This window comes from Tupaia chinensis, unplaced genomic scaffold (assembly GCF_000334495.1).
Source record: "Tupaia chinensis unplaced genomic scaffold, TupChi_1.0 Scaffold000448_1, whole genome shotgun sequence".
In the NCBI taxonomy this organism is placed as follows: domain Eukaryota; kingdom Metazoa; phylum Chordata; class Mammalia; order Scandentia; family Tupaiidae; genus Tupaia; species Tupaia belangeri.
The window spans coordinates 1,624,917-1,697,005 of record NW_006159953.1 but is presented as its reverse complement, the minus strand read 5'-3'; the positions used below and the strand labels follow the sequence as shown (position 1 = coordinate 1,697,005).

The 72,089-nt window shown below is 36.1% G+C and overlaps 2 pseudogenes; both read left to right on the top strand.

Moving 5' to 3' along the window:
• The first annotated feature begins 18,687 nt into the window (after nt 1–18,687).
• Nucleotides 18,688–33,462, top strand: LOC102484209 (nuclease-sensitive element-binding protein 1 pseudogene; annotated as a pseudogene).
• Nucleotides 33,463–58,714: 25,252 nt separating this feature from the next.
• On the top strand, nt 58,715–65,420 carry LOC102483811 (ubiquitin-conjugating enzyme E2 E3 pseudogene; annotated as a pseudogene).
• Nucleotides 65,421–72,089: the final 6,669 nt, after the last annotated feature.

Genomic DNA, 72,089 nt, shown 5'->3' with positions numbered 1-72,089 from the left:
AAGACTAAAAAGAGGCATGAAAATTATTTAAAGTATATACATTTTAAAATATGTATATATTGCTTAACAAATTGACTTTATTAAATGGAATGAACTATAAAATAACTATGAAAAACAATTTTTAAAATATTTTAATTGAATTTTTAGTCCTCTCTGCCTCTAGTACCTTTTTTCTGTTATCTCTTTTTTAAAAAGTTTGTTTTTATCCATGAGAGAAACCATGTGCATGTGTGAGAGAGAAGCAGACAGATTTATGCCTTCAACAAGGCTCTATCACATTGTTATCTCCTTCACCAGCCCTCAGGGTTATCAGGATGTCGGGATTGTGCAGATCTGAGATGCTTTCAACTGGGGGTCTGATCCCATGGTCGGCCATGTGGCTTTCAGTGCATTACTAGTTTTGTCACTGAGATCGAGCCAATTTACTGTTACATTTGGTAGAAAAAGATGCTTATGGGGCTGTTAGGTGGCATAGTTGTTTAGACCCTTGACTCCCACATGGCCAACCACACAGTTCAAGTTCTGGACTTGGTGGCTTGCTTTCTCGTTTTCCCTCTATCTCTCTCTCTCTGTCTCTCTATCTCTGATAAGCATGCATGCCTTGTACAAAATTAAAAAATAATAACAATAAATAAATAAAATTAAATAAATCTTTTTTATAAGAAAAAGATGCTTAAGGGGACCAGCAGGTGGCATGGTGGTTAAGGCTCTGGACATTCCCACATGGCTGACTGTGGTTCAAGTCCTGGACCTGCTAGCTTGCTTTCTTACTTTATCTCTCTCTCTCTCTGTTCAAAATAAAATAAATAAATGAATAAATAAAATTTAAAATTCTTTATAAAAAAAGAAAATGATGCTTAAAAGCAGTTTTATTAATACATAGTTTAGACAGAAAAATCTATCCATTTTCATTATAAAGTTCAATGAATTTTTTTTTTTGGGGGAGAGGTTTTCGCTATAGGGCGTGTGCTCCCTGGAGACAGACAGAGAGAGACATAGAGACAGAAAGCGAGAAATCACCCTCCAGGGGGGATGGTCACGCTGCAATCCCTTCTCCTCCATTCTCCTCTCGGGATCTTGGGCACACATGCACATGCGCCCGGCGTGAGTTTTAAGCCACCGGGTCTTGGACACGAACCGCGGTCGACTACGTGGGAGTTCAGCAATATAGCCATTACCCTAACTGCTGGTTCCCGTAAGTTCAATGAGTTTTAATGTATTTATGGAGTTGTACAACCATCACTGTCACATAATTTTGGAACATTTCCATAAACTTGGGCTCTGGCTAGTTTATTTTTATTATTGTACAGTATTTCTTTGTATAAATGGATCACACTTTATGTATAATTCTGCTGTTCATGGCCATGTAGATTATTTCCAAATTGGCTTCCATGCATATTGCTGCTATGAACATTCTTACACGTATCTTCTGACACACCTGGGGACACATTTATGTTGCATATATCCATAGGAGTGGAATTCCTAGGTAACAGACAAGCACATATTTACCTTAAGTAGATTATTATAAATTGCTTAGCAAAGTGGCAGGGTTTTTTTCCCATTTTTTTGTACAGGTTTTTTCTATAGGGCACATGCACTCGCCAGAAAGACAGAGAGAGATAGAGAAACAGAAAGTAAGAAATCACCCCTCAGGGAGAATGGCCACGCTGCAATCCTTTCTCCTCCATTCTCCTCTTGGGATCTTGGACACACATGCACACGCGCCCAGTGAGAGTTTAAGACATCAGGTCTGGGGCTCAAACCGTGATTTACTATATGGGAGTCCAGCAACATAGCCATTACGTTAACTGCTGGTCCCAGCAAAGTAGCTGTTTTAATTTACATTTCTACTTACAGTATATGAGAACCCTCATGTACTATATAATTACCAAAAAACGGTATAGACAAATTTTTAACTTTTAGATATCTTGATATATGTGTAGAGATATCTCATCAAGGGTTCAAATCACATTTTCCTGAAAACTGATAGTGCTAAGCAAATTGTAATATGTATATTTGTCCTTTGAATATGTTCTTTGTTAGGGTTTACTCCTCATTTAACTATAAGATTGTGTTTTTTTTTCTGATATGTTGAAATTTTTATGTATCTGAATAGAAAATATTTGTTGGTTGTATATACTGCTAGATCTTCTACTCTAATAAATTTTTTTGTATCTGAGTAGAATATCTTTGTTGGTTATATATATTGCTAGATCTTCTACCCTAATAAATATTAATTATGTCCTTAAGAAACAAGTGTCCACCACTATAATGGAGTCTAATTTAGTCTTTCATTTACAATTTAAACTCTTTGTATTCTTTTTTAAGAAGTATTTTTCAGCTTAAGATTAGTGAGATATTAATAAATAGTAAATATTATAAATTTAAACATCATTTTAACCTTCATATTTAGATTTATGGCCTGCCAGTAATATATTCATGTATATTTGTGTGTTATAGGCTAGTTTTATTTCTTTTTTCACAATTTAGAATAGATAGTTGATCTGATTGTGTTCATAATTGAAAAGGCTATCTTTTCCCTACTACCCTACAGCAACACCTTTGTAATAATTAGACTGTATTATTTATACAAATTAGCTTGTTTTCATCTTTTTTATTCTGTTCCAACAATCTGTTTTACTAAGAGCCAATACTTTATTAATTACTGTGCCTTATAGTAAGTCCTGTTAATTGGTAGAGAAAATCCTCATATCTTGTTGTTAAAGATTTCCTTTCGTGCTTTAATGTATTTTTTTTGTCCATGTATATTTTTAAATACATTTCTCAATTTAAAAAAAGTTGGGATTAAATTGAATAAATATCTTCCTTGCATTTTCTCTTGTAGTGCATGAGCATGCCATTTTACTCTATTTATTTTAACTTCTATAAACACACTTTTTTTTTTTTTTTGGAGAGATTTTCACTGTAGGGCGCGTGCGCTCGCCAGACAGAGAGAGACATAGAGACAGAAAACGAGAAATCACCCCCCTAGGGGGGATGGTCATGCCGCAATCCCTTCTCCTCCATTCTCCTCTCGGGATCTTGGGCACGCACGCACATGCGCCCGGCGTGAGTTTTAAGCCACCGGGTCCGGGACGAGAACCGCGGTCAATTACGTGGGAGTCCAGCGACATAGCCATTACGCTAACTGCTGGTTCCCAACACACATATTTTTTAAGAGATATTTTTGCTATAGGGTATGTGTGCTCATGGAGAAAGAGAAAGAGACAGAAAACAAGAAATCATCCCCAAGTATGAATGACCATGCTACAATCCCTTCTTCTCTATTGTCTTTTCTGGATTTTGTATGCACATGTGCCTTGTGTGAGTTTCAAGCTACTTGAGTCTGGAACTCAGTCTGTGGTTGGCAATGTGGGAGTTCAGCAATGCAAACATTAAGTCATCTGCTGGTCCCACATCTATAAATGCTGCTTTAAAATGTTTGTGTAGAGGTCTCATACATCTTTTGCTAGACTTACATATTTTTTTCTTGCTAATATAAATGCTACATTTTATAAAATCATGTTTTACAAGCATTTGTTGCTGGTATGTATTAACACAATTGCTTTTATATTCAGAATCCTTGCTGAAGACAATATTCAATATTTTTTATTTTTTAAAAAAATATGTTTGTAATAAAGTTCTTCACGTAACATAAGTTTTACTTTTCAATATTGTGACATTTTCTTTTTTTTATGTATCTGATTTACTCTCAAGAACAGCCTTTCAGTGCAGAATAGAAGATGTGATAATGGATATACTTACCTTATCAGATCACAAAAAGAAATCTTTCAAAATGTCTGTTTTGATTTTTTTTTCTTTTTTAAAATGATTAAGAAATTTGTCTCTGGGTTCACCTGGTAGCATAATTGTTAAGTATTGTGCATAGAAAGCCAGATTCCACATGGCCAACCACAGTTCAAATCTCTGCCCCAGTGGCTTAGAAAACATGCCAGGCACATTTGAATGCAGTCCTCGAATTTTTATGGGATAAAGACACGAAGGAAAAAGGATCACATTGTGTCCATGTCCCACTAGGGGTGGGGTGTTTTCTCTCTTTCTCTTTTTTTCTTGTTCACGCTCTCTCTGGCAAGTGCCCTCTGGCAATCAAAGAAAAAGAAGAAATTCCCCTTCTTACTGTGATAAGAGGATTGACAATAAATGGATGTTGAAATTTTTGAGAAATAATTTTCAAACATTAAAAATGAGTGCACTTCTGATGTATTAACTTTGAATGCACTTGTAACATTTACTGATTATATTTATTCATTTATATTCATGAGTGAATCTGACTTACAATTTTAGCTTCTTGAAATATCCTTCTCAGGTTTCAGTGTAAAGAAAATTCTGCTTTAATAAAGTGATCCAGAAATTGGTTTTATCATAAAGTTATTGTGAATCTGGCATCCTTTTTCTTCATTTAAAATGAAGAAAAATCAGTAAGGCTGTTCAGGAGTGGCCTCTAATTTTATTATGATCTCAGTCATATGTGTGTCAAAAGTTCTGTTCAGTTCTTTGTTCTTAGAAGCCTCTATTGTAATTGTCAGAGAACTACTTTTCAGTGTTTCTAGGGCAGTATTTCTCCAAGACCGTTTCTCAGACTAGTAACAGCAGCATCACCTAAGAATTTGCCAGAAATTCATATTCTCAAGACCCACTTAAGGTTTACTTAATTATAATATCTGGGTTTGAACCAGCAATAACTGTTATAACAAACCCCTATTTTAATTCTGCTATGTGCCAAAATTTGAGAACTACCTTAAGGGAAAGCAACTCAAAAATCAGTCTCCCTTATCTTTTTCACCTTCTTCTTTCAGATATTATCAAAAAGTATTCACTACTTTTCTAGCTCTACAGTGGTATAAAAATATATAATGACAATATAGCAGTATATAGAAAAATTATTCAAAATTTACAGACTAATTCTGACCCCACAAGTTCTCCTATAGAACCTATTTTTAAAGAAGGAATATAAAATTCTTCAGTGTTGTAATAGAATAATATTAATAAGGGCATAAATTTGTACATAGAATGATGTTCATTCTAGTATTATTTAGGTAATAAAATGCAGCAAATTATGTCTAAGTTCAGTAATAAATTATGATTAATTATATCTTTCAATGATACAATATTATATATCGACAAAACTTGTAAAGTTTTTAAAAGTTTATTAGCTTATCTCTTTAATACAGAGAGTGAGTGAAGGAAAAGGAGAAAAACAAGGAGACAGACAGCTATTTCTATCTCCAACTTTCCAGTTCATCAGGATTTTGGACACATGTGTGTGTTTGGGGTATACCCAGGATCTGAACCACAGTTGGATGCATGACTTCCTTAATTTCTGCACTATTGCCAAAACTTTGACTATAGGTATATGATCTTTGTCTAACTAAACAAAACAGGTATAAAATACATAAACTAGAAACAATTTTATTTTTCTTAAGATGTGAATATAGGGGTAGCCCATTATCCTGTTGTTAAGTGCTGTGCAGGAAAAACCAGATCTCACACAACTGGACAGAGTTCAAATCCTAAAACCTGCAGCAACACACAGTGGACGCATATGAGCCTGGGATCTTTACAGGATGGAAAATTGGAAGAAAAAGAATTAGGCACAACCAAGCCCCATTTGATGGTCCTTTCTTCCTTTCTTTCTCCTTCTTTCTTGTGCATATGCCCTCTGGCATAAGAAAAATAAAATTTGGATATGTGTATATGCATTAAAATGCTGATATACAAGAGATATATAAAATGCTGAGATCCCTCCTTCCCCTGGAATAGTAAGATTATGAATGATCATTTCTTTATTGTATTTACTATAGTTATACCATAATTTATGTCATTTATGCATTATTATCTTATTTGAAAATAAGTAAAGCTTGTCGGATTTTTGGTAGTATTGCTTAAAAATGTATTATATTGAAGACAAGTTATTCTTTTTAAACATAGTATTGGAAGTGTAATTGATATTACCATATGGAAATTACAACAGAAGAAAGTTTGACTCAATATATGAAATTATACTATAATAATTATAATCTATTTTAAAAAATGGAGTGGCCTGCCTTATGATATTCTGTGTTTCCTAGTCTTTGAAATATTTAGAGCTTTTATGAATTTTACTCAGGGTTTTTACAGAATATAGAAAGAATCTTATTTTTTATTCAGTAGAAGTTCTAAATGCATGGATTTTCTATATCAAAAGTGGTTTCAACTCCTCGGTATTCTATTTAATATATGAAATATTACATGTATATAGTGACATACAATAATGTATATATACTCATATTATATATATGCATAGTGGATTATATGCATTTATATATGTATAGTCACACATTATTCTATGTCATAAGTAGATTTTGATAAAATGTGCACAAATGATATAACAATACATTTGGAAGGGCCAGCAGATGGCATACTGGTTAAGACACTGGACTCTGATGTGGCTGACTACAATTCAAATACTGTATCTGCAACTTGAAACTCATGCCAAGTGTATGCATGAGTGTTCAAACTCCTGAGAGGCGAATGGAGGAGAAAGGATTGTGGTATATCCATCCCCCCAGGGGATGATTCCTTGCTTTCTGTCTCTCTGTCTCTCTGAAGAGTGCATGCACCTTATAGCAAAAATCTAAATAATAATAATAATAATAATAATAATTTGGTAAAATATAGTAAATACTTAATCAAATATCATTATTTCTTTATTTTTGTCCCCCTAAAGAAGAACTTTCTAATAAACCATCACACTTAGTGAACAAATCAAGCATAAACTTTTTGTATTTGTCCCATCACATGAAATAAAAAAAAAAACAATAAAGTGCTTTATTTTCTAAAGCATAAAGAGGATAAATTTTATAGACAGCAATATGATGCCAACTTCACAGTGTATATACTAATGTTGGAAACAAGGAGAAAATTAGTAAATTTTAATTGGGGAAAAAGTACAATAAATACTTTAATCACAGAAAAAGTATGACAAATATTTTTAAAAACTATACTATATTTATGAAGAAAATGAATGGAGGTTAATGGAGGATGAGTCAATCGATTTTCATCTTTATTTGTCCAATAAAAATATCCCTACACTAAATACAAATTTGCTAGTCTTCTCTAAAATCAAATACCATAAAATAAATTTATAAAAATATTACAGTAACTTTAAAATCAGGAAGCAAGATCAAGCAATACATTTATAGTACAATTCAAGATAAATGTTTAGAAAAATAGATAATTTTCCAATAAAGCTGAGAAGATAAATAAACAATGAGATAGTGTTTTGATAACCTAAGAAACAATTTGGAGAACAAAATGAGAGATTCTTCAACATAAATTTTGGAAAATATGGCACAGGATTCCATATGATCAACTGTGTAGTTCGAGTCCTGAAGCTGGTGGTATGAAAAATAGGCTGGACACGTATGCATGCATGCCCAAGATCCCTAGAGAAAAACAAAGGAGAAGGGATTGTGATGTAGTCATCTCTCCTGGAAGAGTGATTTTTCACTTTCCCCCTTTGTCTCTCTGAGTCTTTCCCCAGTGAGTAAATGCACCCTATTGCAAACAAACAAGAGAACATATTGTAAAATTTGCTTTGACTTTAATTTCCCCTTTAGATTACATTGATTAGATTCTATAACCATCTTGATATTAAGCCTAATTTAAATGTACTAAATAAATGTTTAAAAATCAACACTTGGGAGGGCAGCAGGTAGCATGGAGGTTGGGGTACTGGACTCCCACATGGCCTACTGCTGTTTGAGTCTTGGACCCAGTAACATGCTTTCTCACTCTCTCTCTCTCTCTCTCTCTCTCTTTGTCTCTCTCTGGTTAATGTGCCTGCCCTGTAGCAAACTGAAAAATAATAATGATAAATAAAATTAAGTAACTCTTTAAAAAATCAACACTTGGACCCAAAAGTAAAATTAGAAAATTGTTTCAATAAAATATCACATATCTTTGGTCCATATATAAATTAAGACAAATTATTATAATATAACAGTGCTATTAAAAACTATAGGGACCAGCAGGTGGCATGGTGGTTTGAGATGATGAACTCCTACATGATTGACTCTTATTTGAGTCTGGGACCCAGTAGCTTGAAAATCACTCCAGGTGCCTGTGTGTGTATGCCCAAAATCCCAAGAGAAGAATGGAGGAGAAGGTATTGCGATGTGTCTGTTCTGCCTGGGTAGTGATTGCTCACTTCCCCGTCTGTCTCTCCAGTGAGCGATGTGCCCCTCTGGTAAAACCTAAACAACAACAACAAAAAAGTCTAAATCTGAGCCCTGAGCTTGAAAGGAAAGGTTTACAGCCTTCACTCAGATTGTCCAGTAAGACAGACTGACATGTGCTACTTGTAAAGACTGATATATTCTGTTTTAGAATTAACTTTAATTAGCAGAATTCATCAATAGATATTAGATTTGTCTTATGCGAACAGTGACAGAGTTTTTACATTCCCCTTTGCTATTCTGAGGACCAGATTATTGGGTCACAGAAGGGTGTGGGTATGTATGTGCACATGAGTGTGCTCTGAGCTATGGAGGAGCCTCTTCTGTAACACAGAGTAGAAAAGACTGACTGCCCTGCCTCAGCTTCCTCCTAGCTTTCTTTCTAGTTTGGATCCTGCTTGATGCCTTCCTACTGGGATCCTTTGCGCCTCTTTCCAGATGCAAGTATGCCTGAACACACTTCTGATATTTCTGGCCTATAAAAGGGAAGTTTCACCTTTCACTCCCACCCTCTTGTGTTATCCAACATAACGAAGACCCTCTTTAAGCACGAACATCAGCTCTCACTGAAAATAGAAAATAAACCTATCACTGAGGTTGTGTCTTCTTTTCAGACTCCATGTCCTCTTTTTTTTTTTTTTTTCCTTTCAGCCACATTTAAGGAGGCACAAGGAATAAAATGTTCAATGAACTTGTGTCTGTACTTGGAAGCAGCATTTTTAAACAAGAGAGTAGAAGAATGTCTTCGCAGTGCCTATCCTTTTCTGCAGTTTGCTGAACAGCAGATCTCAAACTATTAATGTGCAAAAGAATCCATCTGGGGAGTCGAAGTTTTCACTAAACAATAGAATTGAAAAGCCAGTATCAGCGTGACTATTTGTCATGAAGTATTATGTTGTAAAATAATATTATTTTGGTTATGTACACATAGAAACATTCACATATACAACCACAGTACATTATGATGTATATTTGCATTTAATCAGTCTTTAGTCAGATTGAAAGCCATGGCAGATGGGCATTCTCTAGTGCTGGCTTGTCTACTATGGTAGCTCCTAGTCATATGAAGCTATTTTATTTCACCATGAGGTAATTAAAATTGAGTGAGTTTTAAAAGTAAATTCCTTAGTCATACTAGCTACATTTTGAATGTTAATAATAATAGGTACTATTCTTATGTACTACTCATGTTGAATAGTAGATTTTGTTTTGTTTTATTTGCTATAAGGCACATGCACTCAGCAGAGATAGAGAGAGAGAAAGTGAAAAAGCACTCTTCACAGAAGATAGCCATGCCACACTCTTATTTTCCATTCTCCTCTCAGGATTTTGGGCAGACACACACCTGGTGTGTTTTCCAAGCTGCAGAGCCTGGAACTCCAACTACATAGCTGACCATATGACCACCATGCCACCAGCTGACCCGAGAGATACTTTATACTCCCAAAAGTTCCGTTGACAATGCTGATGCAGGGACAACTTAATGCTATATTTTTAACATTTTGTCTATTTGCATTCTGTACGTAATAATTAATATCCAACAGCAAGTGCAGTTTATGATGAGTTTGTCTTACACTACTACGAAGTTTTAAAAAATAATATACAGCTAGTTCTATTAAGTGGTCTTGATGTATTCCAAAAATTTCATTGTTTTATTTAAGTATTATTAAGACCTAAAACCATGAGGGAGTAAAGAATAATGGTTAGTAACATGGACTATGAAATCTAGCTGCTTAGATTCAAATCTGTTTTCTACCTATATGAACCTTGACAACTTTCTAATATTTATTTGCCTTGACTTTCTATCTTTAAAAATGGAGATAGTGTAAACAATATTATGCATTTCTTATTGCTTAAGCTAATAAACTTTGCATCACAAATTCATATTTATAAAATATTTAGAATATCAAAAACTACTTTAAGTGGTAGTTTAAAAGATAATTTTAGGTAATTTTGTTTACATTACATATAAATACATGTATACTATTTGCAAAACCATAAAATACACATTATATTTGTCAAGTATTTTGCGAGAATGCTCAGGCGGCATTATCTAATGTGTCATTAAAACTTTAGTCTGTTAATTGACATTAAGTAATTCTATGTGTGAGTGGCCACATATTTTTATGTTGCAAGCAAAAAATTACTATTGGTTATCTGTTTTAAACATTGTTTATCTTTAGTTTTTTGTTGTATAATTAAAAAGAACTTTTTCTGATCACAAGGTTAAGTCAAAATGGAGAAGTTGGAAATGTTAAATATAAATATAGATCTAAAATGAAAATTAATAACAACTTACTTTTTTTGGGGGGGGAGAGATTTTCGCTATAGGGCGCGTGCGCTCGCCAGACAGACAGAGAGAGACATAGAGACAGAAAGCGAGAAATCACCCCCCAGGGGGGATGGTCACGTCGCAATCCCTTCTCCCCATTCTCCTCTGGGGATCTTGGGCACGCACGCACATGCGCCCAACGTGAGTTTTAAGCCACCAGGTCTGGGACGCAAACCGCGGTCGACTAGGTGGGAGTCCAGCGACATAGCCATTGTGCTAACTGCTGGTTCCCAACAACTTACATTTTAAGAGACAACAGCTTCACAGTATAAGGTTTACATTAATAAGGCCTGGTTTGAAACACAATCTGTCCCCTTTACCCAGTGAGAACAAGTCACTTAAACTTTTAAGATTCACTCTCACTACCTAGGAAATGTATTTAATAATATGTACACCTTAGAGTTTTTTTATTTGAAACTATAGTATATTTTAAAAATTAAGAACATTGTTTATCACACAGTCAACAAATGTAAGACTTGTATTATATTATTGAGTAATAGAACAGTACTTCTCTGTAGAAGGAGTTAAGCTTCTGAACAGTTAGACTTTCTTCTCAGAATTACAGTTCTTTCTCTGCCTCTGTCTGGTAACTATGTGATCTTGAAATGAATCAATGTCTCTAGTCCTTGGTTTCTACTGGAAAATAAAACAAGTGGTCAGGGTGCTATCTCAATATTGCAGATCCTATGGTTTAGGATTAAGTCAAAGCCATCAAACGAAATGATGCGGTGTGATTGTCATAAGAGAAACTAAATATACTTAAGCATAGTTGATATGTGAAATACAAGAAAACATAAGGTATCAATCAGTCAATGCATGCCTTGTAAAGAATTTGTATGGCTTGATGAAGCATACTAGATTTTAGCATTTTTCAAGGATTTTTTTTTTTGAAGTAGGTCTATCTGCTAATTGCTCTTACAATTACATCATATATGACTCTTGTACAGATTGGTTTGACATTATTTATGTCTTAAATTAGAGGGAGCAGTCAGGCACTTAGATTAGAAATGAAAGTATATGGAGAAAAGTTTACATGTATTTTGTTAGTGTTTCGGTGGTGGTGTCCTATACTTAGAATTATTCTAAGAATCTTAGGAAATAAAACCAAAAGTTAAATATGGAAACCTAAACATGTTATTCATTTTTGATAAAGGTTACATGAGAAAACAACTTTGTCTAGGAAACAGTTTGACAATTTATAAATCCTAGAGTGTAGACTATGACGTTACGAGTACATAACAAGTAAGATTTAAGTAAGGAACCACTAGAGCAGAACTTCAAGCTCAAGTGTTTGATATCTAGATACATCCCTATGAAGAGAAAAAGTTACCCATGTTATTTTTACTTAGGTTACTCTTTGTAAACTCATAGATAGAGCCCTTTAACAGTTACATCCAGGGACAAAAACTATTTTTTTTCCTTAAGACAAACAGTTCCAACAACAGTTTTGCAAATGTTGCATCATTTAACAAAATGAAGTAGATAATTTAGTCTTCCTTATTACATTGTTAAATTGAATAGAGAGGCTTAGCAAAATATATAAAGATACATGCTTTGTATGATACCATTAGTTTCAGGAAGGAATGAAGAGTGGGAAGTAATAATTGTTTTTTAATGTAAGGGCATGTGCTTGCATGAGAAAGAAAAAGAGGATTATCCTTAACAAGGTTTCGTCACTCTGATTCCCCTGTCCTTCTTTCATAGCCTTCCAGATCCTCAGGATCCTGGGTGCCTGTGTATGACCCAGGGAAGCAAACCTACAGTTGTCATATGGCTTCCAGCCCCTGCCTAGCAATTGCATTACTGCTGTACCTTAGTGGCAAGGCCAAAACATTTTTTCATAGTTTTGTTCCCCAATAGGTCCAGTATTCTCTGCAGAGAACTATTTTTGTTTTGTGGATTAAACTTGATAAATGCTGTTGAAATGTGTGCATATATCTCATATTTCTAAAACTGATATTTTCCTCACTAACAAGTTGATAAAATTATATCTAAACAAATATATATATATATATATATACACACACACACACACACACACACACACACACACACATATATATACACTAATAGTAATATATATTAAATAGGGAAAAAACAGGGATTCTTCTGTTCAAGTAAAAAGCAATGATAATGCACAATGAGTCAATTCCAGCCTTGAACTTTAAAAACTTTCCTTAATAATAATGAAAGTAACAGAATGAATGGAAAGAAACTGTACTCAACAGGAAGATTTTATAACTGTCTGAAGCCAAGACTAATTTCAGAGAAATAGAAATTCCAGATTTATTTGTAATTTGAATCCATATCTACAATAAACGTGAGTTCTATAATTATTCTGTGGATTACAATTATTCACATGAAATCTTTCAGATTTAAAATCAGTAGAATGTGATCAGTAGTAGGCAGTGCCCAGAGATAATGCAATGGGACCCACACACAGAAGGTCCTGGGTTTGTGTTTCCAGACCTCCCTGAGTATCCTGGGTGTGCACACCTGTGTCCGCGATCCAGGCTGGCTGTGACTGGGATGGATCACAGCAGTAAGATCCTGTTGGGGATGTCTGTCTGTCTGCCTGTCTGTCTGTCTGTCTCTGTCTCTCTCACAGAAAAAATAAACTTAAAAAAAATAAAAACACTAGAGTGACATTTTCGAAATTTGCTGTGCAATTTCCCTTCAGGGGGCTATATTTTCAGGTTGTGTGTGTGTGTAGCTACATTAACCATATGGAGATAACAAAACTTTATCCATCTTTCAAATCCTATTTGATTTCCCATCCTGCCATTCAGAGTCAGTGACAAATAAGGGCATTCAGCTCAATTATGACTTTTCATTTTATGTTAGTACTCTTTTCTTGGCTCATTTGTAGTCTCCTATATAATTTTGCCCAGATTAGGTTTAACCTACGTCCAGTTCATTGACAACCTCTTTGAAATTATAATGAAAACTAAAGATACCTTTTTTTTCCAAAATCTTTGTAGACTCTAATGGACTAAATTCCCACCAAACCTCAATGGGTTTGTGGCATTTAATAACGAAACAGGAAAATGAGAGGGGTGTGGTGAGTTTGTGGCACATGGACAACAGAGGTCCATCTGATTTTTGCCAGGTAGGTCAGCTGTAGTTCTTTTGCTTTAAGAAAAGCTAGAAATTAAGAATTTTATGTGAACTCTCCAGATATTTAAATATTGATACCTATTTGTTTCTAAAAAAAAAATTAAAAAGCAGGGTAGGATAAACATGTTTAGGAACTCAGTATGGCTTGTGAGTCTTTGGATGTAAACATCCCCTTCCCAGAGATCCCAGCTAAGACCCCTCATCAAAGCATGGAATTACTGCAATCTGACCTAGAAGAGACACTCCCACCTGGATTGAGAAGCAGGAACTGACAACAACATGTTTCAATTCAGTACCTTGAGGGTGATATTTAGGAATTCCTCTGATCAGGAATTAACCTCTCGGAATCCCAAATACATGATTTGATGCTTCTGATAAGTTTGATGTTTATGTTCTTCCTTATCCTAACTTCCAAGTTCCCAGGGTGCACATACAATACCTGTTATTTTAGGGGCTAGTATTTCCAGGCATTGTGCACGGCATTGGACATACAACGACAATAAACGCATGCTCTCCTTTGTAGGTAACCACAGCCTAGTAGGTTTAGAGACATATAAAGAAAATCATGAAATATAAATATCTATGATATATCATATATGTTATAAATATCTATGATATATATTATATCATGATTTTATAGATATATAATTTTATATTTATCAACATATACACCTTGCTTTATTGTGGTTTAAAGATCTAAGTCAAACTATGCATGATGCAGCTTTATTTTGTAAATTTCCTCCATTATTTTGGAACCAACTTGGCAGACAGCCTTTATTTTGACTTTGTTTTTTGTTTTTGTTTTTGTTTGTTGTTTTTTTATAGGTTTTTGCTATAGGGCACGAGCACTTGCCAGAAAGACAGAGAGAGACAGAAAATGAGAAATCACTCCCCCAGGGTGGATGGCCATGCTGCAATCCCTTCAGAATCTCAGGCATGCATGCACTCGGGCCCGGCGAGTTTAAGCCACCAGGACTCGAAACACGGTCGACTACGCGGGAGTCCAGCAACATAGCCATTACATTAACTGCTGGCTCTTATTTTGACTTTGTTTTATGTTGCCTAGTTTTTCTTCCTGGAGCCACTAGCAGAAGATATGGTGGTCAGATATCCACCAATTAAAACCGGGTTAGATCTCCAAAACTGAAACAAAAGTTCATTCTCTATTCTGTTTGGAATAGCTGGCCTTGCAGTAAAATCAAAGTAGTTTTAAAACTCTCAATATTATTTAGTTCAACCTCTTCTTTGTGAAATAAAATAAATGCAACTCAAGACATGTTTAACTAGTGACAGCAATACACATAATCATGTGTCTCTTCACCAAGGCTTTGCTAAGGGGAAAAGACTAAAGTACATAAAAATTGCTATGATCCAGAAAAAAATTATTTAAAAAGAAAAGGTTTTTATAATTATTCCAGCAAGGTGTTGACAACAGGTTCTCCCAGTTTAGGACACCAAAATATGAAATAAAACATGAATTAAGACGTGCTCTTTCAAGTGGATAAGCTGGAGAGAAGGTAAGAAAAACAGTGGCAGGCCAGATAAAAAGAGGGGTTCTAAGAGATGAAGGAAATTGAAGTATATTTTTACCCAGCTCAATCTGCCAAACTCTAGCGGTTTATCAAATGGCTTTAGCAGGACACTCCTACGTAGGGGGATTAAGACAAAAATCTGAGTTTGAAGGGATCCAAAAACAGCCCAGAAACCTGCTCTTGTCTCAACCCAACACACACACAAACATACACTCTCACTATCCCCATAAAGCCAGGCTTCCTTAACTTCTTCAGTCAGTTAGTCTGGAAAGTACTAGAAAGCAGCAAGGTACCTAATTTCCTGTCTTGGTCTTGGCTGTAGGTGTGATATTTAAAAAAAAAAAAAAAGATAAAGACAGCTTTCTTCTGATTATTAGTTATTTGGTGAGCTGTAAAACTACTGCGATGGCACTGGGAATGTGTATCTGCATGTACAAAATCTCGAGAGGAGAATGGAGGAGAAGGGGTTGTGGCATGGCCATTCCCCCTTGTGGGGGGGGGCTATGATTTCTCACTTTCTGTCTCTCTGACTCTCTATGTCTCTCTGGTGTATATGCATACCCTATAGCCAAAACAAAACAAAACACAAAGGCTTTCCCCTAAAAAATACAAAAAAATCTTCTGTGGTGGATATGAAGTCTATAAAGCCTACCCACAGGTCTCATCCTATGGCAGAATTATAAGCAAGTCAGAAATGAAAAAAATTATTATATGTAAAGCATTAATTTATAAAACATATTCAATTAATTAATTGATAATATGGAAAATTCAGTTTGATTAAAATGCTGACTTTGCTTGATAGAAATGCTACTAATATTTTGCCCCAAAGTATACAGTTAATTAGAAAATATCTCAAGGAAATTTGGAAATAAAGTATTCATATTGCTTTCATGGAAAGTTTTAGCAAGAAAAGGCTACTTGATGTCATTAGTTTGGGGGATACTAACGCATTGTGCACTGTAACTCTTGAATAACAGAGTAGTTCATTCTGTTTTTGCATTTTGAGGTTATGATTTATACATGTCCTTGTGCTAGATAGCACTAAGTATTGCTCCTTCATTAGTAGTTCCCACTGAAAGTTATGTTTATATTCAAAAGTTCTGCCCTGGGATGTATTATATTGTGTGAGAAATAATTACAGGGCAAAAGTGGAGAGCCTCTGCTTAAAATGTATTAGAAATTATCTGCTTGATGTGTCTCCCAGTTTCCATAGTGTGATTCTGTCTAATTATCCCTAGGGATCTGCTAAGCTCTTTGACTATTAAGCAGATAATTTTTTAACATTAAAACATATTTATTTTCAACTGGTTATTTTGAGCCTGATGCTCTAAGACTATTTCTAATAGAATTATTTAACATTTAGGGTCACCTGATTACTACTTGTTGATTTGATCAAGTCATGGCACAGAAACTACCTTATTGCCCTGTAATATGAGTAGAAATGATAAAGTTAATTTTCTATTCTCCTCAACGTGGAAGCTGTTGCTTCCAATGGACCATTGTTAGGAGAAACACCACTGTTGTAGATATACAAATTACTATAGCAGAGCTTTATAAATTTCCTGGTTAACCTCATTGAGATGCTGTTAGACGCAAACAAAGTTCATCCCAATTTACATATCTGATGTCTGCATGCACATAATAGCTCTCTTTGGTGTGTCGGGTTAGCTTCTGAAAAGCTCTGTTATTTAGTGTTCTAATGAAGTGCAAGGACACTGCTGGCTGCCTTTATTATCTGTGTACTTTCTCTGTTAAGGTTTCGGGAGCATTTTGATTTTAGTTTATGCACTAAACTGGGAACCTAGGAGGTATCTGAATTGTTAAAGTAGAAGACAAATGTTTCTATCTATTTCATTTTTGAGAAAAGAAGATGGTTCACAATAAATTGTTCTTGAGCACATCAGGTATCTGAAAACTTTATAATACCTTCTTTGTTGGGGGATGGTGAAAGAGCAGGCTAGAAAAAAGTAAATTTTTTGAAGATAAATATGGACAAAAGAAAGGAAAACCCAGCCCAGTCTGGTGGCACAGTGGGTAGCAAACTGAATTTCAGCATTGGAGGTCACATGGCTGACTCCAGGTCTAAATCAGCCAGTTGCTTAAAAACAAACCAGGCATGGGACCAGCAGTTGGCATAATGGCTACGTTGCTGGGCTCCCTGTGGTCAACTCTGGTTTGAGTCTTGGACTCAGTGGCTTAAACTCACATCAGGCATGTGTGTGTGTGTGTGTGTGTGTGTGTGTGTCCAAGATCCTAAGAGGAGAATGGAGTTATCTGTGTACTTTCTCTGTTAAGGTTTCGGGAGCATTTTGATTTTAGTTTATGCACTAAACTGGGAACCTAGGAGGTATCTGAATTGTTAAAGTAGAAGACAAATGTTTCTATCTATTTCATTTTTGAGAAAAGAAGATGGTTCACAATAAATTGTTCTTGAGCACATCAGGTATCTGAAAACTTTATAATACCTTCTTTGTTGGGGGATGGTGAAAGAGCAGGCTAGAAAAAAGTAAATTTTTTGAAGATAAATATGGACAAAAGAAAGGAAAACCCAGCCCAGTCTGGTGGCACAGTGGGTAGCAAACTGAATTTCAGCATTGGAGGTCACATGGCTGACTCCAGGTCTAAATCAGCCAGTTGCTTAAAAACAAACCAGGCATGGGACCAGCAGTTGGCATAATGGCTACGTTGCTGGGCTCCCTGTGGTCAACTCTGGTTTGAGTCTTGGACTCAGTGGCTTAAACTCACATCAGGCATGTGTGTGTGTGTGTGTGTGTGTGTGTGTGTCCAAGATCCTAAGAGGAGAATGGAGGAGAAGGGAATGCAGCATGGCCTTCTACCCTGGGGGGTGATTTCTCTCTGTCTCTGTCTCTCTCTGTCTTTCTGTTGAGTGCAAGTACCCTATAACAAGAACTTCTAAACAAACAAACAAACAGCAAAAACAGGCATGTTCACCTGTACCCAAGATCCTGATGAACAGGAGAGTCAGAGAAAAGGAATTACTGTGGGAGGAAAACTTGCTGGGGTACATTTCTCATTCTTTCTCTTTCCCATGTTCTCAATCATGAATAAAATAAACTTTAATGAAAGAAGAGGGTAGCATCACATGAATGAGGAAAAATAAGTAGTAAGTATTTATTTATTTATTATTCTAATAATCCCATGTCTCTTATTGATCAAAAAAATAAAGTAAAACAAAAATGGATATCAGGCATCTTTCCAAACATGTATTTCTTATTTTGAGTGGTGAGAAATTAAACAGATCAAAGATAAAATTAAAGTCTAAAAGAAACTAACAAGTAAAGAATTTTAAATATATAGCCAGATTTTGATAGGAAGCAGGAGCAGAGCATAGACCCAAGCGAGCTGACCTCCAAGACCCTTGAACAACCCCACTGCCGGCCTGCTTACCATCACAGCACAGGTGGAGCTTCAGCTGCTGCAGCCAGCCCCAGGCACCACCACCATAACCATGAGCAGTGAGGCTGAGACCCAGCAGGCAACCTCTGCTACCCCCACAACCTCCTACCGGCCCGCCCTCAGTACTGCCAACACCAAGCTGGCACCACCACAGTGGTACAGGGAGCCACCGCCCAGGTAGCCTCACATTGGAGGCACCTGCGGGGGACAAGGGTGGGACAAGAAGGTCATTGCAAAGAATGTTTTAGAAACAGTAAAATGATTCAGTGTAAGAAGTGGATATGGTTTTATTAATAGGAATGACATCATGGAAGATGTGTTTGTACACCAGACTGCCATAAAGAAGAATAATCCCAAGTAGTACCTTCCAGAATAGAAGACAGAGAGTCTATGGAGTTGGATGCTGAAGGAGAAAAGGGTGTGGAGGCAGCAAGCCTTACAGGCCCTAGGGAAGTTCCCATTCAAGATGGTAAATATGCAGCAGATGGTAACCATTACAGATGCTCTCTGCATGCAATTACAGCAAAATTACGAGAATACTGAGAGTGGGGGAAAGAACGAGGAATCAGAGAGTGCTCCGAAGGCCAGGCCCAACAATGGAGACTCTACTGCAGGCAAAGTTTCCCCCCTTACTATACATGGAAACCCTATGGAAATGGGGTATGGTTTTCCAGCCCTCCTGCGCAGGGAGAAGTGGTGGAGGGTGCTAACAGCTAGGGTACAGAAGAGCAAGGTAGACCAGTGAGTAGAATATGTATTGGAGTTACAGACTATGATTTGAAGGGGTCCTCTTCACCAAAGACAGCCCAAAGAGGACGGCAATGAAGAGGATAAGGAAATCAAGATGAGGCGCAAGGTCACTAGCCATTTCAATGCGGGTACCACCACAATTTCAATTACTGATGTAGAGGCCCAGAGGACCCTAAACCACAAGATGACAAAGCAGCTGATCCCCGAAATGAGAATTTGTCTGCTACGAGGCTGAGCAGGGAGGGCTAAGTAATTGCCAGATTACCATCTCTACCATCATCTGGGTTAGTCATCCTGCAAGAAGTGAACATGAAATCCTAGCAATAAGAAATGAACAAAGGGCTGGCAGGTGGCATGGTGGTTAAGGTCGCTAGACTCCCAAATGGTTGACAGCAGTTTGAGTCCTAGAGTAGGTGGCTTGACTTTTCACTCTCTCTCTCTGTCCCTATCTGGTCAAATTAAAAAGAAATAAATAAGAAATAAATAAATAAAGATAAAATAATTCTTTAAAAAAGGGAAATGAGCAAAAGATTGCACCTGAAGAACTTAAGTGCTTGCATTTTGCCTGTTGACTAGATACTATCTGCATTATTTATGCAGCATGGGGTTTTTATTATTTTTACTTAAAGATGTCTTTTTTTGGTAATGACAATCATTTTTTTTTAAATGACTGGTCTTTCTCAATACACCTTTAAATGTTTTTAAATTGTTTCATAAGTGGTCAAATGAGATTTTTAAGAACTTTGTTTTATATATATAATATATATATATATATATATAACTTGTGTTGCAGTGTTCCAAAGATGGAAATAAACTTCATCCATATAGGTGCAACTATTCCTAGCTGTGATCTGTGAAATAGAGTCCTCTGTGTATATAGAGAGGTTGTATAATACCATGGCTAATAACTTAGCATTGTATTGATAATAAATACAGTGATGAATTTCAAAGGATTGTTTCTTTCAGAAAGGTGTCCAGTGGTGCATGCCACACAGTATATTTAATGGAATAAGTTAAATCCTAATTGGTGAGGATTTGATAAAGCTTGGCCATGGTTTATATTCTGGATGAGATATTTTAACATAGCCAACCAGATTAAAGCATTCAGTGTGATGTTTTCCAAATCTGCTCTCCAGATCTGAGGGATTCTAGGGTCATGGTTGCTGGAGTAAAGGCTCTCCACTCACACTCCATCCAAAGCCATTGCACCTTCACCTCTATTACATAATGCCTATTTACAAACAGAGTATTGAACAGAATATTCTAGAACTTTCTTATTTTTCTTTCCTTTTTTTAAGTTAAAAATGACTAATATGAATGGATTGCATAGTGAATGGAATGTTTAAATTTCTCTCAGGCAATACTCCATAGAAACTGCACATCAGCCATATTGTTTTTTAAATTTTTTAGTAGATTATATTTATTAGAGCACTTTTAGATTCACAGCAGTATTGAGTGGAAGGTACAGAGATTTCTCACCTACCTGCTTCATCCACACGTGCATAGCCTCTTACATATCAAGAGCCTCCATCTAATCCTACGATTGATAAACCTGCATTGGAAAGTCATTATCACCAGAGTCCTTAGTTTACATATGGATTCACTCTTGGTGTTCTGCATTGCATTTGTTTACTCAAATTTATAATGGCACACATCCTTCATTATAATGTTATATAGATATAGTTTCACTACCTTAAAAGTTCTCTAGAAGGTTTGAGTACTAATGGCATGAATTAAGCTTATAGGTATATATAAAATATTTTAAATGTATTATATGGCATGTGTGCGCATACATGAGAGGGAGACAGAGAGAGAAGGGTATCCTCCACAGGGTCTGATTATGTCATGATCCCCTTCCTTCCATGCTTCAGCCCATTGGATACTGGGTGCTCACACATATGCCCAATGTTTCTTAGGCTGACCTGGAGATTCAAACCAGGGTCCCCATGTGTTTTCCAGCTTCTTATGACACTGCTGTACCATGGAGCTGGCCTAAGTTTATGCCCTTTTGAAAACACTTGAAAGCTAATCTTATGTTACAATGGAAATGAACAGAAGCACATATTTCCACAATCAGCAGAGATCAGGATAGACTTGACTTTCTATTACAAAAGTTGTGAAGAGTCAAAATAGAAGCATCTACGAGTGGGGACAAGAGTTTCTTAAAAAGAAAAAAAAAAGTTAGTTTTATACCAACTCAGAAAGTCCAACTTTGGAGATCTATGTCATACTTATATTGGTTTTATTTGACTTATACTATATTTTATGAAGTGTTCATCTTACCAGTTAGCATATTTTATGTATGATCATTTCAACACAAAGATTTATTTTGAGTCAACATACCCTTCTTTTTACAGAAAATAGTGAGTTCATACTTTTGACTTCAACAAGAAGAGACTAATGTAGATTTTTATTAAGAGTCCTTATTTGCTAGAAAATTTCTACCTTGGAAGCAAAGGGATTGGGGGAGCATGATCCATCAGGCAGGTTCATAATCACAGAGTTGTGGAAGTCAATAACTGGAGTTTTATTCCCTACCATTCAAAAAGGTACTCGAAGTTTAGAGACTGTATCTATTACTTCAGACATACTTGAGTAGATATTCTAAAATCAGCTATTTTTTTGAGGTCACGTTGCTAGAAATCAGTCAGAATGTTGCCTCTGGCACTTGGGCTTTTATGTATCAAATTGGGAAAGCCATCACCATAGGTGGCAATCAGAACCTGACCTTCTACAACCTCACTCACCAAATCCATGTCTTAAATAACCAAGCCTTAGTATCTCACTTCATTATTAGAGCTGATGAATAAAAATTATTTATTTTCACATAGGTATACTATACCTAAAATCTTAAGGATTAATAATATTCAGATAGAGTTCAATTTGATAAGATCCTTGCCTGCTGCTTCCAAGTTTTGATGTATACAGCAGTTGTAGCTAACAGGGTTCTTAGCTGTAGGCTACAGAGTCTGGTTCTGACTGATTTGAGCAGAACATAAATTTTTAAAAACAGTATAAGTAGATCACAGAATTTCAGAAGCCTTGAGAAGCAAGTACAGAAAAAGAGTGGAGAAAACGATGCTAGGAGGCAGTCGGGACCTCATGCCATGTGAAAGGAACGGACCTCGACCACTGAACATTGGAAGACAAGCCTTCCATGTACAATACAGGTTCCTCCTGAAAATGCCACCTCTTCTGTTGCCTCAGAAAAGAGCATGTGTATGCCCAAAGCCACTCTTGGCCACCAGAACTCACTCTCTACTGTCCCTATTTCTAATCATGTCCTTTTGTCAGTATAATTCAATTAAAATATTATAGAAGGTATTGCTAATGTCAAAATTCAGACTGAAGCATCTGTATCCTTGATTCAAAGGGAGCTTGAAAAGCAATTATTTTCAATTTCAAGAACGAAATAAGCTGTGCCTCTCTCCAAAACTACTCATAATAACACATCTTGGGTGCTTCTCTCATGTTAGGCACTACTAGGTGAATTTAGTCTCATAATGTGGAGAATTTATTAAGCTAGGAAAGTTTCATGCAGCTATATCGGACACATGGTGAAACATTCACTTTACTCATGTTTCAGAATATATTCCAAGTAGTGTTGTAAATAGACAGGGAATCATTTTGGAATAACGTACGCTGCTGATTCTCCAGGGTACCAATAAAAGTATAATTCTCTCTAGGCTGTTTCACTATATCAAAAGTCAATACCAGGAAGTGTGTTTCATTAATGCTTTGGTGAAGAGTTTTCAATTTGATCAATATATCTGCTTTTAGAAGGATGCCCCATGGGGAATATTTTTTCTCTTTAATCACTTTAGAGAGTCCAGTGGACCAGCTGCCAATCCTGGCATTCAGTTTCCCCACAGAGCTGTGATATTTACCAAATTGCAGTTTTAGCTGACTACCAGAGGAGCAAAAATGCGAAGCAAACACCCTCCACTTGAAGCCTGTACCGTGGTGGTATAATATAACTTCGATCAGGGATTCAATAATTTTGACTTTTTAAAAATTTCAGTCAGATTCTCATAGGTGAGTAGTCTCTGTGCAGCAAAGACAGGACAAAGTAAGAGCAAGAGAAAGAGTGAGAGAAAGAAAGGGAGAATGACAGAAATGGAGAGAGAGATGGGATAAAGAAAAGGAGAATAGACCAAAGAAGACAAGATCTGATTTTTTTTAAAGTATGAATACAAAAACAAAAAGGAAACAAACCAAAAAGATACTCTTAACAATTTCCATCATTTAGTCTACATTTACTCTGGCTAGCTTTACTTCCTGGCCACATTCACCCTTAAAACGCAAACATCAAATCCAGCTCCGAATGTACTTGTGGTCACCACTAGTATTACAGAATCTGGTTTGAGATTTCAATACTCTACCTTAATCATGTTTCACCACTCTCTCTCAGAATCTCCTTTCCTGCACATAATCTCCTATTTTCTCATTCATCTGTTATATCCCCTAGGCAAGCTTCTCCTTTGACTAACACCATGTGTTCCTTAGATTTAAGTTCTTAGGGTTCTCTTCCCTCTTCTCATTTTATTTCCTTTATTCCTGGTTAGTTTCATTCACAACCTCATCTACAAACAACCCACCCTATACACCTCACATCTGTGGTGCAACTCTCACTGCAGTAGAGCTCCAGTCTGCTGTGACCAACTGTGTATGCATTACATGTCTATAACTAAATGTGCCATTGTAAAAGTAGCACACTTAAGACTCAGATGACCTTCCCATGCATAGCCTCTCTGAAAGTGGTACATCTATGGAAATGCAGATAAATGATAAGTACCATGGTACCAACAGATGACTAAGCAAAAACAGGGGATTATTTCTATTATGAGATAGAAAGACAAGAAAAGCTTACATGTCTAGTATTTCAGTGTCTACAATTTTTTCACAAAAAATACATGGTGTAACAACATATTTTAAAATTGAAATCTGCTGTGTAAAGTTTTATTATTATTCTAAGGGATTATGGATTCCATTAACTATAGGATAAGAACAGTCTCTCCTACTACTGTAGTATAATTCTTAAAATAATTGCATTTTAATAAATATTTGTAGAGTAATGATACAATTATAATCATTATGATAATGGTGTCATTGAAGATATTTTTCAGTAATATGTGAAATGATTTTTTTCTAGTACATCATAAATACTCAGGATATTTCACTGGATAAGGATAAAAGAATAACTTCTGGACTGGCCTTGTAGCTTTATGGTTAAAGAAACTGGATCTCACATGGCTAACCATGGTGAGTATCCAGCCCTGGCAGCTTGAAAAACATGCCAGGCACATGTGTATACCCCAAATCCTGACAGGATGGGGAAATAGCAGAGAAGGGATTGTGGCATGCCCACACCCTGTTGGGAGTGCTTTCTCCCTCTTTCTGTCTTTCTTGTGTTAGTGCACATACCCTCTGGCAATTTACGAAAGGACATAATTTACATATATAATCAAAAATTGGAGATAGCTAGGTCAAGACTATTAGTGCAGAGTCCTAATTCTAGAGATAGTTTTCCAGGCACAAGTGAGCAGGGAAGAAAGGAAAGTAGCTGCTGATAGTTTAGAGACATAACTCTAAGAAAGTGGAGAGAAAGGTGGAGGAATCCAGAGGATTGGATCTCTTGGCTGCTCTTTCACCCCCACCATGGCTTCTCAAGCCTCCTTTGGGAATGGAAGATAAACAGAAGAAACAGAGATGTTCAGAAACACTGAGAATGATTTCAATGAAATAATGAGAGAGACTGTATGTGTATGTGTGTAAGAGTGTATGTGAAAGAATGGCACAGACCTCATGGGAGCCTCCATAAAATAAACAGAGTGGTGACAAGAGTCACTCAGTCCCTCAGTGTATTCGTGTCCAGACTTCTCTCTGGTTGAGGAGAAAAGTATGCATGAGAAGGAGAGCCCCAAGTATATACCCTGCCAAATAAGAGGGCAGACCATTTTTTCAAGAATTAATCTTACAGCATTAGGTTTATAGTTGAAATAGGATAAGAATTATTTGAAAATAACTCATTGTGGAAGCTAGTAGGAAGTCAGAGAAATGCAGAATATTAGCAAAAAACGAGTCTAGCCCTAAATCTTGGCGTAAATTTTTAAAAATTTTTTGTCTTCGACCAACATTGTTTTATTTAAATTTCAAAATGCTCAAAGGAGTACCTCAGTACTCTTTTTACAAATAAAAGTTTAAGACACAGAGAAGACAGTACCTACCCTTAAGTCCCACAGTCTGAAAGTGTGAGTGTTGTGAGTTAACAGACTGCAAAACTGTCCTTGCTCCTACAGCATGACGGACATTTATGTTGTACAAAGAAATCACTGAGGTTTAATATGTTCTTCAAAGGCAGAATAGAGTTTTGTATTTTTGTTAATTATCTCTGAAACTGCCAAGTTGCTGGTAAAAAGAAAAAAAAAAGAAAAGAAAAAAAAAAAAAACCTAAACAGAAACTCTCATTCATGGTAAGCAGAAATATAAAATGATCCAGCCATTTTGGAAAATGATTTGGCAGATTCATACAAAACTAAATATAGGGTTGCCATATGATTTAGCTATTGTGCTTACAGATTATTTCCTAGATAAACTGAAAACACCATCACACAAGAACCTTCATGAAAATGTGTTTAGTAGCCTCAGTTATAATTTCCCAAAACTGGAATCAATCAAATTGTCCTTCAGTAGGTGAGTGATGAACAAACTATGCCCCATCTATAAAATGGGACACTATTTAATGATAAAAAATAATGAAAGCCAACAGGTAGTGTGGAGGTTAAGGTGGCAGGCTCTCACATGGCTGCCTTGTTGGTTCCAGTCCCAGATCAAGGGTCCTGAAAATCATGCCGGGTGCATGTGTATGTATGCTCAAAATCGTGATAGGAGAATGGCAGAGAAGGGAATTCAGCGTGGCTGTTCCCCTTAAGGGGTGGGGGGATTTCTCACTTTCACTCTTTCTCTCTGTCTATCTCTCTGTCTCTGGCAGGTGTACATGCCCTTTAGCAAAAAACTTAACAAAAAATAAGTTAATAATGAATTATCAAACAATGAAACACACTAATTTCAAATATTAAATATATATTGCTAAGTAAAAGAAGCTAGTCTGAAAAGACTATACACTGTATATGTCACTTATATTACATCCTAAAAAAGGTAAAATTCTACATGGTCAACAGATCAGTGCTTATCAGTAGCTAGGGGAAGAAGGGAAGGTAGAGGAGACGAAATACAGTAGGCTTTTTAGGGCAGTGAATCTATTCTGTATAATACTAATATAATGCTGAACACACAATATTGCACAGTACAAAGAATAAATATTGAAATATTCAAATAAAACTATGTTTTAGGAGGTTAAGGACCCAGGATCAATTCATAATGTATTAAAAAGATAAAACTATATTACAAATGGATGAAACAATTCCACTAAAGGCATAGGACATAAATATGATTTGAGTCACTAGGAAATAAGTGAAGTTTATAAGATTAAATACAAAGGAACCACATATAAGCACTGTAATCTATCTGGCAAAGATTTTCTACTCCTTAGTGGTGGATACAGGTTAAGAATTCTGAAACTGCTATACATGTATACTAGAATTAATAAAACAGGTTAATATTGGGATTAACTTTCTCACTGTTTTTTAATTCCGTTAAAAATAGGACTACTGGGACCAGCAAATGGTGGAATAGTTACGTCGCTGGACTTCCACGTAGTTGACAGCAGTTGGAGTCCTGGACCAGCTGGCTTAAAATTCACACTAGGTGCATGTGCATGTGTGCCCAAAAATTCCAAAAGGGGAATCGAGGAGAAGGGATTTTGGGGTGGCCAACCCCCCTGAGGAGTGATTTCTCACTTTCTCTCTCTCTCTGTATCTCCAGGGACCATACAGGCACTATAGCTAAAATCTCTCTAATAAAAAAAAAAAGGACTACCATATGCTGCAGCAATTCTATTAACACTTCTAGGTATATAGTCTAAAGAATTGAAAGCAAGAACTTAAGTAGATATTTATATACTCATGTTCAAAACATCATTATTTAAATACTCATAATGTGAAAGCCACGCAAATGTTCATTGACATATAAATGGATAAAGGAAATCTGGTATACATATGTACAACAGAGTATTGTTTAGCCTTAAACAGTGAAAATCTGACACATGTTGCAGTATGAATAAACCTTGAAGACATTCTGTAAAATGACATAAGCTAGTCAGAAAAGGACAACTACTGCATAATTCCACTTAAATGAGATACCATGAGTAGTCAAATTCATAGAGACCAATAGATCTAGTGGGTAGGGGTAGGGGAAATGGGGAATTATTATTTAATAAAAATGAAGTCTTATTTTGGGAAGATGAGGAAAGTACTGGAGATGGATGTTGGTGATAAACAACAGTCCGAATGTATTCAATGCCATTGAATTATTAACATAAAAAATGGTCACAATTAAATATTTCAAACTATATGTATTTTTCTACAGTAAAAATAATTGATAAGTTGATAGACAGATAAACATGCCATAACATACTCATAACATAAAATGGTCCCGAAATTTCATAAGCACATTTAATCTACTATTGTTACACTTGTCCTTCAAAAGAATTAGTATACTTAAGCACCTAAAAACAATAATGGACTCATGCATTGATAGATAAAGTGGAGTTCTAATAATTATAAAAGTTTTAAGAAATTGTAATGCAGTGAATAAGGAAAAATAAATAAAGTTAAGTATGTACCAGTAGATAACAGTCTGTTCCATCAGGGATATAAGAGAAAGACACTCTATTAAACAAATGCATTGCTACCTCCACTTGCCTCTTCCTCTGTATTATTACTTGCATTAATCCTGAGTCACACAGAATTACTCAGGCTCTGTGAGCTACTCTCCTGACTTCTAACATTGAGCACTTCTATCACATAGCATATTTGTTGTTCCTAAGTAATTGGGATTGAAAACTCTACTAATAAAGTCCTATTAAATTTCACTATCACTTTTATTCATTATACCGGGACAATAAAAGAATAAAGAAATCCAGCTACATTAACAAAACTAAGTAGTTTACACTCTGTAAAGCCATTGTTCATTGCATATAGGAAAGTCTACACTGAAAACCTTACAAAAATTTTAATTTTGATTGCTGAGTTAGAATAATTTTGTATTATAAGCTATTTTATTTAGACATATGGCTATATGCATGTGGATTTGTGCACCTTGTCTTTCTTCTAACACTCACAGCGGAGTTTCCAGTTTCAAGCAGAAGTAGGATGGAGCATTCTTATTATATGAAGATGAGCGCCAGCCCACTATTCGTATGGTGTTGTGTTGAAAAGTGGTGATTCTCATTGTACAGAGTCAAATGATTCTGTATGAGTATATCCTAAAATAACTGTAAGTTAGAAAAAAATATATAAGGATGTGTGTGTGCATATATATATATATTTTATATATATATATATATATACACATATATAAAATCTTTGTGAAAAATCTTTCAATAACTACTTCTCATGGTATCAGGTAGGTTCAGGATTTCTTTTGCAGTCTTAATAGGTAGTTGCAAGAGATTATTAGAATTATAGAAAATAGGCCAGATGGCCTATTTGAAACCTAGTGGGATAAGCCAGATGGAATGGTGTTATTTTACCCATTTATCTATGAATACAAAAATAAGTAGGGGGATGGTCTGGAAGCCTGGTGATAATAATTATTTTCTAAAGGTTTCCTGTTGTTTCTGTGGTTGGTATGTGTGTAAGTGCGGTTGTGTTTGATGGAGGTATATTTAGATTTTAAAAGGAAAATTAGGTTTTAAAATAGATGCAAATAAGAAAAATAACTGGAAGTCTGTTGGCCATCATTTTTTATAGATTCATAATTCTGAAAAAGTGTAATAAAATATACATCAATTTTTAATAATTATGAGGATAAAGAAAACAAGCTGTTAAAAAAATGTCGAGCTAATTTCTAAATGTAATGTACTGTGGGACAGTCTTTGTGTGAGCTTGACTGAGTGTGATGGCGTTTGTATGTGAGAGAACATAAAAATAGAAAATGAACCTGGAAGGGAGGACTTTTTCATAGCGCTGTAGTTCAAATATGTCACTCAAAATTCACATGTTGGATACCTCTAACGCCACAATGTTCAAAGGTAAGACATTTATGCAGCAATTACCTAATCAATGTCATTATTGTAGAGTGGACTCTCAATAAGAGAACAAGATGGGTCTCCATCCTCTCTGTCTCTTCCACTTACTTGCCCTTCTACCTTCTGCCGTGGGAAAGCATAGCAGGACAGCCCTTACCTGATGCCAGCATCATGACATTGGTCTTTCCAGCCTTTGGAACCACGAGCCAAGTAAACTTCTGTTCACTGTAAATGACCCGGTCTTAGGTATTCTATTAAAGCAGTAGTAAATGGACAAAGACATATAGTGAAAATGAAGTACAATTGTGAAGTAAAGATCCTGAGGTAACTATAACTATCACCCAAAAGATTATTTGTACATTCACAGGCACGAGTCACTTCAGTTCTCACTGAGGCTGGGAGCGGGCAGGACAGTAACTTTCCAAGGAACACATCTTGTGGCTTTCTTTTCTTTTTTCTCAGAGGTTAGATTTTTGCTGATTTTTCTTCGACCCAAATAACATGTAATACATATCACGATGTCTTAGTTGTTATGTGCTGTAGTAGCCATTTACCGTAGGCAAGTGGTTAAAATAACATTGATTTCTCATGGTTCTAGAGGCTGGAAGTTAGAGACTGGGGTGTCAGCCAGCATGGTCAAGTGCTTGGGAAAGGTTCTGTCCTGGCTATATTCTCACTTGCCTTGTTTGTGTGCATGCAGGCAGACAGGGGATTGTGTGTTCCTCCTCTTTCTACAAGGACATTCATTCCAGTATAGGACTCCACTCTTATGATTGCACCTAAACTTAATTACCTTCTAAAGACTCAACCCCAAAATACCATCACACTGGTGATTAGAACTTCAATGACTAATTTGGGGGGCATACAAAAATTCAGTTCATAGCATTGAGCCAGAACACACATAGCTATCGTTTGGTCAAATAATATTTACCCTTTATATAAATAATGCATACGGGTGGTTTCTAATATAATTTTATTCTATTCTGGTTATGATTTTACTATCAATTGTGATCCATTAAATCGATTTCATGACTCATTAATAGGTTAAAAACACAAAAGCAGTGCCAAAGGAAGTGCGATAAATTAAAATAATTGTGCTAAAATGTTCATCCTTAATCCTCGACGTCTCACTTCCCTTTTTGACATTTCTGATTACCAGAGTCAAAAACTCCTAAAATAATCTTTTTCCCTCAATAAAGCCCACCATAGTTAGGCATCGGTTATACTGTTACAGTTTATTTTACTGCTTCCTATTTGTTGAAGGCCAACTTTCCCCTAAACTGGAGAAACTTACTAAAAATTAGACCAACTAAACTGCAGCAATCTGTGGGCCAATCCCATAGCATAGTGGTTTAGGGAGCCAGATCGTGCAAGCCGACCATGGTTCCCATCCTGGACCAGTGGCTGGGAAAACGGTGCAGGAAGGGGTTGCAGGTGTGTACATGCCCCAAATCCTGCTGGGGTGGAGAAATGGAGGAGTAATGATTGCAGCATGACCATGTCCCACTGGGGTTGGTTATTAATCTCTCCCTCTCTGTTGTTTCTCTCTCTTTCTGGTGAATGTATGTACCTCTGACAATTAAAAAAAAATGCAACAAAATACAAGAAATGGTGTGACTTGAAGCTACTTCTAACAAGAGAACATCATCTTGCTTCATGAGAAAACTAGCAAGAGTAATGGGCAGCCTATTTTAAGCAGTGGCACCCCCTTAGTTTGTCCTCTATTTCTTACCTGAAGTTGTACATTTCAGGGGATGAGGTAGGCATCACACATGTTTTGGGATTAACTGGGCAAGACTTAGAGATGCAAGGTGACTGTGATTTACAGACTGTTCAGCTTGCCTCTTCCTTTGCTGCCTTCTGTGTTCCAGCATTCTCTGTGTTCAGTTCCTTGTTCTTGCCCTGCTTATTATCGTACTTTTCCCTGAACCCTGAGCACAACACTTCCAATTGATAGAGCTGTTACTTGAAGCAACAAGCAATGTTGTCTTTAAAGTTAGTAACTTTTTGTACTAATGTTTTGATGAAAATAGTTCACTGCTGGAAACTATTCTAATTCCCCCATAAGACTTAATTTACAGTCCTGATTTTCAGAGACTTTTCCTGCCTCCGTAGTGCTTTGAATAGATTGCCTTATTCATTTATCCGTATTGTGCCTTCAAAATAGTTCCAGGAAGATCTGTGTGTGTGGATTTGCACCTCATGAAGTCTTTCTAAGCGCAGCTTGACTGAACACAGCTAAAGGTAAGCTAGAATCAGGAATAGCTAATGACTTCGGACTTAAAAAATTAAAGAGATAAAACAATGCAATTGTCCATTTAAAAGACTAATTGCAGTCCTTTATGATCTTTGCTTACTATTTATACCAAATTATCTTGTGGTACAATATGAATTGTGCCTATCATTACAGTGTGTTAAATGCACTTCATTGTAAGTTTTATTTGACTATCACTCTACACTTCATTCATATTTATACAGTTTTATAGTTCATTGCTCATTTAACATCTACCCATAATTTTTAAATGATTGGGAAATTGCTCTGTACGCAGGAATTAATGGGCGAGTTAGCACCAAAATTCTGAATTCTAAACATGAGTCATATTAGAGTGAATTGTCACCTTTGAGCAGGTCATTGAATAAACTGGGGTCTTACAAATCAAATCCAGGTTTCAAAATTATTGTAGAATGGATGAAAGATTTTAAAAAAATGTGTCTTTGTTCAGTTTATATTTGTTTTGTGACTATTGCTTCTCTTTAGGATTATTGTCATGGTTTTAATATAAGAAATAAAGACGTTAGTCATAATATCCAAGTGGTTTTAAATTCTTTTGAACAACATAGCATTCTGTTTCATTCAACTCTTTAGCTTTCTGCATAAAGAAAACAGCTTTAGTGAAAATTATATAGCAAAATAATTATAACAAATTACTTTGATGTATAAAAATGTTAAATACTTAAAACAATATAAGATTATTTTAAAGAAGTGAAAAAATAGAATTTAAGGGGCCCTGGGTTTAGTAGCTTCAATCAAAGAGGAAGCAAAAAGAACAGAACGTTTTATCCCTCTCGATTGCGTTTTAGATGGCAGTTCAGATAACTAGTTCACGCATTTGTAATATTTTTCAAAATAAGCAAAAATATTTAGACCAATGACACTATTTTTTCAAATGTCACTAATATAAACAGCTTTATTGAGGGTGAGTTTTAGGTTGGAATTTCTATTCTCATGCCTCAAATTCTGTATAAAGATTTGCTACTAATGTCACGAGAGGTTAATTTTGTCCTAATATGGTGATATGATTCAAGTACTAAATATTCAACTCTCTGAAATAATTTCTTTTCAAAATATTTTGTTATTGACAACCTATACCTATTTCTTATTTTCATTATAAGTCAGACTTTGATATAACTTAAAATTATATTAACAGCTTACATTCATCTAATCTTTAAAACTTTGTATTTAAGTCTGTGTTCACTTAATTTTATACACTTTAAATTGCCTCATTTTTCTATCAAGAGATTTTTGAACCGAGTTTCTAAAAATACTTTGATTATTACCTTTAATGATAGTGTTTTCAAGTTTTGGCCTCGAAGAATTTGAAACATTTTTAGGGTACATTTCACTAGTTTCCATGACAACATCATCATTTCCCTCTTTGCCTTCTTTAGTTTGAAAAAACTACTGACAGGGATATCTTACTTTTAATACCATTTACTTTAAAAATTAAATAAAACCATAAGTGATCATGATGCCTTGCTGGAAAATATATTAATTCCCTGAAATAAACTAATCTGTAAAATCTGAAATTTCAATAGATTTTCAATATATTGCGCTTGACATTAAATTTTACTTAGGAAGAAGAAAATATCACAGACTATGAGTATGTAGAAGAGAGTCGCAGGATTCCTTATTGCAAGCAGACATAAGCTGTTATAAATTCTATCTTGAGTGTGCCTAAAAATTAATAGAAGCATGGTGAAACATGTGAGCTCCTTTTGAGAGAAAACTGAGAGAGAAAATACAGATATTTTCTTAGTATATGCGACACGAATGACACTTAGAATGTTTAAGTAACAATTGTGAGTATTTTCCATTGTGCAGTGAATTCATTTCTGTTATCCTGTACTACCCTTTAAACATTGGTTGGATAGAAATTTATGTGTCAACCATTTTCAGCAATGTTAATGGTGCTAATTCTCAGCCAAAAATTATGGGTAATACTGAATCATATCTGTCACTTGCTTGGAGGGTACTTTCTCCCTGTCTTTCTGTCCTTCTCTGGTGAGAGCATCACCCTCTGACTATAAAAAGAAAAGAATGAGGGCCATCAGGTGGTGTGGTAAGGTGGCAGACACCCACATGTTTGACTGTGGTTCAAGTCCCAGACCAGGTGGCATTGTTTTCTCTCTCTTCTCTCTCTCGCTCTTTCTGTCTCTCTGGTCAAATTTAAGAAGAATAAGAATAAATAAAAAATAAAATATTCTTTAAAAAGGAAAGAAAGAAAAGAAAAGAAGAAATCTTATGTTTAAATTTAAGCTAAGCAAGTAGAGCATATGTATTAAGAAGTACATACAAGTAAATCAATTGAGATTTTATCAGCTCTCTTTCTTATGAATATTTAACAAGAAGAACCATACATACTTGAGTACATTCATTCAAATAACTTTCTGGTGCACTGCTTGATATTTGGAGTTGCCTATAAAATTTGCGATTTCTCAAAAAGCCTAAAGTGAGTTTCTGAATTTGTGCATATCTGAAAGCAAATGTTTCTATCAGAAATACTATTTTAATGGTCATATGCATACATATGTTAAAATTTTCATATGTTTTCAGGGCTAAAATATGACCAGCTTCCTGACATCATTTTATTCAGTGATATAATGTCTCCTGTTTGGATAAAGTACGGAATTAGGAAATAGGTGAGGAGAAAGTGGAGATGGACATCATTGATAAATTTAGATTAAATAAATTCCAGATATCTATTTATTTTTTGCCTTATAAATAACTTTTTTTCTGTAGAATCTATACAACTGCAAATTATGCAACAAGGCTCTAATGATCTTTCTGAATCTCCTTTTTTTGAATGATTTTTCAAACTGAAATCACTTCACTCCAATCTCTAGACTCTGAGCCCTAGATTCAGCAGGCAGTCTAGGAAGTGAGTCAGTCTTCTGTTAACCATCCCTTAGTCTGATAGTTGATTTCCAATACCTGAATCTGATATTCCCTGTGCTAAATACACTCTGGTTTGACTGTTTTTTAGATTATGAGTTTTTCCACACTGATAGTCTTGTTCGTTTATAGTTTTGTTTATAGTCATATCTTTTGAAATTGTGGAATCCTTTTCCCAAACTCCAGTACTGTTGTCCTATATCCCTGATTCTACCTTTTAATCAGTCTAGACCTGAACCTCACCTGTTGATAACTCATTTCCCCTCATATTTTCTGCTACAGAACACTGACTAAATTTCTTTTTTTTAAGAATTATTTTATTTAATTTTATTTATTTATTTTAACTTGACCAGGGAGAGACAGAGAAAGAGAGAGAGAGAGAGAAAGCCACCTGGTCTGGAAATTGCCTCATTTTTCTATCAAGAGATTTTTGAACCGAGTTTCTAAAAATACTTTGATTATTACCTTTAATGATAGTGTTTTCAAGTTTTGGCCTCGAAGAATTTGAAACATTTTTAGGGTACATTTCACTAGTTTCCATGACAACATCATCATTTCCCTCTTTGCCTTCTTTAGTTTGAAAAAACTACTGACAGGGATATCTTACTTTTAATACCATTTACTTTAAAAATTAAATAAAACCATAAGTGATCATGATGCCTTGCTGGAAAATATATTAATTCCCTGAAATAAACTAATCTGTAAAATCTGAAATTTCAATAGATTTTCAATATATTGCGCTTGACATTAAATTTTACTTAGGAAGAAGAAAATATCACAGACTATGAGTATGTAGAAGAGAGTCGCAGGATTCCTTATTGCAAGCAGACATAAGCTGTTATAAATTCTATCTTGAGTGTGCCTAAAAATTAATAGAAGCATGGTGAAACATGTGAGCTCCTTTTGAGAGAAAACTGAGAGAGAAAATACAGATATTTTCTTAGTATATGCGACACGAATGACACTTAGAATGTTTAAGTAACAATTGTGAGTATTTTCCATTGTGCAGTGAATTCATTTCTGTTATCCTGTACTACCCTTTAAACATTGGTTGGATAGAAATTTATGTGTCAACCATTTTCAGCAATGTTAATGGTGCTAATTCTCAGCCAAAAATTATGGGTAATACTGAATCATATCTGTCACTTGCTTGGAGGGTACTTTCTCCCTGTCTTTCTGTCCTTCTCTGGTGAGAGCATCACCCTCTGACTATAAAAAGAAAAGAATGAGGGCCATCAGGTGGTGTGGTAAGGTGGCAGACACCCACATGTTTGACTGTGGTTCAAGTCCCAGACCAGGTGGCATTGTTTTCTCTCTCTTCTCTCTCTCGCTCTTTCTGTCTCTCTGGTCAAATTTAAGAAGAATAAGAATAAATAAAAAATAAAATATTCTTTAAAAAGGAAAGAAAGAAAAGAAAAGAAGAAATCTTATGTTTAAATTTAAGCTAAGCAAGTAGAGCATATGTATTAAGAAGTACATACAAGTAAATCAATTGAGATTTTATCAGCTCTCTTTCTTATGAATATTTAACAAGAAGAACCATACATACTTGAGTACATTCATTCAAATAACTTTCTGGTGCACTGCTTGATATTTGGAGTTGCCTATAAAATTTGCGATTTCTCAAAAAGCCTAAAGTGAGTTTCTGAATTTGTGCATATCTGAAAGCAAATGTTTCTATCAGAAATACTATTTTAATGGTCATATGCATACATATGTTAAAATTTTCATATGTTTTCAGGGCTAAAATATGACCAGCTTCCTGACATCATTTTATTCAGTGATATAATGTCTCCTGTTTGGATAAAGTACGGAATTAGGAAATAGGTGAGGAGAAAGTGGAGATGGACATCATTGATAAATTTAGATTAAATAAATTCCAGATATCTATTTATTTTTTGCCTTATAAATAACTTTTTTTCTGTAGAATCTATACAACTGCAAATTATGCAACAAGGCTCTAATGATCTTTCTGAATCTCCTTTTTTTGAATGATTTTTCAAACTGAAATCACTTCACTCCAATCTCTAGACTCTGAGCCCTAGATTCAGCAGGCAGTCTAGGAAGTGAGTCAGTCTTCTGTTAACCATCCCTTAGTCTGATAGTTGATTTCCAATACCTGAATCTGATATTCCCTGTGCTAAATACACTCTGGTTTGACTGTTTTTTAGATTATGAGTTTTTCCACACTGATAGTCTTGTTCGTTTATAGTTTTGTTTATAGTCATATCTTTTGAAATTGTGGAATCCTTTTCCCAAACTCCAGTACTGTTGTCCTATATCCCTGATTCTACCTTTTAATCAGTCTAGACCTGAACCTCACCTGTTGATAACTCATTTCCCCTCATATTTTCTGCTACAGAACACTGACTAAATTTCTTTTTTTTAAGAATTATTTTATTTAATTTTATTTATTTATTTTAACTTGACCAGGGAGAGACAGAGAAAGAGAGAGAGAGAGAGAAAGCCACCTGGTCTGGGACTCGAACCGCAGTCGGCCATGTGGGAGTCCAGCATCCTTAACCACCACACCACCTGCTGGCCCCATAAATTTCTTAAGCATCTATATATTCCAACAATTCTTCTCAACAAACTAAGTGGACATTAATCATAAGACCAGGCTAATGAGAAACATGATTGACCAGCCTGTTTGGTCTGGATATACTATAATTATTGAACATTTTAAAATGTCTGGGACCGGCAGTTAGCATAATGGCTATGTCGCTGAACTCCCATGTAGTACACTGTGGTTCAAGTCCCGGACCCAGTGGCTTAAACTCACACTGGGCGAGAGTGTGTGTGTGCCTAAAATCCCGAGAAGAGACAAAACAAAACAAAAGACATTTTAAAGTGTCTTATCATAAAATCCAACTTTTTTTTTTTGAGAAAGATTTTTGCTTTAGGGCGCATGTACTCACCAGATAAACAGAGAGACAGAGAGACAGAAAGAGAGAAATCACCCCTCATGGGGGATGACCACGCTGCAATCCCTTCTCCTCCATTCTCCTCTCAGGATTTTGGATGGGCATGCACACAAATGTGCCTGGAGAGAGTTTTAAACTGCTGGGTTCAGAACTCAAACCGTGGTTGACTACATGGGAGTCCAGTGACATAACCATTACGCTATCTGCTGATCCAAATTTGACTTCTTTCAAAATCATGAGTTTCTAAGTGTGTAAAGCCATGTTGCAATGTTTCATTTTCATTTCTATACATTGATGATTCTTCTAGCTCTATTTGAAATCCTCTACACTACGTATCTATTTATTCATATCTGTGAATGCGAACCAGACAGAATCTTTCAACATGTATTGCACACTAAGTGCTTATCATAATATTAAAATTATATATGTCATAAAATTTCAACAGATAAAAAATAAAATACAAGAGCTCCCACTGGATGTTTTTAAGATAGAGCCAGCATATGTTGTGGTGGTTAAGGTGTTGGATTCTTATGTGTTCGACCATGGTTTAAGTGCTGGGCCTGGCAGCTTGAAAATTACGCCATGCCCATATGTGTGCTTGCTCGAAGTCCCGAGAGGAGAATGGAGGAGAAGAAATTGCAGCATGGCCATTCCCTGTGGGGAGTGATTTCTCACTTTCCTCCTCTTGGCCTCTCTCCAGAAATTTCGCACACCCAATGGCAAGAAAATAAAAAAAGTGTACATTTATATTGAGCTATTGAACAATCTCAAAGTGAAAATGTGAAAAATACTATGAGTTCATAATTCTGATAAAATCCGAAATCTGCTTGAAATTTAGAAACTCATGAAAAATCCTAAAACCACAAAGATGTGAGTAGTGGTTTAAATGAGGTAGTAGTGGGCACCCTTTACAGAATGGTGATGCTGCCAGCAGTGGGGAGGTGCTATTCATCCAAGCTGGCATGGGTTTAAAAAGAAGGGGAGGAAAAACTGGATTGCAGAAATTCTTTCCTGACAAAGTTCACAGGAACAATTTTACGTTGAGAGTTATCTTGTGATAGTCTGAGTGGTATCAAAAATACATGAGGAGCTTTATGCTGACTGACACAACACATCAGAACGTATTACGGGCTTTGAGAGTGATTTAGGATTAGGAAGGATATTGTAAAACATGAAGTTGTACAGGTAGTCATTAGTCAAACATAGCGGTAGTGTGACGGAAATCAGATAACAGGATGCAGTGGATATTTTAACTACATTTATAACTGGAAACCAAAATATTGATAAAGAATAAACCAGAATAAGTGAGTGGAGAAAAGTGTGTCATAATGGAATAAGTAGTTTCCTCTAAAGAAATGTTTCAGGAAATTGTATTTGTTACATGGTTCACTTTTGTTTTATCTAATAATAGAAATCATTTTTATATACATGTTTTATAGTTGTTTTTTTTTTTAATCCAAGACTGCCAAACCCTGTATGAAAAGTTAAACAGCTCTTTCAAGAACACCATGGTTTCACAAGGAGGCTTCTTACATGAGGAAGAAGTAAAACAGTTCTACTAAACCGTGATGTTATTTAGTTCAAGTAAATGAAGTTTCAATTAATGCTAAGGCTTTCAGTGTATTCTAGGTTTTCACTCTCCTCAAGTTGTAGCATTGTAATGTATAAATCTCTTCTTCGTAGACATAATTTAAATTATTAAGTGGGAAAATTTTAATGTAATAAAAGTGAAATGGAATAAAAGGAAATGTACAACTCCCTTATAATATGTACTGTTGGCTGGTAAATCGAATCTAATTTAATTAATTAATTCATGCTATAATTTGTAGCACTTGACAATTTCTATTTTATTAATACTCCTCTGTGCTCAATGTGTGTATCTAAACATGGAACACAATAAAAGGGACAGAAGATGACAGTGGTTCAGTACTAAAGACTATACACACTGAACGCTTAGCCACATGAAATTTCTTAACACATTTCTGTCTTCGGTAATAAATTAACATTAGCTTAATGTAACATTTTTATTTTGCAGACTATATATTTTCTTAATATTTTGCTTCTAGCCTAATAACATGTAGCTTAAAACATAAACACATAATATAGCTATTCAATATATTTTGACTTATAATCTCATTCTCCAAATTTTCTATACTTTTATTTATTTTATTTTTACTTTTTAAATGTTTATATTAAAACAAAGACAGGGATACACATACACATTAGCTTAGGCCTATATAGGGTCAGGATCATTGATAGCACTGTCTTTGACTTCCACATCTTGTCCTGATAGAAGGGCCATGGTGAGTAAAACGACATGAAATTAAGTCAAGCACAAGAGAAAATTATGCAACTGAGAGACATAGTAACCACAAAATAGGTGTGGCTGCTGCAAGCATGGCATGGCAATACCATTTTACACTATCCATTTTTTATGAGTAGGAATATACACTATCAATTAAAAATATGGTGTAGTAAACACATAAACCATCAACATAACTGTTTATTATCATGATTAAGTATTATGTTATTATATTGCCATATTTTATGCAACAGCATCGTCACACATGTGATAACAATTTGCATTGGGATTTTGTGGCAATTGGGATGTCATTGGGCATAGCAATTTCTCAGTGCCATTATAATCTTTTTTTTTTTCTAGCTATATGGCATGTGTGCTAGCCAGAAAGACAGAGATAGAGAGACGGAAAGTGAGAAATCACCCCCAGGGGGGGATGGCCGCGCAGTAATCCCTTCCACTCCATTCTCCTCTTGGGAACTAGGGCACACATGCACACACGCCTGGCATGAGTTTAAACCACCGGGTCTGGGACTCAAACCATGTTCAACTACATGGGAGTCCAGAACCATAGCCATTATGCTAACTGCTGGTCCCTCCGTTATAATCTTGTCAGATCATTGTCACATATGCAGTTTGTCATTAAAAAGAGCATTGGAAGGGTTGCATGACTATACTTGTGTTTCTTTCTACAGCCCACCCACAGACTCAGGATTTTTTTTTTTTTTTTGAGAAGCTCTTGTTTATTTTCCTTCTATCTAATTTCCATTTTGTATAAGACTTTTGGGAGAACAGCTTAGACCACTCAATGGTTGTTCCCACCCATTCAGTAGCCTGAGCAGTGGGAGCTGCAGACCAGTCTTTGGTGGCAGGCTGAGCACTCAGTCTTCAGCAGGGAACTTCTAGGTGGGCACAGAAGGCACCTGCACACTTTTAGACTGGTTTACAACCTCTGGTTGAGCAGTACTAAACTAAGAAGCGAGAGCAGTCCATTCATCCTGAAATTCCTCCTTGGTCACAGTCTTTTTTTGGCAGTGACTTGTTCTTCCTTTTCAATCTCTTCAGGATTTCTGTAGCAATAGAGATCAGGCATGATCTCCTATGGGTATTCAGGGAAGATGGTACCACACATGGACAGAACTCCCTTGGCCAGCATCTACACATTACAAGGATTTCTCCCTTGTTGGTGCATGATATGGCAGTGTCCATATAGTGTGTAGAAGAATCTTTGTTGCACAGAGCAATGGTAGGTAGATTCACATAAGATTCCTCTGTGAGAGGCTGGTCGGCCCTGGGATCAATAACTATCAGAAGACAAAGCTCCTAGAAGGCTGCCTGTATCTGGTTAGTGAGTTCCAGAAGTGAAGTGACCAGCAATAGGAGTGGCTGCAGGGACAGCAGCAAACTTCAGCACAGCCTTCTGTCCAGTACTCCTAGAAGATACGACTCTGACATCAGCAGCAACAATAGCAAAAGCTGCCAGCAGAAGATTCTCACATGTCCTCTTCAAATGTATTAAGTAGATGTAATCATTTTTCCTCTTGTAGATGTTCATTTGCAGGACGTCAAAGGGTCCAGGTATTGTGAAAGTTTCCCTTTAACTGCAACAGGAGTATGCCAAGCTCTGTCTCCAAGATTGTCAGGCAGCTGCAAATAGACTTGGAAATGGCAGTGCCCTCCACCAATAGAAAATAAGTAAGACATCCTCACTCAATCCTCATGCAACGTGTCCTTTCTTTCTTTCTTTCTTTCTTTCTTTCTTTCTTTCTTTCTTTCTTTCTTTCTTTCTTTCTTTCTTTCTTTCTTTCTTTCTTTTCTCTTTCTTTCTTTCTTTCTTTCTTCTTTTTGTTTTTTTTGGGGGGAAGTTTTTGCTATAGGGCACATGTGCTTGCCAGACAGAGAGACACAGAGACAGAAAGTGGGAAATCAACCCCGCCCCCAGGGGGAAATGGCCATGCCACAATCCCTTCTCCTCCATTCTCCTCCAGGGATCTTGAGCATGCACGCACTTGTGCCCAGAGTGAGTTTAAGCCATTTGGGTCCAGGACTTGAACCACGGTTGACTACATGGGAGTTCAGCGACATAGCCATTATGCTAACTGCTGGTCCCCCTCCCACAACTTTTCTAAATGGGAAATAAAAGTACAGTTTCATAGATAAGGAAACCGGAGCTTAGAGAGATAAAATAATTTTCTGAGATCATTTATGCAGTGAATAAATACCTCAGACATTTCCCAGCATTTCCTTTATATTGTATTGCATTTCTTTCTTTTTCTTTTTTTTTTTTTTTTTGGAGAGGTTTTTGCTATAGGGCGCATGCGCTCACCAGACAGAGAGAGACATAGAGACAAAAAGCAAGAAATCACCCCCCAGGGGGGATGGTCACGCCTCAATCCCTTCTCCTCCATTCTCCTCTCGGGATCTTGGGCATGCACGCACACGCGCCCAGCGTGAGTTTTAAGCCACCGGGTCCGGGACGCAAACCACGGTCGACTACGTGGGAGTCCAGCAACATAGCCATTACGCTAACTGCTGGTTCCCTATATTGTATTGCTTTTGACCAAAATTATATAAGGATTTCTGCTCCCAGTAAAACAAAGAGATAGAAGAAAGGATTTTCTTCCATTAAAATACATAGTTTGGCTGAAAAGAAAGACTTCTATATAAATGAGAAAAGAAGGCATTCAGTCAGAGCAGGAATCTTACAAACTAATGTTAATAAACACAGATAGTATTGCACCAGATATAAACCCTAGGCATAAGGGATACACTTTCAGTGCCCACAGAACACATATGCTTTTCCTTATCCAAAGAAAGGAAGTATATTTATTAACTCAAAGAAGTATATCCATTAACTCAAAGAGGGGATAAAGTATTTTGTACTTCCCTAGACCATAGGGTAAAAGAAAAGATAGGCATAAAATAAGTAAGTAAATGAAACTCACAGACATTTTTCACATTCCAACATTAAACCCACTTTATATTACCCATGTTACCAATCTCTTAAATCAAGGATTTGTTCAATGAGTTATGGACTTGTCAAATCCTAAAATGCCAGCAGAAATATGGAAAAACATGACTCTTTAAATTAATTCTCCCTCCTAGGGTACATAGAAAACCATAGGAAAAGTTATAATTACTCATGAATATGAATTAATGGCAAAAAATTCAAAACCAAAATAAATAATTTGAGTGTCAATGGACATTACATATGAAAAAATTAAAAGTTAAAAAATAAAATAACATGTAACAAGGAATAAAGTTTGAGTGATTGATTAAGGAATTATAATATGAAGTATCACAAACAGATAGATTTCTAAGTAAACAAATAGAATTCCTAGTAATGAATGTGTGCATAATAATGAAGTTAAAACCTGAATAAATACATCGGACATAGCTAAAGAGAGATTTGACAAAAAAAGGTAGAACTGAGAAAATTATCAGAGGATGAGCATAAATTTCTACCAGCTGAGACGTTCCATGGTTGATGTTAGGAGTACGCTTGAGCATAAGAAATAATCATTGTTCAAAAGAAATTTATTGGCTGCAAGACTTAAGCTAAAATAGAAAGTATTTTGGCAACTTAACTGACTTCGTTCACATTCTAAGACATGATTTCTAATGATTCTGAATTCAAAAGTGCTTTTTGTGCACCAACACAATTTTCGAACAAGTCTAGATTTTAAATGACATTTTTTTCTTTGAACACCAAAATACATGGTACTTTTTTGGTGGTGTTTGTAAGACAACTCATTTTTGATTATTGATATTAATTTTCTTCTTTTGTTTGGAGCATTAAATATATTTTAAGCAAAATATCTAGGATAGTGCCTGCTATTCAATATATTTATGTTATTCAAAATTGAATAGCATAAATGTTTTTAAATATTCTTAACAAAATCTAAAACATCTCAAGTAGATTGACTAAGTGCAAAGTTCGTACAATTGGATAAAACCTAAGACAGTATTCAATTCTATATAATTTATTTAATGTAATCCCTTGGTAATATATACTCTCCCTATTCATGACCTTCTGATATTCTTCACCTTCTTCACTTTCTTAAGGCATTATTTGTGTTTTTTCTTCTGTTCATACTATTTGTTGTTCTCTTACTCTTATATATGTTCCATGATTGTAATTTTTTTATAATGAAATGAATTAATTAATTAAAAAGATGTATCTGCGGACCAGCAGCTGGCATAATGGTTACATTGCTGAACTCCCATGTACTTGACCATGGTTTGAGTCCCAGACCTGGCAGTATGAAACATGGCGGGTGCATGTGTGTGGATGCCCAAAATCCCAAGAGGAAAATGGAGAAGGGATTGCAGCATGGTCAACTTCCCTAGGAGGTGATTTCTCACTTTTCTCCCTCTGTGTCTCTCTGAGGAGTGATTGTTCTCTTTATGTCTCTCTGTCTCTGTTTCTCTGGCCAGTGCACACACCCTATAGCAAAAATCTCTAAAGAAAAAAAAAAGTTTCTTCCATCCACCCATGCAAGAATAGGGGGGGAGTGAAAGTATAAGCAGGAAAACTATTGGGAAGCTATCATAGTAACAGATCAAATATGATGATTACGTAGCCCATTATGGCATGAGTGATGATGAAGAGAAGTAGTTAGATTTTGGTTTTGCAAGTGCTAAGGGAGAGGAGAGAAGTTAACAATCATGAGCAAGTTTTGGCTCTAGTTTGCATTAAAATAGAGTAGTTACCAAAGTCAAAATTCATGGATGAATAGATTTTGGCAATGAGTTACATAAAACTTCTCAATATGTGAATTTTGAGGCTTCTAAATCTAAGCTATTTAATAGACAATTAGGTATATGAATCTCATATGTTAAATATCTACCTATGAGTGTAAAAAAAATATACATTATATATATATATATATACACACACACACACATATATATATATATACATATATACACACACAAACACACTATATACACACACACACACATATATAGTATATAAATCTCATTTAATATTAAGGTGGGTATGTAAGTCTGTCTAACATTTAGAGAAGAGGGCAGGGTTGGGTTGGAGATTTAAATTTGAGAGTCATTCTTTTAAGGAACATATTTTAATCCAAAGACTCATTTAGCTTACACATATCTACAGATACCTACATAAATATAATTATGTATCTATATCTATGTATATGTGTGTGTGTGTGTGTACATGTAGGTTTCTGCTAGTGCAAAAGAACTTCTGAGAATGTAATTTAGAGCTAATACTTAGGGCTCTAAGTATTCTAAATAAATAAAAATTTATACTGTCTGAATTGTTTTAACTATGCTCCAATATCAAAGTAACTTCAATATTTAATTCAAAATAGCTAATAGTTTGCCTTACTATTTAAGCAGTAAGAAGTGAATGATACAACTGATCTCACTGGTATCTTATACTTATAAAACCTATAATAAACGATGCTTCATCATAAAACATATCATTTTTTTCCTAAAGAGACATGACACACTAAGCTGATTCCTATAAAACAGTAACTGATTTTGTCTTTACTCAGTGTTATCACAAAATATATATATGTGTGTGTGTATATATATACACACAAATATATGTGCATATATATTTGTGTGTATAGATATATATACATATATATTATAAATATGAACGAATTTTAGAAATATGGAAGGAATTTTTTTTTTTTGGAGAGTTTTTTGCGTTAGGGCAGGTGCGCTTCCCCGACAGACAGAGAAAGACAGAGAGATAGAAAGGGAGAAATCAGCCCTTAGGGGGGATGGCCACCCCGCAATCCTGTCTCCATTCTCCTCTCGGGATCTTGGGCATGCACGCACATGCACCCGGCGTGAGTTTTAAGCCACTGGGTCCGGGACGCGAACTGCTGTCGACTACATGGGAGTCCAGCAACATAGCCATTATGTTAACTGCTGGTCCCCAGAAATATAGAAGGAATTTAACTGGAAACTATTATCCTAACATAGAAAGAAGGAAAAAAAAATATGAAAATTTAATTAGTAATTAATCACTCACTAAAAATATAATTAAACTCTATTGGTAGAATAATATAGGGATATAGATAAAAATATCCTTATCATAGTGAACTCAGAAATATGAAAAGAATGCTGTATGTAGAACCTCATGGGTTGGAGGACTCACCATGGGCATGAAGCAATTTCATAGTTTTGTACAAGATATATGCAGTGATAAAAAGTTTCACATTATTCCTTAAGATAATGTGAGAACTCTTTCAATTCTATACTCTAATGGTATTAGTCTCTTTCAAAGAACATTATTTCCTGTGCACAAGAAGCTGTTGTGTATTCATTTAGTCTAAAGATACATAAGTGGTTTGGCATTGTGTTCTCTATTAGGCTGATGTTAGAGGAGGTGCTGCAAATTGAAATACTCATCTTCTTAAGTCATTTTTGACAAAAATAGCAATTTACATAGGGCATTTTTGACAAAAATAGCAATGTACAGAGGGAAAGATTTTCTTTAATGCTATAGTTTTAAATAGCATTGAGTTCCATTCTACTTTTTGCTATTCTTTATTAGGGTTATACTCAAGTGAGATGTGGAAATAATGTATTAAACCTGACTTTAATGTTGCAGATGTGTTAGTGATTTCTATTAAAGGCTAGCCATTATCATGTTGCCCAACCTTAAATGGTATTTGGGAGACTCATTTTAACGTTGTCTTCAGAATTTTTGGTAAAATAGCAGTTTTGTTGGAAGCATTTTTTTTAATCTCCATTTAAAATTAGACAGAGTGGGGACCAGCAGATGGCATAATGGTTATTTCACTGAACTCGCACATGGTCAACCAAGGTTCAAGTCCCAAACCTGGTGGCTTAAAACATGCTGGGCACATGTGCTTGTGTGTCCAAAATCCTGAGAGGAGAATGGAGGAAGAGGGATTTTGGAGTGGCCATCCCCCCAGGGGGCGATTTCTCACTTTCTATCTCTCTGTCTCTCTAGTGAGCACATGCACTCTATAGCAAAATTATCTCTCTAAAAAAAAAATTAGACAGTTAGATTAAACACATGTGTTTAAAATTTATAACAAAACTAGATGAAAGGTGAGTTAGAGGGAACCAGCAGTTAGTGTAATGGCTATGTCGCTGGACTCCCACGTAGTCAATCATGGTTCACGTCCCAGACCCGGTGGCTTAAAACTCACGCTGGACGCATGTGCGTGCGTGCCCAAGATCCCGATAGGAGAATGGAGGAGAAGGGATTGTGGTGTGACCATCCTCCCTGGGGAGTGATTTCTAGCTTTCTGTCGCCTATGTCTCTCTCTGTCTGTCTGGCGAGCACACGTGCCCTATAGCAAAAATCTCTTTAAAAAAAAAAAAAAAAAAAACATATTGAAAAAAAAAAAAAAAAAAAAAAAAAGGTGAGTTAGTCAGGGTTCTCCGGAGACAGACATAGATGATAGATAGACAGAGAGAAAGACAAAAAGATAGATGAATGAGAGAGAATTTACTAGGAGAATTTGTTCAAGCAATTATGGAGGTTTAGGAGTCCCACAACAGGCTATAGACAAGTGAGAACACCTGGGACCCTGGTATCATGGCACAATACAAATATGAAAGCCTCAGAACTAGGGAAGCAAATAGTACAAATATCATCCCATGGCTGAAAGTCTGAGAACACCCATGAGTTCTAGTGTTCCTGGAGTCAGAAAACCAGAGAGCCTGAAGTCCTGATATCTAAGGTCAGGATAAGTAGTGTCCCAGTTTCAGGAGAGAGGAGAAAACCTTTTGTTCTCCTTATTTTAATTAATGTATATATTTCTGCTTCTATCCAGGCTACCAACTAATTAGATGATACTTATCTACATTGTGGGAGAACTTTCCCATGAGCTCTATCTAGCCCGATGTCATATGATATAACAATTTTGGCCAATTTTATAAATGAGTATATAGACGATGGAAGAAGACATGTAATATTTTAGATAGAGAGTAGATTGATTAGTTTTAAATTTTTAAAGTTATTCACATAAAATTGAGAAACCATTCTTCTTGAATTTGGGCAGCTTTGTGCCTCCTTTGGCCACAGAATATGAGGAAATTCATAAAATATCTTGTAGCATCCATCTTATTCACTAGAAATAATAGATCTCTTGGTTTCCATATAAAATATCATCAACCCTGAGTCTACTCTCTTTAGAGATCTGATGTCATTGCTCCAGCCAACTGACCTAGCTAAGCCTGACCTGCAATCATCCAAGCTCAAGCATTGGATGTAATAAAAAAGATATCTTGAAAATCTGTTGTCCTGCCTTAGACATTTTGGAGTAGAGAAGAGCTGTCTCTTTCTATACCCTTTCCAAATTTCTTTTCCTTTTTTTTTTTTTTTTTAAAAAGAATTATTTATTTAATTTTATTTATTAATTCATTCATTTCAATTTTACCAGAGAGAACACACACACAGAGAAAGGGAAAGTGAGAAAGCAAGCCACCAGGTCCAAGACTTGATCTGTGGTCAGCCATGTAGGAAAGTCCAGTGCCTTAACCACCACACCACCTGCAGGCCCCTCCAAATTTCTTATGTAAAAATCCTGTGAGCCTAATTAAAGAGTTCTTTTGCACTATTACATTTTGGTGTGATTTGGCCATTCATAGAGGTGCAGCAGTAATACAATACTAGGTAATGCTGAAATCATATAGGGGCATCCTGAGTTTGTGTCCTGAAGTTTCCTTGTGCATGCTGGGCCCTGTGCCCACAGTCTAAGCTGGCTGAGGAGGGAGGCTGGATCACAGAATAAAACCATGCTGGAGAGTTTCCCTGCTCTCCTTCCTTTTTAATGGAAGCAATGACTAAAAATAAACTTAAAATATAAAATTGTGGGTGTGGTCTGGTACACAGCAATATATACCAGTGGTAATGACATAATCTAGCATATTTTGTGGAATTTAAGGAAAGAGAAAACAAATCTTTTGGGCATTGATAAGAAAAATAATGTGACATATTGAAAAGAAAAGTATTTTTCTTTTTTGTTTACCAACAAAAATACTTTATTCAGAAGAAAATAGAGTAACTATATAAGATTTTTAATAAAGTAAAATGTGAGATAAACTATTATAACCAGTAAAACTGACCTTCAACTATGACAGAAACATACTGTCATCAACATATAAAACTCATATAATTTTCTTGAGTTTTTCCTAAGACATATCTAGTGAATGAGGTCAATACAGCACAAATGACCAGAGAAACATTAATGAAAGACTTGTGCTGAGCATAATATATTTAGTTACATGTGAAACAGGATGAGTAAACATTAAACAAGAGTATATTTTGTAAATGAATATAAAATCAGATCCTACAGATACAATGTTAAAATATGTAAAGAAAATGGGCAATCCATGATGTTATATTTAATTTTTTTTTTTTTTAATTTCAAGAGAATGTGTGTGCTCACCAGAAAGAAAGGTAAAAAGAGAGAGAGGGAGGAAAAATACCCCGGTGGAGCTTGGTCATGCTTCAGTCCCTTGTGTTTCATTTCTCTATCCTGTTGGGATTTTGGACATGGCATACACACACATCTGGCATGTTTTTCAAGACACTGGGCCTGGGATTTGAACTGTAGTCTGTCACATGGGATCAGACTTAACCACTGGGTTATGGGGCCTACACCAATATTTGATTAATTTTTATCGTGTATATTTAAGGTGTACAGTATGGTGTTTTTATTTACATATAAATAGTGAACTACCACTATAGCCAAGTAAATTGATATATCTATCATGTAGCAAAGTTACATGCTTTTGTTTTTGTTTTTGTTTTGTTCTAGGGTAAGAGCACCTAAAATCTACTTTTGTAGAAATTTTCAGTGACATAATATTTTTTTGGAGAGATTTTTTGTTTGTTTGTTTGTTTGTTTTTTCTTTTTTGCTATAGGGCACATGCACTCGCCAGACAGACAGAGAGAGACAGAGAGACAGAAAGTGAGAAACCACCCCCCAGGGGGGATGGCCACGCTGCAATCCCTTCTCCTCCAGTCTCCTCTGGGATCTTGGGCACGCATGCACATGCGCCTGGCATGAGTTTTAAGCCACCGGGTCCAGGACTGGAACCGCGGTCGACTACATGGGAGTCCAGCGACATAACCATTACGCTAACTGCTGGTCCCCATGACATAATATTATTAACTACAATCTTCATACTGTACACTAGATTTCTAAACTTACTCATCTTAATTAACTGCAGATTTGCACCCTTTGACCTACATCCAGATTTACACCCTTTGACCTATATCTCACCATTTCAATCTCCTTCCCATTCCTGGCAACCACCATTCATCTCTGTTTCTAGGCACTCTCGATCTTTTTTATTTTTTTTTTCAATTATAGGTAGAAGTGAGATCATGCAGTATTTTCCTTTCTTTTTTATTTGCCAGAGGATATATGCCTTCAACAGAGACAGAAGAGAGAGAAGGAAAAACAAATCACAATCTCTACTCCTTCATTTCTTTATCCTGCAGGTATTTTAGGTACATGTACACACAGATGCCTGGCATTCTTTTTAAGCTACTGTGGCTGGGATTCAAACTGTGGTCAGTTATGTGAGATCCAGCTCCCTTAACTACTAGGCTGCTGTGCAACCCCATGCAATATTTTTCTTTCAGTATGTGGTATATTTAACTTTTAAAGTTATTCACATAAAATTGAGAAACCATTCTTCTTGAATTTGGGCAGCTTTGTGCCTCCTTTGGCCACAGAATATGAGGAAATTCATAAAATATCTTGTAGCATCCATCTTATTCACTAGAAATAATAGATCTCTTGGTTTCCATATAAAATATCATCAACCCTGAGTCTACTCTCTTTAGAGATCTGATGTCATTGCTCCAGCCAACTGACCTAGCTAAGCCTGACCTGCAATCATCCAAGCTCAAGCATTGGATGTAATAAAAAAGATATCTTGAAAATCTGTTGTCCTGCCTTAGACATTTTGGAGTAGAGAAGAGCTGTCTCTTTTTATACCCTTTCCAAATTTCTTTTCCTTTTTTTTTTTTTTTTAAAAAGAATTATTTATTTAATTTTATAAAGAATTATTTATTTAATTTTATTTATTAATTCATTCATTTCAATTTTACCAGAGAGAACACACACACAGAGAAAGGGAAAGTGAGAAAGCAAGCCACCAGGTCCAAGACTTGATCTGTGGTCAGCCATGTAGGAAAGTCCAGTGCCTTAACCACCACACCACCTGCAGGCCCCTCCAAATTTCTTATGTAAAAATCCTGTGAGCCTAATTAAAGAGTTCTTTTGCACTATTACATTTTGGTGTGATTTGGCCATTCATAGAGGTGCAGCAGTAATACAATACTAGGTAATGCTGAAATCATATAGGGGCATCCTGAGTTTGTGTCCTGAAGTTTCCTTGTGCATGCTGGGCCCTGTGCCCACAGTCTAAGCTGGCTGAGGAGGGAGGCTGGATCACAGAATAAAACCATGCTGGAGAGTTTCCCTGCTCTCCTTCCTTTTTAATGGAAGCAATGACTAAAAATAAACTTAAAATATAAAATTGTGGGTGTGGTCTGGTACACAGCAATATATACCAGTGGTAATGACATAATCTAGCATATTTTGTGGAATTTAAGGAAAGAGAAAACAAATCTTTTGGGCATTGATAAGAAAAATAATGTGACATATTGAAAAGAAAAGTATTTTTCTTTTTTGTTTACCAACAAAAATACTTTATTCAGAAGAAAATAGAGTAACTATATAAGATTTTTAATAAAGTAAAATGTGAGATAAACTATTATAACCAGTAAAACTGACCTTCAACTATGACAGAAACATACTGTCATCAACATATAAAACTCATATAATTTTCTTGAGTTTTTCCTAAGACATATCTAGTGAATGAGGTCAATACAGCACAAATGACCAGAGAAACATTAATGAAAGACTTGTGCTGAGCATAATATATTTAGTTACATGTGAAACAGGATGAGTAAACATTAAACAAGAGTATATTTTGTAAATGAATATAAAATCAGATCCTACAGATACAATGTTAAAATATGTAAAGAAAATGGGCAATCCATGATGTTATATTTAATTTTTTTTTTTTTTAATTTCAAGAGAATGTGTGTGCTCACCAGAAAGAAAGGTAAAAAGAGAGAGAGGGAGGAAAAATACCCCGGTGGAGCTTGGTCATGCTTCAGTCCCTTGTGTTTCATTTCTCTATCCTGTTGGGATTTTGGACATGACATACACACACATCTGGCATGATTTTCAAGACACTGGGCCTGGGATTTGAACTGTAGTCTGTCACATGGGATCAGACTTAACCACTGGGTTATGGGGCCTACACCAATATTTGATTAATTTTTATCGTGTATATTTAAGGTGTACAGTATGGTGTTTTTATTTACATATAAATAGTGAACTACCACTATAGCCAAGTAAATTGATATATCTATCATGTAGCAAAGTTACATGCTTTTGTTTTTGTTTTTGTTTTGTTCTAGGGTAAGAGCACCTAAAATCTACTTTTGTAGAAATTTTCAGTGACATAATATTTTTTTGGAGAGATTTTTTGTTTGTTTGTTTGTTTGTTTTTTCTTTTTTGCTATAGGGCACATGCACTCGCCAGACAGACAGAGAGAGACAGAGAGACAGAAAGTGAGAAACCACCCCCCAGGGGGGATGGCCACGCTGCAATCCCTTCTCCTCCAGTCTCCTCTGGGATCTTGGGCACGCATGCACATGCGCCTGGCATGAGTTTTAAGCCACCGGGTCCAGGACTGGAACCGCGGTCGACTACATGGGAGTCCAGCGACATAACCATTACGCTAACTGCTGGTCCCCATGACATAATATTATTAACTACAATCTTCATACTGTACACTAGATTTCTAAACTTACTCATCTTAATTAACTGCAGATTTGCACCCTTTGACCTACATCCAGATTTACACCCTTTGACCTATATCTCACCATTTCAATCTCCTTCCCATTCCTGGCAACCACCATTCATCTCTGTTTCTAGGCACTCTCGATCTTTTTTATTTTTTTTTTCAATTATAGGTAGAAGTGAGATCATGCAGTATTTTCCTTTCTTTTTTATTTGCCAGAGGATATATGCCTTCAACAGAGACAGAAGAGAGAGAAGGAAAAACAAATCACAATCTCTACTCCTTCATTTCTTTATCCTGCAGGTATTTTAGGTACATGTACACACAGATGCCTGGCATTCTTTTTAAGCTACTGTGGCTGGGATTCAAACTGTGGTCAGTTATGTGAGATCCAGCTCCCTTAACTACTAGGCTGCTGTGCAACCCCATGCAATATTTTTCTTTCAGTATGTGGTATATTTAACTTAACATAATGTCCTCCAGGTATATCCACATTGTCATAAAAAGCGGTATCTCTGTTTTTCTTTTCTTTCTTTTTTTGGAGAGGTTTTTGCTATAGGGTGCGTGCGCTCGCCAGACAGACAGAGAGATAGAAAGTGAGAAATCACCCCCCAGGGGGGATGGCCAAGCCACAATCCCTTCTCCTCCATTCTCCTCTCGGGATCTTGGGCACGCACGCACATGCGCCCGGCATGAGTTTAAGCCACCAGGTCCGGGACTCGAACGGCGGTCGACTATGTGGGAGTCCAGTGACATAGCCATTATGCTAACTGCTGGTCCCAAAAAGCAGTATCTCCTTTTATAAGACTGAATAATGTGCTTGTATGTGTGTGTGCGTGTCTGTGTATGCATACATATGAGAACACTTGAAAAGGTTCATGGAAAAAAAATTAAAATGTGAGTTTATTTTGATGTGAACTTTCTTTTAGGATCTATCATATATACCATGATTTCTTTACTATTCATCTGATGGTGGATGCCTAGGTTGACTTCATATCTTGGGTACTGTGAATAGTGCTGCAATAAACATGGCAGTTGCAACAGGAACAGCAGAGCCAAGTTTGCTGCCTAGGTACTAAGACTCATGCCAATGGCAGAGATAAGAACTTGGAGTCTTGCCTAGACTGAGCTCCACATTTATGCTGCTTTTTGAAATGGATCATTTAGGCATATACCCTCAAACTTAGGTTCCCAACCCCTATACACCTGTATATCTTACTAGTTGCTGGATTCTCTTTCTCCCTCTGTTTGATTCTTGATTCCTGCCTCAAGTGACCTTTGGGAAGGAGGACGGTGCCCTTTCCCTCTCTGCTCAGGTACTATAAGTAATGATCTTTTAACTTAATTTATACCATGGTGGTGTATTAAATTGCCTTTTCATCTGAAGCACCAGAGGCTAGTCCACACTGGATGCGAGTTAAACAAAAGCCACAAGAGCATATGCAAGTATAAGCAAGTTCCCTGTGTGAGGACACCTGATCACAGCATGGATAACTAGGCATTGGGCTATTGTCCAGATTAAAAAAGACAGTATCCTGTGAAACGCACAGTCTAAGTACTGATGCCCAGGTTCTGTTCATCTTCCACTCGGCCAGAGTTCCTAGCCACTCTGGTATTCGGATCCCCATTTAGGAATATAGATATCTCTGCTAGATGCTGATGTTATTTCATTTGGATATATACATAGCTGGGTCATACATTGGTTCTATTTTTTAATATTTGAAACCTCCATAATGACTGTACGTATGTGTACTTCTATCACCATACTCTCACCAACACTTATTATCTCTAGTTTTTCTAATAATAACCATTGTAACAGGGGTGAAGCATCTTCTTATACTTTTGATTTATATTTCTCTTCTTTGGATAAGAGTCTGTCTAGGTTTGTTGCCTCACTTTTTAATCGAGTTATTGTTTTCTTGCCATTGAGTTGAGTTCCTTATTTGTTTTAGATATTAGCTTTTCATCAGATGTAGAGTTTGCAAATATTTTCTTCAATACATAGGTGCAGGGACCAGTAGTTAGCGTAATGGCTATGTCGCTGGACTCCCACTTAGTCGACTGCGGTTCATGTCCTGGACCCGGTGGCTTCAAACTCACGCTAGGCGTGTGTGCGTGTGTGCCCAAGATCCCGAGAGGAGACTGGAGGAGAAAGGATTGCGGTGTGGCCATACCCCCTGGAGGGTGATTTCTCACTTTCTGTCTCTCTGTCTCTCTCTGTCTGTCTGGTGAGCGCACACGCCCTACAGCAAAAACCTCTCCAAAAAAAAAAAAAATACATAGGTGCAATTTTATTTTGCTGATTAATTCTTTTGCTGTGCAGAAACCATTTAGTTTGAAGTATCAGTAATTCTATCAGTTTGTTGTTGCTTTTGTGCCTGAATTTTTGGGGACATATCCAAAAAAACAAAATCATTACCAAGGCCAATATTAAGGATTTTCTTTAAGTTTCTTCTAGAAGTTTCACAGTTTCAGTCCTTATGTTTAGGCCTATAATATATTTTGAGTTGATTTTTATGTATGGTATACATAAAGTTTTATGTATGGACTTGTTATATTTTTTATTCGAGTATCCCGTTTTTCCAACACTGCCACTTATTGAAGAGGCCATCATTTCCTCATTGTGAATTTTAAGTGTGAGTTTATTATATTCTTAGGTTTATTTCTGGACTGTATTCTGTTCTATTGATCTGTTTTTATGCTGATACAATAATACTTGGATTGATTGCTATATTTTGTTGTATAACATGAAATCAGCAAGTGTGATATCCCTAACTTTATCTTCCTCAAGATTGCTTTGGCTATTTGGTTTCTTTTGTGGTGACTAATGACTTTTAGAATCACTTTTCTATTTCTGTGATAAGTATCATTGAAATTTTAAGAGGGATTTGGACAGTGTAATAACATTAATTCTTCCATTCAAGAAGTAAAGCTTATCTCTCCCTTTTTTACATCTTTTATTTATTTCATCAAGGTTTTATAGTTTTCAGTATAAAGATTTTTCACCTCCTCGGTTAAAGGTATTCCTAACTATTTTATTCTTTTTGATGCTATCATAAATGGGACTGGTTTCTTTATTTAGTTTCAAGATAGTTACTAATACAAAGCAATGCAGTTGATTTTATATTACTTTCATATTCTACTTTATTTAATTTATTTATTTATTAGTTCTAACACTTTTGTTTTAAGAGTCTTTAGAGTTTTCTGCAGATAAGATCCTGTCGTCTGTGAGCAAACTATTTTTAATTGTTATCTTTTGAAGTGTAGACTGTTTCCCCCTTATTTACTTTTGTCTGCTTGCTCTTCTAGTACCACCTGCACTGTGTTGAAGAGAAGCGGTGAAAATTTTCGCATCTATATTCATCAATGATATTGGTCTGTAGTTTTCCTTTTTTGTCATATCCTTATCTGTTTTGGGGATGAGGATGATGGAGGCTTCATAAAATGAATTTGGAAGGTTTCCTTCCTTTTGAATCTTTAGAAATAATTTTAGTAAGATAGGGGTTAATTCTTCCTTGAAAGTTTTGTAGAATTCACAAGTGAAGCCATCTGGGCCTGGGCTTTTCTTTGTTGGGAGATTATTAATTACTGATTCAATCTCCTGGCTTGTTATAGGTCTATTCAGATTTTCTATGTCTTCCTGATCCAATCTTGGTAGTTTATATGCATCCAGGAATTTGTCCATCTCCTCCAGATTATCTTGTTTGTTGGCGTAAAGTCGCTCATAGTATCCTCTAATGATATTATGTATTTCTGCTATATCCGTGGTAATATTGCCTGTTTCATCACAGCTGAACAAAAGTCTCTCTAAGGAAGACATACGAACAGCCAAAAAGCATATGAGGAAATGCTCAACATCCCTCATCATAAGGGAAATGCAGATAAAAACCACAATGAGATACCACCTAACCCCTGTCAGAATGGCAAAGATTAAGAATATAAAAAGTGATAAGTGTTGGCGGGGATGTGGTGAAAAGGGAACCCTCCTACACTGTTGGTGGGAATGTAAACTAGTTCAACCACTGTGGAGAACAATATGGAGGTTCCTCAAAGATCTACAAATAGAACTACCATTTGATCCAGCAATCCCACTTCTGGGTATTTACCCAAAAGACAGGAGAACGCTCAGTCAGAAAAGTGCTTGCACATCCATGTTTATTGCAGCATTATTCACAATTGCCAAGACATGGAACCAACCTAAATGTCCACAAACTGATGAATGGATTGGAAAAGTGTGGTATATATACTCTATGGAATACTACTCAGCCATAAAAAATAACAAGACCCTGGAATTTGATAGAAAATGGTCAGATATGGAGGATCTATTGCTGAGTGAAGTAAGCCAGGCTATGAAAGAAAGATATTGTATGTATCCACTCAATATATACCGACTATCCGCACTCTATAATAGAGAGCAAAAATTCGGAGGACATAAACACAGTGAAGGTACTTAATGAGAATAGGACAGTGTGGAATGGGGTAAGTGAAGAGAAGAGGATAGAGAAAGATAGCAAGTGAACAATAGAGAGACAGGACGTTAGTGAGAAACAGATAGGGGTTATTAACTGTTGATGATGACATGTATAGTATTCTCAACTGGATTGGTCTGAGAAGTATTTCATGATGGGCAAAGTACTTTTACAAGCAAAACGAGAAATAGCAACTGACTGTTTTATAAAAATAATTAGAATAATAAAAATAATGATTGGGGAAAAAAAAAAAAAAAGAAGCGGGGAATGTGGGAACCCTGGCCTCGGGACAGATTTTAAAGAAACATCTTTTAGATTTCCCTCGTTGATCCTGATGTTAGCTGCAAGCTTGTCATAAATGAACTTTATTATGTCAAGGAAATATCCTTCTATACTTATTTAACTAGAGTGTTTATCATGGAAGAATGTTGAACTTTTCCAAATTATGTTTCTGCATTTGTTGATATGATCATGGGGCACTTACTCTTCCATTCTGTTAATGTGGCATAGCACATTAATTGATTCGTGTATGCCAAAGAAAACTTGCATCCCAGGAATAAAACTCTAATGCTCATAATGTAAAATCCTTTGATATATTATTAAATTCAGTTTGCTGCTATTTTATTTTTAGGCTTGCTTTATCGATGTCATCTTAGTTATTGTCCTCTCTAGTTTTCTAGTTGTATCTTTTTATGGCTATGGTGTCAGGGTCATGCTAATCTCATGAAAAGAGTTAAAATTTTTTCCCTTAACTTATACTTTTTTTTTTTTTTTTTTGGCAGGATTTCATCATCACAGTCCTCCTGTCTCAGCCTCCCAGCTGGATACTTGCATGCATCACCATGCCCAGTTCTTTTTAGACAGTGCCTTGCTCTGTGCCAGGTCAGCCTTGAGCTCACAAACCTCCTGACAGGCCCATCCTACATTACTGGAATTACAGGCATAAAACACCACATTTGGTCTTTAGATTGAACCAGGAATCAAACTCAGGCTTCCCATGTAGTTCCAGAGCACCTCAGCTGAGCAATACTTCTACTTTTTGATACATTTTTTTTAAAGCTTGGTGTCAATTCTTCTTTGAATGTTTAATAAAATTCAGCTGTGAAGACTTCACTTTCTGAGTTTTTGTTTGTTTGTTTGTTTTGTTTTAAATTGAGAGGTTATTGTTACTACTAGTCCCTTTTTGTTATTGTTCTGTCCAGGCTTTGTATCTGATACAATCTTGGAATGTTGTGTTTTTCTAGAAATTTAACCACTTCCTCTAGGTTATCAAAGTTGCTGACGTGCAATTGTAATAGTCTCTTATGACCCTTATTTTTGAGCTATCAGTTGTAATGTCTTTCACATTTTATTTGACTCTTTTTTTTTTTTTTTTTTTAAGGGTTTTTGAGAAATGTGTGAAAGGCTAGAGAAGCCTTTTTCCAGAGGTGTCTGTAAAAGGGTTACCAGACAAGATGGTTTGTGAGTTCTGGATTGAGAGAGAAGAACCACATTCTGTGCAAGAAGACATCATCCAATTATCTGGTAGCATGGGAAGACAAACAGAGGAAGTGGGAAGTACTGTTTCCTGTTCTTTTCTGGATCCTTCTTTCCAAAGCATTCTTTGTGTTTTGGTCCTACTGCTTGCACGTATCTCTGCTTCATCCCTGCTCTGTGACTAGATCCTTGAAACATTTGTCCCACTTGCTCCTAGAGAGATATTAAAATTTCTTTCATCTCTGGACTCTGTATTGATAGTAGTGGCTGCCTGAAAGAGGTTGGGATTATGGGTTCCTGAGAGCCTATTTCAGACTCAGGTTAAGATCTGCACATTCTGAATTCTCTGCTTCTGAATCTTCCAGCTATATCTTCAACTTCCAAAGAATCTATTGTGGGCCTTTTTCACCTTGTGAGCATGTAGTATTCTTTCTGTAATAAATCCCTTCACATATATATACAAATATATACATTTGTATCCTGTCTGTTCTGTTAATCTGAAGAGCACAGACTAACATAGATTTTGATATTAGGAGTGGTTTTATAGAGCAGATTTTAAAGGTGAATCTCTTTTTTTTTAAAGAAAGAATTTTTTTTTTCCTAAAAGGCAAAAAAGAGACAGAAAGACAGAAAATGAGAAATTACGACCTGGGATAATGGCTATGTCACAATCCCTTCTCCTTCATTCTCCTCTAGGGACTTTGGGCACGCACGCAAACACATGCTTGGCATGAGTTTTAAGCCACCAGGTCCGGGACTCGAACCACAGTCAACTTTGTGGGAGTCTAGTGACATAACCATTATACTATCTGCTGGTTCTCAAGATGAATGTCATTAATTGGCTCCCTAATCTAATTATACCTATTGATAAATATATTACAGCTCTGCTTCTATTAGAACAAAGAACACTGGTAGTCCATAGCATGAACTATTTAAAGAGATATGAAAAATGAATTCATGCACTACTCCTGGTTCACCATGTACAAGATGTAAGGAATTAAGCAATTTTTCTTGATACTTCCAAATATTTGTGGAAGAACAAGGAATATAATGATATTGGTTAGTTGTTACTAACATCACTGGACAAAATGAGAAGTAAATGATTAGCTCAGGGTTCTGATTTCCCTGGCTCCAAATGCTCATATACAACTTAAAGCTTCTAAGCGTGCCCAGAAGAAGAATTTTTGTTCCTGTAACCACAGGGTTGAAATCACTGAAAACTATAAACCTTTATCATGTATTTCACTGATTTACAATAAAAAGTACATACACAGCTTCACGGAGTATGTACTGTTAAGACGAGAGCCTTATTAGGAAAGAAGGTGGTCCCATGAGATAGGGATGTATGGGAGAACCCTGATGACTCTGAGGATAAATTATGATGAGTTTTTATTTCCAGAATAAGGCATCTCCCTAATCCTAATGTTAGTGGCATTCACACCCCCATCTCCAGTGCTATCTGTCCTTCTACCTCTGTCTGAGGAGACTAACTTTACATTGGCTGGGGAAATTGTAATGGCTTCCTCTGTAGCAATTCAAGGCAATGCTGATTCTCACCAGAAATCCTCCCTCCCTTCGCTTTTTGTTTCTAGACCTATAACTAGACTCAAGTTCCAGCAGTACTCTAAAGGTGAGGTACAAAGTATGACCCATATGGAGTATGCTTTACAACAAAATACCTAATGGAGTTTTCTAATTTACACAAGCATGGTTTTGGTAACTTGTGTGAGACTGGATATTATGAGTTGTGAAATAATGGTGGAAGGAGCATAAAGTTTGATCAGGCTGAATTTATTGATAAGGGTCCACATTTAATATTACATCTTAGAGAGTTAAATATATTCTAATAGTTTGTTTGGTTGGTTAGCAGAGGATGGATAAAAAAATGACTTACCATAGATGAATCGTAGACATCAAATCTTTGTTTAGTGTAGAGGAAGTAATTTAAAAACTCAACGAAATTGGTATGCTAGAGTAGAGTGGTCATAAAAACCTACTCAACTACGGTAAAAGGGTCTAAGACATATCTTTGACTAATATTCTCAGAAACAGATATGTGAGGAAAACACTAGCATATTTAAAAACTCTGTGATTGTTGGGACCAGCAGTTAGCGTAATGACTATGTCGCTGGACTCACACATAGTTGGCTGTGGTTCGAGTCCTGGACCCGGAGGCTTAAACTCATGTCGGGTGCATGTGCGTATGTGCCCAAGATCCCAAGAGGAGAATGGAGGAGAAGGGATTGTGGTGTGGCCATCCCCCCTAGGGGGGTGATTTCTCGCTTTCTGTCTCTCTGTCTCTCTCTGTCTGTCTGGCGAGCGTATGTGCCCTATAGCAAAAACCTCTCCCCCCAAAAAAGAAAATAAATAAATTAATTAAATAAATAAAAAGGAACTCTGTGATTGCTCTTCTCTATATCCCAGACATTAGAGAGGTATTCATAATCACTTAATTGGAAAACTGAACTGCAATGGGAATAATGAGATTCTGAGGTCACAGGGGTCAAGTGACAGCCCTTTACTAACAAGGCAAAGTAGGCATAGTTGCCTTGATAGACAGCAGAGGCAAAGCAACCATCATAATAATCTGACTCATGGGACCAGTAGTTGACATAATGGCTATATTGCTGGACTCCCAGGTGGTTGACCACGGTTCAAGTCCCAGACCCAGTGGCTTAAAACTCACGCCAGGCGCATGTGTGTGCAAGCACAAGATCCCATCAGGAGAATGGAGGAGAAGGGATTGCAGCGTGGTCATCCCCCCGGGGGTGATTTCTCACTTTTCTATCTCTCTGTCTCTCTCTGTCTTTCTGGTGAGTGCACACATCCTATAGCAAAAACCTCTCAAACAGAAAAATTAAACAAAAACCCCTTAAAAAGAAAAAAAAAAAAAAAAAAAAAAGGAATAATCTGACTCGTGTAGACCTATGACACTGTCTCATAAATCATGGTCTTCCCAAAGTGAAATAGAAAAACCTACTAAATTCTTAGTTAATGTATTTAAGCACACAATTTCCAGGTCAAGTGAACGGCAGTCTAACTCAAATTATAAAAACAAAGAATCACAACCCCTAAATCAATATTCAGACTTGTGTCAGTTTATAGGCCCAGAACCCTTTAAACGAAAGGCAACTTGGGTTCCCTTGAGGAAAAGCCCTTGTATAGTACTGAAAATTTACACTGTTAATATTTCTGCCATCCTTTCCCTAGGGATCTCTGGCCTTTTACTAGGGAACTTTGGAGAAAGGGAAATAATTAGCTCTTTCAGGGACTACTAGTCACTGCCTCTGAACTAACATTGATTCCAGCAGATAAGAACATCACCGTGGCCATCTAGTTGGAGTGGGGGCTTATGGAAGCCACATGATTAATGGAGTTGCAGCTCAATTTTAACTTACAGTGAGTTACTTCTGTGTTCCAGGAAAGGGTACATTGTCTAATAATTACTGAAAAAAAATTAGGGAAAAGACAGGGATAGAAAATAACTCTTAGACTCAAATAGACTTAAAATATTGGGTCATTGGAAAAGTCATGACGTGTTTTTCAATGCAAAAATGCATCATGACTTTTCTGACAACTTAATATGTGTAAAATTTTAGAAAATGTGCAAAAATGAACTGTACTCTCTAAGTATACACACCAAGTTATAAAAATCATAAAAAATTGCAAGGACGTTTCTGATAATCAAGATGAGAATATTGAAAATTGTGGAGGGTAAACAAATATTGTGATTGAAATGAACACATTTCACCTTGGTTTCTGAAGTGTCTGGCTCAATTTTCTAATACGGACATTGAATAATGTTTGAGGGGTTTGTGGGACAGTGATGACATAAATATGCACTTTATGATAAAAGAATTACAGAGATTGAATATTCTATTTTAGATATTCAGGATTAGTTGGGAGACCAGCAGATGTTATAAATGGTTACATATACTGGACTCCCACATAGTCAACTGTGGTTTGAGTCCTGGTCTGGGTGGCTTAAAACTCATGTGGCGTGCCCCAAATCCCAAGAGGATATTGGAGGAGAAGGGATAGCAACATGACCATCCTTCCTGGGGGTGATTTCTCACTTTCTGTCTCTGTCTCTCTCTGTGTCTCCAGTGAGTACACATGCCCTATAGCAAAAATATCTCTCTCAAAAATAAATAAATAAATAAAAGTGCTTAGTTGGAAGCACATAAAAATATTTAGATGTGTATAATCTAATGTTTAAATAGAAATTCACAAAACCTCTATTTTTATAATGACATATAGCAAAAAATGTAATAATGCAGACATGAAAGATTGGAAATTATATTTAGATATGCTTAATAAAATATTGTATTTCCAAAAATATTTTGCCAAAGTACATTTCTGATGTATGTATATATTTCTTTTCTATCTAAAGCGAGGCCTATATTTTAAAGAATATTTCCAAGAATAAAATCAGGAAATGTATGTGGTCTAGACATTTTGAGCAATGGTGGTTAAGAGAGTGGAACAGTCTAACAGAGAGGACATTTGATTGACAGGCTTGGGGATGACTCAACTTGTGAAGAGAAGGATAACAATAGTGCTTCAAGCAAACTTTCTATTTCTGCTTGGATTATTTGAGAAATTCAGGCAAAATTCAAGCAGTTGCTTCGACTGCTCACATCACTTCAGCAGTAGCATAAGGCTGCGCTGGGAAAATGAAGCACACTGATTTAATAACTGACAAGGATGCAGGATATGTAGAAAGCACTGGTGACTGGCATCACTGAGCGAATGCTCCGACTTTGATTTTCTATAATGTAAGAGCAAAGTATAAATGTGAGATAATCAATTTTTCCATTCCGGAAGAATATTTTCAGCCATCTACATATTTCAATTAAACATGGATGTAAACAATGAATGCAAATGCTTTGGGTATTAATAGCATTTTATTGAAAATAGCCCCATATAGTTCTAAAGTTTTGCAGTAATTTGGTTTATAAGATAATAGTATTCAAGAATCCACTTGAAAGCAGCAGAGTATAAAGCAATAGGATGTTGTCCTTTGAAATATGTTCGGATGAGGTAGCAGAAAAAAAATCTTAAATTAAAAAAAAAAAAAAAGGTAAAGACAAAGAGGCATAATAGCAAGAATTTCTTTAATAGAATTGGAATTGGTTTTCCCAGGACTCAAATACTAAAGAAGGTAATGAACTGGAAAGTCTCTAGGCCAAAATCAGCCAGAAGGTTATTGCCATGAATCTGAGTTGTCCAATCTATCCAGAGAAAATGCAAGGATATTGGAGTAGATTCCATTCTCTGACTCTCATGTTAATGTGTTTGAACCTAAATGGCCATCAAATGACTGCTTTTGACTAACAGTCTCTTTTTATTGCTTCTGAGCTTGAAAGCTGTAAGACTTCTACTTCTCATCTATTTTCCTATTCCTGCTAGCCTGATTACAAAAAATCATTTTTGGGTAAATCTGTATTATCATCCTATATGTATGCACTCTCCTTCTACAGAAATAAGTGCTGATCTATACAAAAATGTATATCGCAAAAGGGAAAAAAAAAAGAAATACATATCAGAAGTGTTTCTGGAGAGACCTGTACTATCCAAGTGTACCAGAGTAACATTTTTTTTTTTTTAAAGAGAGAATGTTGTTGCTACAGGGCATGTGTGTTTGCTGGAGAGAAAGAGAGAGACAGAGAGACTGAAAACAAATTACCCCCCAGGGGGGATGGCCATGCCTACAATCCCTCTCCTCCATTCTTCTCTAGGGATTTTGAGCACACATGCACACATGTCTGGTGTGGGTTTTAAGCTGCTGGATCTGAGACTCGAACAGTTGTCTGCTGCTTGGAAGTCCAGGAGCATAACCATTATGCCATCTGCTGGTCCCCTCAGAGTGTCACTTTTTCAAAAGTGTATTCATTGCCCTTCCTCTAGCTCACACCAGGGGTGAGAAGTAGCTGTCTTTCCCTGCGTGTTTGACCTCATTGATAAACATCCATTAGTCTCCAGCCTCCCAGGGCAGCATGGGACTCTCAACCATCTGCCCAGAACCCTTAACTAGTTTTTTTAAATAGATAACTTCACCAAGAAGTTCAGTGATAGGCACAGATCTGATGATGAGAGCCCCAGCACCAGCAGCTGCAGTTCCGATGCAGGCCAGAGAGACTGAGCCACTCCAAAGCCTGAGGAATAGAAAGAAAGAAAACCTTCTGCCACCCAGCAGAAGAGAAATACCAAATTGTGTAGCAAAACCACTGCTAAGTTGTCCACTATTGCTAAAATAATTCAGAAGAAGTTAGCTGAAATAACCCTTGATCTTCCGCCTAATTGCAGTGCTGGGCCTAAAGAAGATATTATTTATGAATGGAAATTGATTATACTTGGTCCACCAGGTTATATTAAGGTTGTGTGTTGTCTCTGGATATCACATTTTCGTCAAATTATCCATTTAAGCTATCACAGATTACTTTCTACACCAATATCTAGCATTGCAACATCAACAGTCGGGGAGTCACCTGTCTGGATATCCTTAAATACAACTGGAGTCCTGCTTTAACCATTTCAAAGCTTTTGCTATCTGTTTGTTCCCTTTTAACAGACTGTAACCCTGCAGATCCTCTGGTTGGAAGCATAGCCCCTCAGTATTTGACCAACAGAGCAGAACGTGACAGGAGAGCCAGAGAGTGAACCAAGAGATATGCCACATAATTTACATAATTGATATGCAGTGTGAAAGAGAAGAAGGCCTCCTCTTGCTGTGCTGCAAATCATTATAGCCTTTACAGTAAGGACTTCTGTGCATATATTATACTGATTTTACTCTCTGCTTTTGTCCTTCTGAGACTGGGAGACCCCCCAGAAAACTCAGAGGGCACCAGATTTATCATCTCAAACACAATGAACATGCTCCTGAAGGGAAAAAAAAAGAGAGAGAATTCATTTCTTTCCCTTATGAACGAGAAATACTCAGAAAGAGAGACAGACAGGAAAACAACACTCCCAGCAGGGCTTTGATGCCACAATGCCCCCATAGTTCCATCCAGCCCTGTGCCACAGACACACACTGGCCTTGGTAGTCGGATCTCATGGAAGCTTCCAGCAGCAACGTGGAGCCTTCTCATATGAGTAACTTTGTGAGTCATCACTTCTCACTATTGTGTCAGTCTGCCCTCCTCTAGTAACATCTATATAAAACATCTCTCTATATTCTGGTAATTCAAGAGACCTATTTTATTATAGGTTTATTTTTAACTTAAAAAATATTTAATTTTATTTATTTTTATTATTTTTTAATTTGACCAGAGAGAGAGAGAGAATGGGAAAGTAAGAAAGTAAGCCGCCAGATCCAGGAATCAAACCGTCATCAGCCATATGGGAGTCCAGCACCCCAAATACCACACTACCCTATTAGAGGTGTTAGGTTTGCTTCTTTGTTGTTATAAACTGAACTGTTATTCTTTCAAAATAAATGTAATTTGATTATCTACCATAGAATAATTAATAAATATTTCTTCATTAGCACGTACATAAATTATGCTGAAAGATAAATCATTTTATTAGTCTATTTTGTACTTACTAATGTGCAGTTTTGTGTGTATGTATACATGATAGTACTCTAGGCTCTTAAGAAAATAAGTTGATATCAATACATATTTAATAAAAATGTTCTTATCTAAATGTGAATAACAAAATGTAATATTCAATGCTAAAAAGGATTAATATGTGTATATAATTTACTAAATTATTGTATCCTGTATGAGTGCCTTAAAAATCATGCTATGGTCAACAAAGATATTTATTAATTGTATATGCACCATAAATCATAATCCAAAAAAGAAATAAAAACTTACCATCTAAAAGAATGTGTTATCGGGGACCAGCAGTTAGCGTAATGGCTATGTTACTGGACTCCCATGTAGTCGACCACGGTTTGCGTCCCGGATCCAGTGACTTAAAACTCACGCCGGGTGCCTGTGTGTGCGTGCCCAAGATCCTGAGAGGTGAATGGAGGAGAAGGGATTGTGGCGTGGCCAACCTTCCTGGGGGCTGATTTCTCGCTTTCTATCTCTCTGTCTCTCTCTGTCTGTCTGGCAAGCGCACGCGCCCTATAGCAAAAACCTCTCCAAGAGAGAAAAAAAAAATGTGTTATCTGGGCCAGAAGGTGGCATGAAAGTTAAGGTAGCTGGATCCCACATAACTGACTGTGTTTTGAGTCCTGGATCCAGCAGCTTGACAGTTAGGCTGGATGCATGTGCTTGCACACCCAAAATCCTGAGAAGAGGATAGAGGAGAGGGGATCCTGGCCTGGCCATCCCCTCTGGGGATGATTTCTCACTTTCCCTCTCTTATCTATCTTCAGTGAGTGCACATGCCCTATGGAAAAAATTTAAAAAGAAAGAAAGAAAAGAACAAACAAACTACTATCCTGTATTATTTGTACAATTTTGAACAAATTAGTTGACCCTAGTTTTCAGTTTCATCATATATAAAATAGTGTCTATTTCATTGGGTTTCATTTGCATTCCCTCCTAAAATATGCATTTATTTGAAAAAATAACATTTTAAATGTAAATCTGTAAGTTAAAAATGCACTGTAGACAATTTTCTCTGATTATAGTGTCCAAGATTATCTTGTTAAAACAATAAGAATGATTTTTATATTTTTGAAATTAGCAGACTTCCCCTGTATCTACATATATCTGATTAAACCCAGTTATCATGATCTTTGTGCAGTCTGCTTTTCTTTAATAATTGACTTAACTTCAAGTACTTGGTACAGTACTTTACATAACATGAACCATTTCATGTGAGTGAAATAGAAATAGCTGGTTACATTTAATAAATTAAAGTTCATTTCTTTCTGTAGAGTTTAGACAAAAGGATACAACCAATTTCATGCCATGCTTGTTGGAAGAGGTTTTAATTTGATTAATGAAGATACTTTGAACCAGGAGCAACCATTCAATGCTAACTCTAGAGAGTTTGCTACTTCTACTCTCTCCCATTCCCAGTCTCTCCTCCGAGGCCAGATTAACTCATATAACATGCAGCTAAACCTCCAGTAAGACAGCAGCAAACACACATACTCACAAATACACCTTTAACCGCAAGCAATTTTAACACTTTTACCTTACCTCTAAAGGCTGACGTAGGAAAAAAAAAAAAAGAACATACTTTAACAGTATTGGAAGCAAAATGTTCAAATGATTGCTTCAAAGGGAATTTTCCCAGCTTATTGCTTTGAGTTGATTTTTGTCTATCTTATTATTTATGAGTCTAGAAGAGATACTAAAATTATACAAATTACTGTAGTAAGAAAACAATTGATAAAGGTAAAGAAAAAGCATATGAATACATGCTATTTTAACTATATCTATTAAAAAGAACCATGACATTCTCTGTCAAAATTATACCACTTGGAAATCTCATTCTAATGGCTGTTCTGTCATAAGTAATTTTTAAAAACAGTTTATTACATAAAAATATTCTACTAATGAAGGCACTCTCCATTCCCCTAACTTCTAAAGCATCTCGGTGAACAGGTAATGCATTGGAATAAAGCCCTTTTGGTTACAGGGTTGTAATATGGTTTCAAGGTCATGGCAGTACCTTTTAAAAGCATTGAACAAATAAACTACTTGGAAAACTAGAGATCTCTTTTGCAAACTAATGATAAACCCATGATTTAGTTATATATTCAAATATTTCTATACTTTTTCATTTGTTGATGATTAAAGCAAAAAAGAAGGGAAAAAAATAGATTGAATCCTAAGTATTTATCATAGATTTTATAAAAGTAAAAAAAACCAACCAAACAAAAAAAAACATGTAGTACGTTTCTTCATAAAACTACTGAATCAAATATTTTTATTAAATTAATTTTAAAAGATAATGTTCAAGGGAGTAAAATGTTGATTCTGTAAAAATACATTATTCTGTATTTGGAAATTTGGGGCTGTGAATATGAAGCTTAAGAGGATATATGGTGTGTGTGAGAGAAAGTATGTTTATTTGTGTGCCTGTGTATTGAGGAGAGGTTAAAATAACAGAAAAGTGATATTTTTACATAGTATTTCTTATAGATACTATTTTATAATTTCCCCAAACTGGCTCTTAATTGCTAAGCAAATCTTAGAGCTCCTAAAATTGAGGAACTTCCAATTTTCTTCCTATCTATGGTGAAGTTGTTTAAATAGCACTCTTGATACATAAGGTTTTATAACAGAAGAACATATTTGACATGAAGCAATTAGAATAGGAAACACAGCATATTTATTTTTCCTCTCACCTTTCCCAAACCTCTGTCATAAGTTTCAAGACAGAGATATCTTTTATTGAAAGAGCTGCATAGACCTTTTCCTGTTTATTGCAGCAGCAATGAAAGTGACAGTTTCAACCTCACCTCAGGGTGATCACAGATGACTGGATAGCTAGAGAATGCCATTTATGGTTTTTCCTCATAGGAAAATTTCTAGATCAAGAGAGAGAATTTTGATTTCTACCAAAGTTCCACAGGTACCTATTATATATATTTGCTTGCCAAAGCCCAAATCTTGAAGTCTCAGAACTGAGATGTAGTTTGGTCATTCTTCAGTTTCATTGGTTATGTCAATACAGAACTGAATTCGATTTGATCTATTTCAAGTTTTAACAACTTCTCGTATTAAGCTATAACTAGAGATTTTCCCCAATTAATTTTTTTTCAAGCATATTGATTTATCTCTTCCTTGAGAGACAGACAGAAACAGCAACCTCCGACAAGGTCTTCCTGCCATGATCTATCCCGCCTTAGCCAGTCAGGGTCCCAGGAAAGCACACACTCCCCCTCCCAGCATGTACAGAGGCCTCGGTGTGCACACTTGGGCTCTCCCACACGGATTAAGCCTTGTGAGGCATTGTGTTACCCTGTGCCACTGGCGAGTCTAAACTTTTCTTCAGATTTACCTTGAGTATTTGGTTTATACGAATTGCATCTGACCAGAAATAAATTTATGGTTATGGTAGGGCATTGTACGCAAGCCAGGAGACATCTACTTCTCAGAAAAGAACAATGTTTCTACTCAACCATGACAGAGAGCAAGATGGCCTCAAAAATCATAATTATTTAAGCTCCTAAGAGAACTGAGGAGTCAAAAAATACAATAAACCATAAACCAAAAATATGATGAGCTTCTTCCAGAGAAGAAGAGATCTATGGTTTCCTTCTTCCTTGGAAGAGTAGTCATAGGAGAAAGAAAAGACACTAGACACATCAGTAAGGTGAAAACAGCTGAACTGATAACACAGCTTTAAAGACCAAGTGTGAGTTGTTAAGATAATTTACTATCCCCAGGTCTTAGACCCAAGGGGAATCTACACTTACCTAGCAATGCTTCTCTGCAGGCTTTCAGCTGGTGAGCATGGTTAAGACCGAGGCAGGACGGCGAAGAGAGAGCAATGCTGAGGTGTAGACATGCGCAGACCAAAGAAGTCTGAGGCTGGGCAGGAAGGGCAAAGGAAGCCCTATCTGTGTTTTGAACATTACACAAAGACTGGGTGGTGATTCCCTGTTTTCAAGAGAGGAGCAGAGAGCTGAGAAAGGCATACTTTCTGAAGCAGGCACTTAGCTATTGCATCCATTAATAATTTGGAGCTGGTGGTAATTTGAACCTAACCCTAGCAATAATAGCGAAGTCAAGACCCATATTAACTATAGACGTGATTGATTTGAAGTCTCACACCAAAGACCTGATGGTAGAAGTGTCATGTCTCTGTACTCCTAAGTATCATTTATTTCACTCTGATGATTCATACTTGATTTTCTGTTTCCAATAAAAATGTTGCTTGAAACATGAAAATGTGACCCTACCCCACCAAAAAATGACCTTGTGATCCATTCTAAAAAGGAAAAAAAAAAGTCAATAAATCCAAACTTAGAAATATCACAAGTACTAAAATGGTCAAAGGTTTTTAAGTGCATTAAATAATAAAAGAATTCTGGTGAAAACATAAGTAAACTAAGAGAATTTTATCAGTGGAATCGAAATTATGCAAAAGAACAAACAAGCTTTCAGAAGTCCATATTACATGAAACAAGGGTTTAATATTCCCTATGACTAGATCGGCAACACTGCAAATTATATGGAGATTACATATTACAGTAAAAGCACATGAAAGAAATAGCTTTAAATGTTGTGATCTTGGAACCAGCAGATGGTGTAATGGTTATGTCGCTGGACTCCCACATAGATGACTGTGTTTCGGGTCCCAGGCCCAGTAACTTAAACTCACGCTGGATACTTGTTTGTACATGGCCAAGATCCCGAGACGATAATGGGAAAGTGGTTGTGGTGTGGCCATCTTCTTAGGGGTTGAGGTGGGGTGGTTTTTTACTTTCTGTCTCTCCAGTGAGTATATGCACCCTGTAGCAAGGATCTCTCTTAAAAGAAAAAAAAAAAAAAAAGTTGTAGTCTTAATTATTTTGAATTGAAACTTTGGAAGTACATAAAGCAATAATTCAAAAATATGCTTCAAGTATAATTTTGAGAGATATAATTGGATATTTTATGGCATTAATGGAGCTTTACTAATTATGATTGTGCAAAATATAGTAAAAATTTATTCGGAGCTCTAAGAACCAAATGTGATTTTTATTTATTTTTCAATAACTCTCCCCCCTCCCAAATTTCCACAGATACTTTAGTAGGGATCTAAATGAAAAGAAGACATTTTAATAGCACTCTTTCTCTGTTAAAAGAAGAATAAACATCATACATGAGAAAAAGCCAATACACACTAATTGTAGGGTTTTCAAATAAAATGTGAAGTATAATTTGAGCTACACAATTTCGTACTAATGAATTGGAAAAGTGTGAACTATTTAATTTTATGAGAGTGCTTTCCTAGTCTGATTAGGGTCGTTCATTCATTTTCCCCTGTGCAATTGGTTATTGACAAACAGCCTAGTACTGTGTTTGCAATGAAATTTTAAAATTGAAAAGTACATAAGGCATGGCATGGCCCCTTTCCAGCCCAGCGTAAGAGACAGAAGAGACAATTGATGAATTATTACCAAGCACCTTGTACTCACTGTTGTACAATGCACAGGCGCTGCAGAGAATACAATACAAACTTAAGTCCTGACTTGAAGAAGCACTTGAGGATATTACCGTTCTCACTAGCTTGCATTCAAGTCAGGTTAGCAAAACAAACAAACAAACAAACAAAACCTAGTAGTGTGCTGTAGGAAAAGTGGGAGAAAGAGCATTCCAGATAAAGAGAAAAGCATCCAGGGTTATTAAATGATGCCAGGCTTTATTGTACAAAGCTCAGAGCACTGAAAGCCCACTAAGATCTTGTGGAAAGCAGGTGATAGGCCAAAGGGGAATGGCAAGGGAA